This window comes from Apium graveolens, unplaced genomic scaffold (assembly GCF_009905375.1).
Source record: "Apium graveolens cultivar Ventura unplaced genomic scaffold, ASM990537v1 ctg153, whole genome shotgun sequence".
Taxonomy (NCBI): domain Eukaryota; kingdom Viridiplantae; phylum Streptophyta; class Magnoliopsida; order Apiales; family Apiaceae; genus Apium; species Apium graveolens.
This window is the reverse complement of record NW_027417286.1, coordinates 59,639-131,727: the sequence shown is the minus strand read 5'-3', so window position 1 is coordinate 131,727 and position 72,089 is coordinate 59,639. Positions and strand designations below refer to the sequence as shown.

At 34.0% G+C, this 72,089-nt stretch overlaps 3 protein-coding genes across 3 annotated transcripts; all 3 read right to left on the bottom strand.

Annotated features, from left to right (window-relative positions):
* Positions 1-34,632: 34,632 nt before the first annotated feature.
* Positions 34,633-35,214, bottom strand: LOC141699947 (uncharacterized). The gene has a single exon (XM_074503741.1). The coding sequence runs from the start codon at positions 35,212-35,214 to the stop codon at positions 34,633-34,635; it is 582 nt and encodes a 193-aa protein (XP_074359842.1).
* Positions 35,215-51,553: 16,339 nt separating this feature from the next.
* Positions 51,554-52,807, bottom strand: LOC141699946 (putative F-box protein At3g10430). The gene has a single exon (XM_074503740.1). It carries the CDS (start codon positions 52,805-52,807, stop codon positions 51,554-51,556), a length of 1,254 nt encoding a protein of 417 aa, XP_074359841.1.
* A 9,570-nt stretch (positions 52,808-62,377) lies between these two features.
* Positions 62,378-63,607, bottom strand: LOC141699945 (F-box protein At5g49610-like). The gene has a single exon (XM_074503739.1). The coding sequence runs from the start codon at positions 63,605-63,607 to the stop codon at positions 62,378-62,380; it is 1,230 nt and encodes a 409-aa protein (XP_074359840.1).
* Positions 63,608-72,089: the final 8,482 nt, after the last annotated feature.

Genomic DNA, 72,089 nt, shown 5'->3' with positions numbered 1-72,089 from the left:
GGTTCCACCGCATACCACTTGCATAAACACTCTCATCTTTATCGCCCAAGCTGTATAATTGCTCCGTGCCAGCATTGGGTAGTTTAGACCAACTCCTCCCTCTTTGATTTTGTTCATCTCCATCTTTGTTTCTCTGGGCATATACTTGGGCATCCGCTGTAGACTTCAGGCTCTGATACCAGAATATAGAACACCACCAGCAAGATCTTAATATATATAAGTATGTGTATAAATGTAGATGATAACTTTTAAACGGAGTAAAAATAAACAAGTGAAGTTGATAGTTTATTATCTGCGAGAGAAATCAAATAAATACAAGAATGAAAGACCTACAAACTAGGAACCAGTAACAGATGTTTCCTACACTATCTCCACTACCCAGACTTATTCAACTATGCCTAAAAACTCTCCTGAATGTTGCAGACCAAGTCTCTGAGGTCTCCATGTACTAAAACAATTTAAACAAAGAATAAGTTTAGATTAAAACCAACAAGCACCCCATTAATCTAAATGTCTTTATTCAGATTCTTAACTCCCAACAATTGATGCATCTTCTCGAACTTGACTATTGGTAACGCTTTTGTGAGGACATCAGCATGCTGTTCATCTGAACGAATATGCTTAATAATAACTTCACCAGGTTCAACACATTCTCTGATAAAGTGATAACGTATATCAATATGTTTTGATCTACCATGAAAAACTGGGTTCTTGGCCAAATCTATGGCAGATTTGTTGTCAATGTATAACACTACAGGCCCAACACAACCATCTGTAACTTCTCCCAGTAGCTTTCGCAGCCATATTCCCTGACACGCCGCTCCGATAGCTGCCATAAATTCAGCTTCGCAAGACGACAAGGCAACACACTTTTGTTTCTGAGAAACCCAGGTTGTCACACTCTCATTCAGGTAGAAGACCATGCCTTCGGTACTCTTTTTGTTGTCAATATGGCCAGCCAAATCACTGTCTGAGAACCCTGTCCACACATTATTCCCGCTGTCCTTAGAGTAGATTAAACCATAATTCATCGTTCCTTTAACATAACGAAGAATTTGCTTTGCCGCATTGAGGTCCATAACAGTTGGTCTTTCTATAAATCGACTGATTATCCCTACGGAATATGCAATGTCTGGTTGGGTATGAACAAGATATCGAAGACCACCCACTATGCTTTTGAACTCCTTTGAATCAATTGTTGCTCCTCCTTCATCCTTTGTGATCAAAAGTTTTGGCTCCATTGGATACTTTTTTGGGTTACAATCTCCCATGCCCGCTTGCTCTAAAACATCCTTCACATAGTTATTAGCTGCGAGAGAAATCAAATAAATACAAGAATGAAAGACCTACAAATTAGGAACCAGTAACAGATGTTTCCTACACTATCTCCACTACCCAGACTTATTCAACTATGCATAAAAACTCTCCTGAACGTTGCAGACCAAGTCTCCGAGGTCTCCATGTACTAAAACAATTAAAATAAAGAATAAGTTTAGATTAAAACCAACAGATTTTAGACATACCTTAACAGAAAGTATTTTGAAATTTTCAGACAAGATTCCTTCAGGGAAGTCGTAGGATGGCATCTTCCCCCGTTGATGCACAAATAATGACCTCTGCATCTTCATAAAAAATTGAAGAACTCTACCAAATACCTATTGCGGTAACAAGGCTCCCAACTTACTAATATTTTATTTAATTATATTAAACAATATTAAACCAAAGTCTCCACAAAAAGCGTGATGATAGGAGGTGGTTTGGAGCCCTCCTCGTAATTTGAATATGGAGTCGAACGATCACATGAATCAATGAAATCATATAATCTTGATTCAAGATTATATGAATCAAACTGTTTGGTTTTTCTAATATGGGAACCATTATTCCCTGTGCCCAAGGCATCAACCCAAAAGTTTTCATATAGACTAGCACTCATCTTTTTCTCCCAACCAAACTCCATAGATAAATGGTGGAATAGTATTCAGGTTTTCAATATAACAACGAAGACACACAAATCAGACCAGTCGATAATTCATACATGCATAATTATTGAAGTCAAGTGAATATAGTGTAAAGTATTTTGGACATTGTTTATCATATTAGCAAACATAGCAGTCTTTGAGAGATATCACCATACTTAACACGAAGTCTTTTGAAGATAATACAGATACTTGAAAATTTAATCAACTAACTATGCTAAAATGCGTCAATTGGATTATCGAGTAATAATAATATATATTTTTAATGATAATGTACTCATAATGAACTTATGTATTTCATTATTTAGTTTAATTTGACTGAAACTCCTGAAAAATATATCCCGTACCCGATCGAATCCCCATCTTTTTCGATTTTCCGAATCCCATATCCCCGTATCACGCACCCCCGCACCTGCACTCGCACTCATGCTTCCTAGCTCCCAACCAAACTTCATAGGTAAATGGCGGAATAGTATTCAGGTTTTTAATATAACACCGAAGACACACAAACCAGACCACTCGATAATTTATACATGCATGATTATTGAAGTCAAGTGAATATAGTGTACAGTCCTCTTGACATTGTTTATCATCAAAACATACAACTAATAAATGGGTACCATATTAGCAAACATAGCAGTTTTTGAGAGATATTACCATGATTTTAGACATACTCAACACAAAGTCTTTTGAAGATGGCATCTTGTTCTGCTTCAACAGTCTCATCTTCAGACACTCAATCAGAAGACCTGAAGGAAGCTGCTGCAATTAGGGTTTAATTTTTTCTATTTCTGAGTTTCCCTTTGGAGTCATAAAATTGGAGTTTTTTTTAGTGTTAGAGTTATATTGTTCTAAAGCATCATAAATGTATTTTTTTTTGTAACTATTGTAACTTTCAAATGACATATTTTCCTTGAAATTCGTGATTTTTTTATGAAAGAAATTCGAATCCACAATTCAATAAAGTTTTAGTATTTATTATAGCTATTAAATCAGTTTCAAATTATGACTCATCTAAGATTCATTTACGAAAGGATATTATATAAAAGTTTTGAATTTTCGCATGTGAGAAGTAGTTAAGAAATAATATTAATAGTGGCTTCTAAGTTATATAAAAAATTATTTATTTCATATAAATTTATTTTTAGATGATAGGAGAAACGTATAAAAAATGGTTAAACTATTAACCAACAATATTCACAAACTCCAAAAAAAAGGCCTTCGGTCTATTGTAAAATAAGAGAAGATAAAAATAAGAATTTTATTTTAAATGATTTATCTTTTGTAATTGGAGAGAGAGAGTTATAATCAATCATCTTTGCTAATTCATTTCAATTGAAGTTTTCCCACTAAAAAAAACTTCATTAACCACCATGAGTGTATGGGCAGCAGAACTATTTCTTTCTATATCCATTTAACTTTGGCAATGATATAAGGTTTAGCAATAAGACCTGTAATCTGATACATAGCAGCTGAAAAATCACCGTTAAGGGAAGATAACAAACAACAGGTAAGATTCCCCATTTGGGATGCCTTATAAGTTAAAAAATTTATATGTATTTTTTAACTTTTAAGTAACTTATAAGAGATGATAAACCTGGCTAAATCAGGGCTAAATCAAAATTGCTTTTAGAATTGCCTGATTTTGCATCAAGAATATCAATGAAAGCGAAAATACAATAACAAATGCTAGCTACCCTATTAAAAGGGCATGAGAATTTTTGGGTAGGTTCAACAGGAAATTTAAGTAGGAAATTGAAGTAGGAAATTTAAGTCTGTCATTGTCCTTGCAATTCCTTTCCACTTGTCATTGACGGCTAAAAAAAACTTACAAACATATAACTGGAAAAATTACGACATACAAAACATATAACTGGAAAGATACTTATAGTCGGAACCATCAGGAGGACATCTAAACTGTATAGTTTCAAACTAGATACTTGCCTAATGCATTGTAGTTGACAAGGACCTGAACATTTAATAGCAGCTACTTAGGAGCTTAATAAAATAGAAATGTATTATTTGCACATCAGGTTAGAAGATTATTATGTTCTGTAATTGTTAAAATGCAGTAAGACCAATGTGAACATGATCCAAATACTCCACAAACCATACCATTTTGGTTCACAAGTATATTTCTCAGTAACAAAAACCTAACATCCTCCATATAGAAAATATAAACACATACATGCATGACTATATTACTTCCATGTGAAAAAAAAAAGATAAAATAAACAAATGAAAAAACAATACATATTATCAGACGATATTGTGCAAACAACTTTGTCCCAATTGTCAATAGCGGCAAAACAACATAATCTTAGAAAATTTAGCAAAAAAGAAAAAAAAATCTTAGAAACATAACACACTATAAAGCAAAATCAAGAAAACTCTCAACGCACAATCATAGACTTGATGAACCAAAATCAGAATCCGTCAAATCCAAAGAATTGTTTGCTTGAAATCTTCCCCTGTTCATAATCTACTTTTGAAGCACATATCAAATGGAGAGCTAGCTGAAGAACTCTACCAAGTTCTCATTGCAATTACAAGGCTTCCAAAACATTTTGTTCAATTATGTCGATCAATATCAAGCAAACGCAGAGTCTCCACAAAAGGACTGATGAAAAAGAATGGTGTATCCTCATCATAGGAATGTAGAATATAGACAAGAACAATACTGTTAAACAGAAATGAAAGCAACTATATTGATAACTGATGAGTTTTACAATCTGAGAGAGTTAACTAAAACAAATGCAACTGAAGCAAATTTATCCAAAACTACTGAGCCTGAACTGATAGATACAAACCAGGGCTAAACACCTTAGTTTTCTCCAAGACTTATTCTCCTGACTACACATCCTAACAACTTTGGAGTCCTACTCTTACTGCAATACTAATACTAGTGACCAGCTGATTTATTTAATTAATAAAATAAATAAAACGTTTAGATTAATTCCAACATACACCCCCTTAATCTAATCTGACTTGAGCTGCTTAACACCCAACAGGTTCCTCATTTTTTTAAACTTTGCTACAGACAGTGCTTTAGTGAGAATGTCTACACGCTGCTCATTTGTGCTGACATATTTAATTTTGATCAGACCTTGTTCCACGCATTGTCCTATAAAATGATAGCGAATGTCTATGTGCTTGCTCCTACCATGGAAGACCGGATTCTTGGCGAGATCAACAGCAGAACGATTATCAATATATAACATAACAGGCCCGGGCTCAACATCTGAAATGTAACTAAGAACTCGTTGCAGCCATATCCCTTGACATGCAGCTGTTGTGGCTGCCATAAATTGTGCTTCACACAACGATAATGCAACACATCTTTGTTTCTGAGAAATCCAAGTTATAAGACTGTCATCCAAGTAAAACGCCACTCCACCAGTGCTCTTACGATCGTCCACACATCTTGCCAAGTCGTTATTTCAATAACCTGCCAGCAAATAGTTACCTTTTCCAGCCATATACAGTAATCCAAAATCCAAGGTTCCTCGTACATAACGCAATATTCTCTTAGCTGCAGAGACATGTACAATAGTTGGGCGTTCCATGAACCGACTGACCACTCCTACTGTATAGGCGATATCAGGCCTGGTGTGCACTAGGTAGCGTAAACCTCCAATTATGGATTTAAATTCTATCGGGTTCATAGGTTCACCATTTTCATCTTTGTGCAGCAGCAGTTTTGGTTCCATAGGATATCTAACGGGATTACAGTCACTCATACCCGCCTTCTCCAAAATTTTCTTAGCGTAAGCCGTTTGTTTTAGTTCAATAAACCCCTGGCCTTGCTCGACTTCCAGACCAAGATAATAAGTGAGCCGTCCCAAATGAGACATCTCAAATTCCCTGTCGATTTGCTCCTTGAAGTTGATTATGTGTGAAGTACTGGTGCCGGTGATCAAAAGATCATCAACGTAGACACCAATGACCAGTGACTCGGTGCCGTCTCTCCCGGTGTAAACAGCGTGCTCAAACGGACATTTAACAAACCCCAACTTGTGAAGACATTTATTGAGCTGAGCATACCAGGCCCTCGGTGCCTGATGTAAACCATAAAAGGCCTTTAACAACCTGTACACCTTTGACTCCTGTCCTCTTTTAACATACCCTTTAGGTTGTGCGACATACACCTCTTCCTGCAATTCTCCGTTGAGGAAAGCTGATTTTACATCAAGATGGTGTACTTCCCAAGAATTCTTTACTGCAAGAGCTAGTAAAAGTCTTACTGTTTCAAGCCGTGTAACCGGGGCGAAAACCTCCTCATAATCTATCCCATGTTTCTGAACATAACCCTTTGCCACTAACCAAGCTTTGTGTTTGACAACCTCGCCATTAGTGTCCTTCTTAGCCTTGAAACCCTACTTTAAATCGATGGCTTTATGCCCCTTAGGCAGGTCTGTAAGAACCCAGGTCTGGTTTTTCTCGATAGCATCAAGTTCAGCTTTCATTGCGTCCTTCCAGATTCGACTCTTAGCAGCCTGCTCATATAACACAGGTTCATCGATGCTCAACAAGAGCAATTCCTCTGTTAACTCTAAGTCTTCATCTGGAGCATAAATATCATTCAGATTTCTGAACCTCAGAGGTTCACTGCTTTCGCTCGAGGTAGCTGAGATACTTCCTTCGTTTGTTTCAGATTTAGATTTAGTACTCTGAGCGATAGACGCCTGAGTTTGAGGAGTTGCAGTCTGACTTTGACTCGAGGTACGGCTGCTTGATTGCGGTGTGGTCACAATGGTGTCGTCATTGTCTGCGGTTTCAACCTCAGGTTCAATATCTTCTATTCTCACCACTATGAACTTTCCTACTTCGGCACTTGTCGATTCACTATGATTCCAGGACCAGCTTTTCTCTTCTTCAAAATAGACATCTCGACTGAGATGTATAACTCCTGTGGTTGGGTCATACAGCTGATGGGCCTTTGTGCCCGGTTCTCTACCGAAGTACACAACTCGTTTGCTTCTGTCGTCCAACTTTTTAACATAGACATTTGGAATTTTCATGTAAGCTACGCACCCAAACACACGAAGTTGATCAAAATGAGGTTTTTCACCATACCAGGCCTCGTGAGGCATGATTTCTGAGAGGGCTCGAGTGGGCAATTTTTTGAGTACATAAACTGCGTGTCTAATTGCTTCTCCCCACATTTCAGATGGAACATTCCACTCTTTTAGCATACTCCTGCCCATAGCTACCACTGTTCTATTACGCCTTTCGACCACCCCGTTCTGTTGCAGAGAATATGGTGCTGTGTGCTGTCTCAAATGCCCATCTCTTCACAAAATTTATTGAACTCTATTGAGCACAACTCTCCTCCGTTGTCAGTCTGTAATACTCGGATTCCTAATGTAACACCATTCTCAACTAGAGCTTTAAAACCCTTGAAAGCTGTCAGTGCTTCAAATTTTGCTTTAAGCATGTAAACCCACATCATTCTAGTAAAATCATCAACTAGCAACATAAAATATTTATTCCCCGCTGGTGTTATGGGAGTGATAGGGCCACATAAATCTCCATGTATTAATTCTAAAACACGCTTCATAGAAAAAACAGAGTGAGAAGGGAATGGCTTACGTGATTGTTTCGATATGAGACAGCCACTACATGCTCCTGCTGGTTGCATCACCTTGGGTAGGCCACAAACCATTTGTTTCCGGGACATAAGTTGCATCGCTGGAAAGTTGACGTGACCAAGGCGTAGATGCCAAATTCGTGTCTCCTCTTCCACCTTTGATAGTAAACAGTCACCTCGAACTCCCTTGACACATAGCTTGTACAATCTGTTCGTACCTCTTTCTACCTTGATTAAGAGTTTCCCATCTGCGGTGTATACCCACAACATGTTTCCATCAAGAACAACTTGATTACCTTTCTCGGATAACTGACCCAGGCTAATTATGTTATTTCTGAGGGTTGGTATATAGTATACATCTTTCAGTTCACGTTCTTCACCATTTTTATACACAAGCTTCAAAGTTCCTCTGCCTTTTATGTGTATCATAGACCCGTCACCGAACTTCACTTTACCCATAACAGTTTCGTCTAAATCTTTGAACTTTCCACGATGACCAGTCATGTGACTGCTGACACCATTGTCTAGATTCCATGTGTTGTCCTCCTCCGTATTAAGTTTAGTGCCTCTGCTATTGTCGATCTTGTCGAATTCAGCCACAAGCAATGCGGGCTCATCTTCAGTGATTTGAGTCAGATTTGGCTCAGCTCGTTGTTCTCTGTCTCTCCTTGGCTTACGGTATTCCGAAGCGAAATGTCTGTGATTATGGCAGTTAAAACATTTGACTTTGCTCCTATCACGAAACATTCGACCGTCCTTACGGTAATCTCTATTGCCCCCATTTCCTCCTTTGTTAGCTCGCTTCAACCATTCGTCCCGTGTAAACAACAGTTTGGTCTCAGTGCCTTCACGTCATGACCACTCTTCTTCCATAAGCATGAGCTGTCCGTTATTCACTTCATTCTGTCCGCGTATTCTCTCCTCGTGTGCCTTGAGGGATCCCACAATTTCTTCTACGGACATTTTCTCCAAATCTCCAAATTGCTCAATCGCTGATGCAATTTGAAGAAACTTCACAGGTATTGCTCTCAAAAGCTTTTTGACGACATACGTCTCCTCAACCTTCTCTCCTAACATTCGGATGTTGGTCACCAGGCTATACATTTTCATGCAGAAATCATCTAGTTGTTCTGTATCTTTCATGACAAGAGACTCAAATGCAGCCTTAAGAGTTTGAGCTTTCGCCTTTTTAACTTTGTCTGCTCCAAGGTGAACCATTTTTATTGCCACCCAAGCTGTCTTTGAGGTCATTTTGTCAGCTATTGACATTAACAGATCTTCACCTATCCCCTGATATATAATAGCCAAAGCTCGCTTATCCATCTTGTCTTCAATTGCAGCATTTGCATCTTTGGGTTCAACCGCATCCCATACACCATGGGCCTGTATGAACACATGCATTTTGATAGCCCATGCTGTGTAGTTTGTCTTAGTTAGAATTGGGTAGCTTAAACCAAAAGAACTTTTTTTCCCTTGTTGGTCTCCATTTGCTTGAAGTGTGGCTTGCGATCGAGTGAAGCTCTGATACCAGGTGTAGAATATAGACAAGAACAATACTGTTAAATAGAAATGAAAGCAGCTATATTGATAACTGATGAGTTTTACAATCTGAGAGAGTTAACTAAAACAAATGCAACTGAAGCAAATTTATCTAAAACTACTGAGCCTAAACTGATAGATACAAACCAGGGCTAAACACCTTAGTTTTCTCCACGACTTATTCTCCTGACTAAACATCCTAACAACTCTGAAGTCCTACTCTTACTGCAATACTAATACTAGTGACCAGCTGATTAATTTAAACAATAAAACAAATAAAACATTTAGATTAATTCAACCAAGGAATAGGGAGTCAAACGATCAATAAAATCATTTGGTTCATGGGTGTAAAGATTATATGCAATCAAACTGTTTGATTTTCCTAGTATTGGATCACCGTTGTTCCTTACACCCAAGACTTGAGCCGAAACATCTTCACTTATACTCACACTCATCTTTTTCTCCCAAGAAAACTCATCTATCATATCATCTTTCAATACACTAATATCCAGATGAGGAGATTTATAATCCTCATCATCCTCTTCTGCATCGAAATCCTCAACCTCAACAAAGTAAGCAATCGATTGACCAAATGGAAGAATAAGAGGATTACAAAGCTGACGTTCGTGAAGTGCAATCCAGTTAGGCACCTTGATTTTTCCCAGTATATTTGTTTTGGTATCAAAGTACATGACTAATTGATATGAAACGTCGGTGTTAAACCCTACCCAAAATGTAGTTCCATTAATAAATACAGATCTATTAGTACTCATAAAATCAATAAAAACTTTATCTTGGCATATTTTCTTCCAAGAATTAGAGTTAAGACTATAAACCCCAATCTCTACTGTGTGCAGGGCCTGTTCGTAAGAGTCATCAGGTGAGTACGGATCAAAGTAAGGTGCAGCAGTCGATTTAGGTTTGACAATATGTACCACAACATAATCGTTAACTTCCGGTAAAAACCCAAAAGCTAAAGCCTTCCACTCAGTCTCGAGAAATGTAAATATCGAAAGGGGCGAGTGAGGGAGCATCTTAAATTTATGAGCTAGAGGATTCAAGAGAGCAATGTTGGGATTATAATGATGTGCCGAATCAAATATTAAAGACAGACAAATTAAACCATTGATTGTGCATACAAATTAACCTAAAAGCTAAAGCCTTTTACTAGCTGATCCTAAGTCAAATGCATGATTGCAATATTCTTCACATTGTGGATCATCGAAATGTAGTGTTAATTCATGGGTATCAAAATTATGGAAAAGTAGATATTTAGGGTTTATATGGGATGTGAGTTTTTGATAATTAGAGTGGAGAGAGATAAACATAGGAGTTCTTACAAGAGAATACCATGATTTTTGGACACCTCCACAACGTAAAACATCCTTAACCGGAAGTCTTTTGAGTATCTCCGACATAAGGTGTTCGGGAAAGTACTTGTGTTTTGACAAGCTCATTTCTACTCAATTTGACATTAAGAAGCCTAATAATAGGATTTAGGGGTGTTGGTTTTCAGATTATAACTATTCAGGTAACGGGTCGTGCTTGATAAATTTATTAATTTTGTTATGCTGTTTTTTGTCTATGTAATTTTGTTGAACCTAAAATTTTATTTTATGATACTAGTTTAAATCCAGGATTTCGTTAATATTTTTTTTAATTCAGTCATATTATAATTTTAAAATATTTATATAAATATATAATAATTATAAAGTTATAATTAAAATTATTGTATAAACATGGAGTCGTAGTTTAGTAGGATAAATAGATTATGTCTAGTAGTTTAATAATTTAGTATTTTAGTAGATATATAACACTATTTATAATTTTTAATAAACAAAATGAGGGAATAACTTTTGAACCAAATTATACGTCATTCCAGTTATTATAGTAGACTAGATTAAATCCCGTGCAATGCACATGTTCTGTTAATATTTAAATAAATTCTAAATTTTATTTATCCAATCATATATTAATTTTAATATATTTATATAAATATATATTAATTATAGATTTATAATAAAAATAATAAAAGAATTAGGAAGGAGCTGTGATCGTAGTTTTGTAGGGTAAGTTTTGGTTGTAGTTTAGCGGGATAAGGAGACTATATCTAATAACTTAGCAATTTAGTAGTTTAGCATGTGTAGAACACTATTTATTTTTATTTTTAATAACCAAAATAAGGGGATAACTGTTGAACTAAAATATACCCCATTTCGGTTATTATATTCTATATACTAGCTTAAATCCCATGCAATGAACGGTTCCCGTTATTATTTAAATTTTTTATTTATCCCTTCATATTATAATTATAAAATATTTTTATAATTATATAATATATTTAAATTAATAATAAAAATTATAGGATAACATGTGATCGTAGTTTAGTAGGATAAGTAGATTATGTCAAGTAGTTTAAGAATTTAGTAGTTTAGCGGATATATACCACTATTTATTTATTTTATAATAATAGGATAATTTGTGATCGTAGTTTAGTAGTATAAGTAGTCTAAGTCTAGTATTTTAACAATTTAGTAGTTTAGCGGATATATAACACTATTTTTTACTTTTTTAATAACTAAAATTAGGGAATAACCGTTGAACCAAATGATACCTCATTCCGGTTATTATTGTATAGTATAGAGAATATAGATTTTTAATTTTGATTTGGTACGAGAGTACTTAAAACCATTTTCTAATTTATATATTTTTTGTTTTTTGTATAGAAAGCACTAAATTTGAGTTTATTAAAATTATGGAAATGATACAAATATTCGAAATTATTTTATATTTTCGGTGTAAGAACATCAAATGAAGGAATATGAACATACTCGATGTCATATGACGTATATATTTGGGTTAGTATACGTTCAAACATAGAGTTATACGATATCAATATATTATATATGATACAATTAATTATTATTTTTTATAAAAAATTATATATATATATATATTTTAGAATCTTGTGATCCAATACAATCCAATATATATACAAACTATACGATGACCTATTACTAATTGATATGTGTATAATTAGTAATTATATAATAATCCACTTATATATTTTTGACTGTGGCACTACTCATTTATTGATCAGTATTATGTAATTTAGTGATATCCACTAAATTATTAACATATTATATACTGTTATATTTAGTGATTTTGAGTATGTAAATTAGTGATTTATAGAGTTTTTCAATGTATATTTTAATTTAGTTTGTATTGAAGGAGGACTATATATATATTTAGATATATTTGTTGATATTTTATCTTGGTTCACATATATTTTGTGTATTTTTGTGTATACAAACATTTCCTATACTTTCATGGCAGTTTCATTTTCTTTTCGTGTTATATATAATATTTGGATTTCAGGAATCAATATTGAGTATAAATTCACTACTAGAAATATGGCATCAGACATCGGTTCAGAACCGATGTTAAAATAAATCTGAACCAATGTCTTCGCGTGTGATGTTAAATGTCATCAGCCTTTGACATTGGTTAACATCGGATGTCTATTACACTACTATACATCAGTTTTAAGATTAAATGTGATGTCTTTGCAACAAATTCCAGCTTATATTACATTATTTTTAGGTGAATATGAGTATATTATGAGGTATTTATCCATTAAAACATGAAACCTACAAGCTCTAAAAGCCATTTATTAAAATTCGTTCGAACAAACCAATGTGAATGCTAGATCAGACATTGGTTAGTTTAAATAACTGATGTGAAATGTGGGATCAGACATCGATTAGTTTAAACAACCGATATGAAATGTTGGATCAGACATCAATTATTTTAACACACCGATGTGAAATGCTGGATAAGACATGGGTTTACTTTTCAAAAATGATGTCAAATCTTGTTGTTTAACATCAGCCTGTTTCTCTAACCGATGTTTACTCTTTAATATTGTAAAATTTAAGTCATCCGCTTTTGAAAAATTCAATGTTATTTGGCTTAAAATACATTGAGTTTATTTTCAAAACCGATGTCTAATGACTATTTCACATTGGTTTTTGTAGTTCTTTTTCGTTTAATATTATTTTACCTAATGTCTTTTGTTTATTTTTTACATCGATTTACATTTATCATTGTGATGTTAATGTACTGTAAATTGCATACCATCCTGGTACTATTTATAGCCCAGGGAACCAATTGCATTTACAACCAGAAAAATACCAAACAATTCAACATCCCAACAAAAAACTTCCAACAGAAACATAAAGCTACATTGATACCAACTTTCTTAACATTCAATTCAACAAGCTCAATTCGGACATACACTCCAAGTCTAAAATAAACATCCTAACCAAAAATAATAAAACCCAAATTCGCTAGTTATTACATCCAACATTCTAAATATATTTGACTAGTTAATATTTACCAATATTGTCAAATTTTGACAATTCCAAACATAAATCAGAATGATGGATGTAATTTTCACCAAACCTCCGATAACCACCAACCACCAGCAAAACACAACATCAAGATCACTTAGTTAATAGGAAAGCTATATATAGAGATACTTAGCAATTTAAAACCCTTAATCAGACAGCAGTTTTACATCTTATCTTGGATAAATTCAAGCACCTCCAACCGCACCTCATCCAGCTCCTGCCTTGTGTAGGACTTTCGAGTTTTGGCTGCCCACTAAATAACACAAGTAAAAATTAGCATTACTGACATAAGCTTTATATTCAAAGTTTGCTCGCTCTCAATAGGTATGCATTTCTCATTTGCTCTAAAATGGTTTGATGCATTTATTTTAGTCCATGCTAACTATTTATAAATCATAATGATAACAAACAGAATATTATTAACCAGAATTACCATATGTATAGTTAAATATAAACAGAACCAATATATAACGTATATAGCTTATCCAGAATCTTAAATTATGTATAAATATAACTGAATACTGACAACATATAAGAACATGACCTTTACTATATTTAACAGTAATTTTCTTCGTCAATCCAAAACCGTACCCTCAGTTTTCAAGGTTTCATACATAGGAATTTAGGATAAGTCCCATCCATACTGTCATCCAGCCATACCTCCATCATCTAATAGTTATCTATCACTACTATAATAATAAAAACAAGACCCATATGGAAATCACAACCACTAACGCCATCCATGCAATATATTTTAAATTATATAAAATATCTACAGAAATAACACTCATATTTCATCTGTTTCAAAAAACTGCACAAAAAATTTCTACATGCCATATATCATAAATGATTTGCATATATACCTTGGTAGTAAAAGATAGTTCCTTATCAGCAATGATATATTTCTATGTATCGCATTATAACATAACCACATTCATCCCCTTCTGGTTATTTTGGGAGATCCCTGTTACAATATAAATATAAGTTAACTCTAGAAATTACTTAAAATTACAAACTGATAAAAAAATTTAAAATACAAAAAAACTTACAAGAAGATTCTTTATCTGAAGAGCTCTATTTCCCCTTCCAGTTTGAGAATTTTAGGATTTCATCGCTCTACATTACAGAACAACAATAATATAAATGATTATTTTTCGAAAGGGGGAATATTTACTATATATATATAGTAAATAGAAATATATTACTCTGTTAATGATTTTCCAACTCGTCAAAATGTGTTGGATGTGGCAGAGGGTTCATAATATAAATATCGCCATCCCAAACTACAACCAAAATTCAGTGACAACCATGTTTATAAAAAAGAAAAAAGAAAAATACAAGTCAGAAATTTTGAAAAGAACTACCTAAATATATTAATTTGTAAAACCATGTCTAAATTAAAAATACTTACTTATGATTATGTGGCATGAAGTACATGCGATAGGGACTACTCTCTTTCAACCGATTAACAAAATAAGAACGAAAAGAATTATTCAACGTAAATGTAGCTCCTGGATCGAAAAATCCATATAAGACCACATCCTCATTCTTCCTCTCAATCTTAATCAGTCTTTGCAAGAGCCTACCAGGGAGTGAATTACATTACTTATAAAATCCGTATAAAATATGAATATTGTATATATAACGATAAAAAAAGTAACTTACGCCATATAAGATGATATTGCAGCTTGGCCAATTATATCGAACTCCAACAATGCTTTCACATTTTCATGAAAGATAAAAATTGTTTTCTCAGTTCCAAACACGTCAGAATCATACGAAATCGGTATTGACTCCCCAATGGCTTTTACGAAGACTGCAACATGTTTGTATAACACCTTGTACTGCTTTGACATCTGTTAAAAAAAAGAAAAATGTTTGAACTCCCTTAAAACATAGAATTGCAAAGCCACATAGATATAGGTTCTTACTTCTTCTTCTCGCAAACCAATATACCCCTTCCTTGACAAATGGTGATGATTTTTCCGTTTACCCACTCTATTGCTCTGTAACTTACGTTGTTCCTGCACCAAAACAAATTTTAAAATTAATAAATATTATTTAACCAAAATTTATTTAATCATTTAGCAAGTAAAATGGCAATCCTGTATATTATATTAGTAGAATATTTTCATACCAGCCATTTGGGGCTCGTCCTCTCTGCAATAAATTTTTTCCAAGGTTCTTTACCAACAAAGGCATAATTCTTCGGAGGCTTCATCAATTTCTTCTTTTTTCCAATAAATGGCATCACATATTTTGCAGTTAAATGAGCTTTAAACTGCCTTCATTTTTCACCTGCCGACTGTAGCACAAACTTCTCACTTTCTGAGGCAAGTTTGAATGTGTCCTAAAGAGCAGCGTATTAAATCACACAATATAAATAAGCCACATAATTTACAGTCATAATTTAAATAAAATGAAGAAGTCAACAAGGGATATAATTTACCTGCACATCATCCCGTAATTTTGCTTTTAAATCACAATCCACGTTTGGCCAGTTTTCAGTGTCGATTGAAATCATTGTCCTTGCGAGCATTCCTATGTAAGACTGTAAAGTAGGCCTGGTATTTCTGATGGGAACTCCAAATTCATTGTATCTAACTTTAAATTTGTTTCCCCGAGCTTTCTTCACCACTACTTTGTGAAGAGCTGAAATACCACGCGCACCTCCTAGCCTCTTTTTTGTAGATTCAGATGTGGTCATTGTTTCTTCACCACTACTTTGAGTTTGATATTGTGGAGGGACTTGAACCAACTTATCATTACAAGTCTATGTAGTTTTGACATCAGGAACCATCTCATCCTCAACCTTTTCAGAGTTATTCTTCCCGTCACTTTCTTCGAAAATTACTTTCTTGGCTTTTTGCTTATTTACCATTTTGCTCCCATAGTCTGAATAAAATTGAACATAAAGCCATCAATACAAGCATAATTACAATTAAAAAAAAAAAATTATGCCATCAGTCATTACAATTAAAGAAAATAATTATAATAAAATTGAACATAAGTTTTGCTCCATTTCTATTTACTGAATGAAGCATTTTATACAAGTACAATTAAACAATGCAAAACAATTAAAGAAAAAACAATGCCATCAATCAATAATTATGGAAGAATTATTTATATGATTATAACACTGCAAAACAAAAGAAAAAAAGAACAATTAAATAATGTATTTTACACATTATAACACAATTAAAGGCAAATATATATGGTTCATTCAGTCATCGAAATTGCATATAAGATATATATTTTACACACAATAATAAAATTATTTGACCAATAATAAAAGACTACATAATACATAAAGCTACATCATCCGTCAGTAACGACATTAGATGTAGGGGTTTTAGTAGCAGGATTTTCAATCCAAATTCCCTCAACATTAGGTCTAGCAGTATGAGCGACATCATCAGTAGTGACATCAGTTGCGGGGATTTCAGTGCAGAATGGGGATGTTCCATGGTCGTGTCTCCTAAGTCATCTTCATTATACAATTCATGGTAGTCTCGAGTTGTGGAGGACAGTATAACAAACCAGGTAGCATCAACAGGATCTTCAAGGTAAAACACTTGCTTGACTCGGTCAACAAAAATATATTTATCTTTTTTTGCGACTTTGTTGACTAAAATCCACAAGTGTGAACCCAAGATCATCAACCCTTATTCCTTATCATTACTTGCCCATTTACACATGAACAAGGGAGCCTTGAATGTATGATAATCTAATTCCCATATCTCTAGTATGATACCGTAAAATGTCAAATTACTTTCTACAGGGTTCAAGTCCTTGGCACTAGACACCTGGACCGTTTTAGCAATGACAGACACCCCGCTGTTTGAACAATGCGTATGTCATCTTGTTCCTTTGTAAAATATCGCACTCCGTTCACTAGAAAAACTTGATAAGTTAGTACTGAAAATGATGTCTTGGCAGAGAGCCATCTTTTCATTTCTGAAACACCTTTGTTGTTCTCCCTTAGTTCATCATTCACCTACAAATATGATAAGAAATCTTAAATCCTAAATAGCTAATAGTCGTCATTACACTACAGATCAAAAAACCTAATATAACACTGACTTTGTTTTTATACCAATCAGCAAAAAGCCGATTGTGCTCTCTCATGAGCCAATGTAAGCTTTTCCTTTTCGCTCAGTGAATTTCTTCAAGATATTCCTTATGCATTCTGAAAAATGCATATGGAATGATATATTAAAAACACATTAGAAGACTAACTACTGGATAATGAGGAATTGAAAACAACAAAGTGAATAAACTCACATAATGTATGGAAACACTTCAACGTTGTTCAGAAGGACATGTAGATGTGCTTTATCTCGCTCCTTCTCTTCTACTGATTTTATTATCACAACGGATAATGGACCAGATATCTTATTATCTTGGTCCTTTGGAAGACCGACAGTGGAGTAATTATGACTAAGAAACTCGGTGCAAAATTATACGGACTCTTCTCAAAGGTAACTCTCTGCCATACAACCTTCGGGATAATAAAGGTTTCGAACATAACCCTTTAGTACTTTATTAAACCGTTCAAAGGCATACATCTACCTATTAAATACTGGTCAGCATAAGCGTAGTTCCTGAACCAAGTGGAATACTATATGTACCATTACATCTAAAAATGACACAAGGAAAATCTTTTCTAGATCGCACAAGGTCAGTATGACATCTGACTGCAGCTTATCCAGTTTTAACACGTCTACTACTTTGTTGCATAAAGCATTAAAGAAGAAACACAATCTAATAATTTTGACCCTAACATGCTTCGGGAGAACGGAGTATATTGCAACTGGGAGTAATTGTTGGAGAAGGATGTGAAAATCATGTGACTTCAGCCCGTAAATATTCAAATCAGGCATGTAAACATAATTTTTGATGTTCGATGCATGTCCGTATGGAAGTTTCATCGACATTAATGATAAAAAGAATGTCTTTTTTTCTTCCTTTGACAAAGTAATGAGAGAAGGAGGCAAATGGGTTTTCTTTACTCATACTTGGGGAGCCAAATCAGATCTAACGCCCATTTCCATCATATCACGACGGGCTGCTGCACTATCTTTTGTCTTATGACACATATTTAGTAATGTGCCAATCAGACTATCACATACATTTTTCTCGACATGCATGATATCAATATAATGCCTAACATGGTGAAATTTCCTGTATTCTAACTCGAAAAATACTGACTTTTCTTCCATGGACTTTCAACCTTCTTTGCCTTCTTCATTTTCTTCCCAAATTCAAATTTGATTTGTTCTTGCTCTGCTAACACTTCTTCTTCGGATAGGATTAGACGCGGCTGCCAAACTCTTGGTTTCCATTAAAAGCGGCATTTTGCCTTCTATAAGGATGATGTAGAGGCAAATATTGGCGATGACCTTGGTAGCACAATTTCCTACTATGAGTCAAATATTTAGCTATGGTGTCATCTCCACAAACTGGATAACACTTATAACCCTTATTGACGCAACCGGATGAATTTCCATAAGCAGGGAAGTCATTTATCGTCCACATTAAAACTGCTTTTAAAGTGAAAAATGATTTGTTATACGCCTCATACACATTTGGTTCACCTTCCTCCAAAGCTTTTCAAATCATCAATCATCGGTTGTAAGTAGATGTCGATGTTATTACCAGGCTCATGCGGGCCAGGGACCAATATCGACAACATCATAAATTTCCTTGTCATACATAACCAGGGAGGAAGATTGTAAGTCACCAATATGACTGGCCAGCAACTATATCTGTAAGATAGGCCATTATTGTGCGGGTTTACACGATCCGACAACAAATCGAAGCGAAGGTTTCTCGGTTCACTACCAAAGCAGGGCCACCTATAATCTATATTTTTCCAAGATGGAGAGTCGGCCGAATATCGTATTTTACCATCTTGTGTCCGCTGTTGCGCATGCAAACACATTAATTCAGCGGTGGAAGGAGATTTAAACATACGTTTAAATCTAGGAATTGTTAAAAAATACCACATGACTTTGGCTGGAAGATTAACCCTCTCTTCACCTTTCTTTGTCAACTTCTACCGAGAAAGTCGACACTTAGGACATTTGGTTGCATCAGCATGTACACCCTTGAAAAGTATACAGTCATTCAGACATGAATGGAACTTTATATACTCTAGACCTAAATGAAGAGGGTTTGTTTGCTTCATATGCATTACTAGGTAACACATTATCTTCAGGAAGTAGAGAGCCAACAAAAGAAAGGAGGTCAGTGAGCCAATAAAAAGCATTTTTTTTTGGAAAAAATTGAAACTGAAATAATCTAACAAATAAAAGTTGACTTAAATAGAACGAATCCCATTTCAATTTTTTCCATTTCAGAAATGTACATGGAAATGTGCATAAGTTCAAAGTTAGAGGAGATGTACTTCATCATTTATGTTTTTTTCCTTTCAAGCTCATAATTAACTTAGTTGAATACAAAAAATTTCAAGTCAGTTGAATCAGCTCTGGCATTCATGGTTATGCATGCTTCTTCAAAAAAATGCATTGAATTTTCTTGTATCTTTAACTATCACTAGTTGGGCTATCTTAAAAGCTAGAAATGCTTGTTTATTTGGAGATAGTCACTTAAATACCACCCACAGTTAAAACTTAAATTAAACTTATTCTTGTGAGTTTACATCTCTCTTCAGCCCTTTATATACTAACTTTCCTAAACTTATTATTTACTATCATCAGTGATCTTCCCCACGTGCAAGTCTTGTGAAGCATAATTATGACCGGAGGTATAATCGAAGGTCAAGGTTGCTTGGTTAAAGCTTCTTCTCCTCTGCATGCTGAAATTTTCGTAATTTGGAAGGTTATGGCTAGCCTTGCTTATTAAAAACAACTATATTCGACTTATATCGACTCTGACTCGGTTGTGGCCATTTCTCTTACATCTTTAAACCAGACACCTCCCTGGCATGCTATTGCGTTAACCGAAAATATAAGAATTCTTCCTTCCATGTTAAAATAAAGCTCTACTTTTGTTTCTAAGCTTTGTAATGCTCCAGCACATTGGATTGTTAAAAAAAGCTTTGTATTTAATATTATGTTTAGAATTCCTTAAGTGTGATCTTTCCTCCCTAATGATGTGTGCCATGTTATAATGTTGTTATTTCTCGGGATGGTTTTTCCAACCCTTTACCTGTCAAAAAAGAAAAGAAAAGTATGCCGACAGTCAAGCCATGAACTACTCTGTATATGTTTATAATCGGAGAATTCGAATATTAATAATTTATTTCTGTTTTAAATTCTATATTCATACTCATAATCAAAATTTTAGATTTTTTTAAAATTATAGTAATAATTAACTTATACCTCACCAATTTATAAATATATTTTTTAAAATAACTAAATAACTTATAATAAATATGGGTCACACTCTAGTGAGAACTTCTTAAAAGGAAAACTGTGAGAACGAGTGATTTTGTAGTGAAAAATTGCGATTTTTTGAAATACTGAAATTTTGAATTTTCTAAATTAGTGATTTTGTGCAAACCAAAAAAATTATATTTTATAAAATCATCAATTTTAAATACGAAAATCATCACTTCTCAAATTTGAGCAAAATCCTAATAAATAATTTACATATCTCTTATATGACAATTATAAACTTTAAATTACTTGTTTTAATATACATTAAATAGGCCATACAACTCACGCTTTCCCATTTTTTGTTGATTTATCTAGCATTTTAGATTAAAAATAGTTTATATTGTATCATAAAAACTTGTTTCTATAAAATAATTATAAATTACAATATAACTGATTTTAGTTCTAAATATCCTTATCCCAACTAATTTATAAGAATTAAGGGATTGTTTGGTTTGCATAGTTGTTAGGGGTTGGAATGAGGACTCGCGTTAAGATAGTATAAGATTGAAATATCATTCTTGATATTTGGTTGACTGATGTAATGTATATATTTAATTTAAATATATTTAATTTACTAATTTTTATTAATTTAAAAAATTTAAAAAATTCTATTTTGTTGTTGTTTTAGTTTATTGATTTAATTTTGTGTTAAACATTTAGTGTATAAGAAATGAAAAATATATTTGATTCCTGAAGAATTTTCGAACTCAAGAATTTCTTCCACTGAAACCTAGAAAAATCATGTCGTCCACTATGATCTTCCAAACTTGCTTTTTAACAACTCTTACCTGTATACAAGAATTTAACAAAATCATATGGTTCTTGAGTATCAAGATCATATGCAGTCAAACTGTTTGATTTTTCTACTATTGGATCACCATAGTTCCTTGTACCCAAGACTTGGGCCCAAACATCTTCATCTAGACTAACACTCATTTCCAAAAAAAACTCACCTATCATATCATCCTCACTTCTCATATTATCTTTAAATACCCAAATGTGCAACTTAGGATCCTACTCATCTAAATCGATCTCATAACCCTCTATAAAGCAAGCAATAGATTGACCAATCGTAAGGATGTAGTGATCCTTAATTTGAAGATCGTGAGATATATCAGGCATCCTGATATATTTCACAATACATTTTTCTTGATATCGAAGCGCATAATTAACTGATCTGACAAGTCAAACCCTATCCACTATGCAATACCATTAACACACATTGACTGATGACCAGACATACAATTAATAAGAATGGCATATTTTCCTCCAAGAATTAGTATTTAGACTATAAAGATCAATGGTGTCTGTGTGCAGTTATTGTTCATAGTTAACATGTGAGTTATTATCCATATATTTCAATGATAGAGCTTCATAGGTTGATCTAGGTTTGGCAACACGTACCACAACGTAATCATTCACTTCCGGTAAAAATCCAAAAGCTAAAGCGTAGTCTCCTTAAATGTAAGTGTTGAAAGGGGCAACTCTGGTATAATATTAAATTTTTGAACAAGAAGATTCCAGATATAAATGTCGAGATTTTGGTAAAATTCTTTATCCAACATAGTAGATACCTAAATTAAACCATTTGATTGCACATACCACGAACTAGTGGGCAAGTCAAGTGGATAATCAAATGTGTAATATTCTTGACATTGTGCATTGCCAGAATGTACAGTAAATCTCTTCAAAAGTAAATCTTAAAAGAGGTGAATCTGGAAGAGTTCTGCATTTCTGAACAAGCGGATTCCATGGATACTGATTATCAAAGTCAAGCAAATTAAACCATTGGATAATGCTTACCATTCGTGATTTTTAAAGTCAAGTACCATCAAGTAGAGATATTCAAGTGTACATCATCAGAACTTAGGGTTAAGAAATGGGTATTAGTATTATGGGAAGTAAATATTTAGGACTAATATGGAAAAATCTTTAAGAGATAATACCATGATTTTATAGAACACCACCAGCAAGATCTTAATATATATATAAGTATGTGTATAAATGTAGATTATAACTTTTAAATGGAGTAAAAACAAACAAGTGAAGTTGATAGTTTATTAGCTGCAAGAGAAATCAAATAAATACAAGAATGAAAGACCTACAAACTAGGAACCAGTAACAAATGTTTCCTACACTATCTCCACTACCCAGACTTATTCAACTATGCCTAAAAACTCTCCTGAACGTTGCAGACCAAGTCTCTGAGGTCTCCATGTACTAAAACAATTAAAACAAAGAATAAGTTTAGATTAAAACCAACAAGCACCCCCTTAATCTAAACATCTTTATTCAGATTCTTAACTCCCAGCAATTGATGCATCTTCTCGAACTTGACTATTGGTAACGGTTTTGTGAGGACATCAGCACGCTGTTCATCTGAACGAATATGCTTAATAATAATTTCACCATGTTCAACACATTCTCTGATAAAGTGATAACTTATATCAATATGTTTTGATCTACCATGAAAAACTGGGTTCTTGGCCAAATCTATGGCAGATTTGTTGTCAATGTATAGCACTACAGGCCCAACACAACCATCTGTAACTTCTCCCAGTAGCTTTCACAGCCATATTCCCTGACACGCCGCTCCGGTAGCTGCCATAAATTCAGCTTCGCAAGACGACAAGGCAACACACTTTTGTTTCTGAGAAACCGAGGTTATCACACTCTCATTCAGGTAAAAGACCATGCCTTCGATACTCTTTTTGTCGTCAATATGGCCAGCCAAATCACTGTCTGAGAACCCTGTCAACACATTATTCCCGCTATCCTTAGAGTAGATTAAACCATAATTCATCGTTCCTCTAACATAATGAAGAATTCGCTTAGCCGCATTGAGGTGCATAACAGTTGATCTTTCTATAAATCGACTGATTATCCCTACGGCATATGCAATGTCTGGTCGGGTATGAACAAGATATCAAAGACCACCCACTATGCTTTTGAACTCCTTTGAATCAATTGTTGCTCCTCCTTCATCCTTTGTGATCAAAAGTTTTGTCTCCATTGGATACTTTGTTGGGTTACAATCTCTCATGCCCGCTTGCTCTAAAACTTTCTTGGCATATGCTGCTTGTTTAAGCTCAATGTCCCCATTTTCCTGCTCAACCTCGATTCCCGGGTAGTAAGAGAGAGTACCCAGATCGCTCATATTAAAAGACTCACCTATTTGATCCTTCAACTTTCGTATAACAGCAGCATTAGTCTAGTCACCAGCAAGTCATCAACATAGACTGCTACAATCAACACCACTCCTTCTTCCTTTTTAGTGTAAACAACATGTTTGTAAGGACACCTTTTTAAACCCATGCTCTCCAGGCATTTACTCAGCTTCGAGTACCAGGCTCGAGGAGCTTGACGAAGGCCGTACAAAACCTTGTGTAGCTTGTAAACCATGTGTTCCTGTCCAGGCTTTACAAAACCCTTAGGTTGCGATACATAAACCTCTTCCGTTAACTCCCCATTTAGAAATGCTGATTTCACATCTAGGTGATGTAGTCCCCCCCCCCATTTTTAGCTGATAAAGCAAGAATAAGGCCGTACATTCTCAAGGCGAGTCACAGGTGCAAAAATTTCCTCAAAGTCTACTCCGTATTCTTGCACATACCCCTTTGCCATGATCCTTGCCTTATGTTTCACTATTTCCCCATTTGAATCCTTCTTTAACTTGAAAACCCATTTTAAATCTATGGGTTTCTTACCTGGTGGCAGCGCTGTCAGTGTCCAGGTCTCATTTCTTTCAACTACCTCCAATTCTGATTTCATAGCATTTTTCCATTCCTTCTTCCTTGATGCTTGATCATAGTTTAGTGGTTCATCCATGCCTATAAGCAACAACTCATCATCTAATTCGACTATCTCTGTATTATTGTAAATATCATCAAGACTCCTGAATTTTCGAGGTTCACTACTAACAGCAGAACTTTCACCACCAGAGATGCCAAAAACTTGTGTTGAGACTGACTTAGGTGTTGCTTCCAGTGAAGGGCTTTCTGGTTCTGAGCTCGAGTATACGGAATCATATGGCACAGTGTCTGTTTGTTGTGGAGTGTTGAAATTCTCTCCTTCCTCATTTCTGTTGGTGTCCCCTGACTCAAAACCAAAAATCGTAAAATAATTCTGCTGCGTTTGGTGTCCTTCTTCGAGCTGATCCCAAGACCACATTTTCTTCTCTTCAAAATCCACGTCACGACTAACGTGCACTTGCTTGGACACGGGATCATATAAGTGATAGGCCTTAGTTCCAGCTTCTCTGCCCAAATTTATCACTGCTTTGCTGCGGTCATCCAGTTTCTTCACCTGCCCAATAGGAATTTTCATATGTGTGACACAACCAAAAACTCGAACATGTTCCAGATTCGGTTTAACTCCAGTCCAGGCCTCATATGGGGTTCTTTTTGACAGGGCACGGGTAGGTGGACGGTTTAAAATATATATAGAATGTCGAACTGCTTCCCCCCACAAGAATGATGGAAGTTTCATGGTCTTCAAGAAACTTCTGGTTATGGCAACAACAGTGCGGTTACGTCTTTCAACGACGCCGTTTTGCTGTGGCGTATATGGAGCAGTGTATTGACGACTGATCCCAGCTTCCTCGCAGTATGACTTGAAGTCATTTGAACAGAATTCACCCCCTCTATCTGTGCGAAGACATTTTATCTTCCTTTCTGGGCTATTTTCAACCAGGGCCTTGAATTTCTTGAAAGCATTAAGAGCTTCATCTTTAGTTCTTAGCATGTACACCCACATTGCCCTGCTAAAGTCATCTACTAAGAGGAAAAAAATACCTATTTCCACTTGAAGTTTCCGGTGATATTGGCCCACACAGATCACCATAGACCAGCTCTAAGGCTTGCTGTGCTCTGTAGCCTGACTTTACAGGAAAAGCCTTCCTAGTTTGTTTAGACATGAGACAGCCCGTGTACAGCTCCTTGGGTTGCACAATTGTTGGAAAACCAGTAACAATGTTATTATTGGACATTAGACTCAGAGCATGAAAATTTACGTGGCCAAGGCGTTCATGCCACATCCAAGACAGCTCATCCGTTTTTGATAGAAAACATGTAGGCTCAATACTCTCAATGATAATCTTATACAATCTGTTTCCTGAACGTTTTACTTTTATAAGAAGTTTTTCATTTTCATCATAAACCCACAAAAAAACTCAATTTAATACAACTCGATTTCCATTTTCAGATAACTGACCAAGACTCAAAATGTTATTACATAGGTTTGAAATGTAATATACCTCGTGAAATTGTCGTTCTTCACCATTCTTACATCTGAACACAACTGTTCCTTTTCTCTTGATACTTACGGTTGAACCATCTCCAAAACGAACTTGACCTATTACCTCCTCTTTTAGATTAGTGAACTTCGAACGTTGTCCTGTCATGTGGTTACTCGCCCTATTGCCCAAATACCATACATTCGATTCACTTTGTTTGCTTGCAACGTCTGCAACCAGTTTTGGTGTCACACCTTTCTCACTCAACATCAGTTTGTTCTTCTCGCACTTTAGCATTAACAAAGCTGGTTCTTCATCTTGAGTCCGTGCCATATTTACTTCAGCTCGATGCTCTCTTTGACGCCTGGGTTTTCTGCACTCTGCTGCGTAGTGACCAAATGAGAGACAATTAAAGCACCGTACTTTGCTTCTGTCTCGAGGTCCCCGACTTCCTTCATTCAATTGACTTTCACTTCCAGAATTCTTTCCTCTTACATTAGATCTCTTCTACCATTCTTCCATGGTGAATAGTAGTTGTCCTTCCTCCTTTTCCCTTTTTAACCATTCGTCCTCAGTGAGAAGCAATTGTCCCCCACTGGATTCACTTTGGCATCTTAGCCTTTTCTCGTGAGCCTTCAAAGACCCAATAGCCTCCTCGATTGATATACTCTCCAAGTCACCAAATTGCTCGATTGTGGATGCTATCTGCAGAAACTTTGAAGGTACAGCTCTTAGTAATTTTTTCACCACATAACTTTCTTCAATTACTTCACCCAAAGCTCGAATGTTTGCTACCAAGCCATTTAGCTTCATACAAAAATCGTCAAGGTGTTCTGTTTCCTTCTTTTTTAAGGATTCAAACTCAGATTTTAGAGTTTGGACCTTAGCCTTTTTAACACGATCAGCCCCTAGACACATAGTTTGTCTGGCTGACCATTCGTCCTTGGCCGTAGTTTTCTTGGCGAGGGACAAAAGCATGTCTTCAGGGATCCCCTGATAGATTGCTGCCAGTGCGAGCTTGTCCATCCGTTCCTCCACTTTTCCTTTTGGATCCTTGGGTTCCACCGCATCCCACACCGCGTGAGCTTGCATAAACACTCTCATCTTTATCGCCCAAGCTGTATAATTGCTCCGTGCCAGCATTGGGTAGTTCAGACCAACTCCTCCCTCTTTGATTTTGTTCGTCTCCATCTTTGTTTTTCTGGGCATATACTTGGGCATCCGCTGTAGACTTCAGGCTCTGATACCACAATATAGAACACCACCAACAAGATCTTAATATATATATAAGTATGTGTATAAATGTAGATGATAACTTTTAAATGGAGTAAAAACAAACAAGTGAAGTTGATTGTTTATTAGCTGCGAGAGAAATCAAATAAATACAAGAATGAAAGACCTACAAACTAGGAACCAATAACAGATGTTTCCTACACTATATCCACTACCCAGACTTATTCAACTATGCCTAAAAACTCTCCTGAACATTGCAGACCAAGTCTCTAAGGTCTCCATGTACTAAAATAATTAAAACAAAGAATAAGTTTAGATTAAAACCAACAGATTTTAGACATACCTTAACATAAAGTCTTTTGAAATTTTTAGACAGGATTCCTTCAGGGAAGTCGTAGGATGGCATCTTCCCCCGTTGATGCACAAATAATGACATCCGCATCTTCATAAAAAATTGAAGAACTCTACCAAATACCTATTGCAATAACAAGGCTCCCAACTTACTAACATTTTGTTTAATTATATTAAACAATATTAAACCAAAGTCTCCACAAAAAGCGTGATGATAGGAGGTGGTTTGGAGCCCTCCTCGTAATTTGAATATGGAGTCGAACGATCACATGAATCAATGAAATCATATAATATTGATTCAAGATTATATGAATCAAACTGTTTGGTTTTTCTAATATGGGAACCATTATTCCCTGTGCCCAAGGCATCAACCCAAAAGTTTTCATATAGACTAGCACTCATCTTTTTCTCCCCACCAAACTCCATAGATAAATGGTGGAATAGTATTCAGGTTTTCAATATAACAACGAAGACACACAAATCAGACCACTCCATAATTCATACATGCATGATTATTGAAGTCAAGTGAATATAGTGTAAAGTATATTTGACATTGTTTATCATATTAGCAAACATAGCAGTCTTTGAGAGATATCACCATACTTAACACGAAGTCTTTTGAAGATAATACAGATACTTGAAAATTTAATCAATTAACTATGCTAAAATATGTCAATTGGATTATCGAGTAATAATAATATATATTTTTAATGATAATGTACTCATAATGAACTTATGTAGTTCATTATTTAGTTTAATTTGACTGAAACTCCTGAAAAATATATCCCGTACCCGATCGAATCCCATCTTTTTATATTTTCTGAATTCCCATATCCCCGTATCACGTACCCCCGCACCCGCACTCATGCTTCCTAGCTCCCAACCAAACTCCATAGGTAAATGGCGGAATAGTATTCAGGTTTTCAATATAACATCGAAGACACACAAACCAGACCACTCGATAATTCAGACATGCAATATTATTGAAGTCAAGTGAATATAGTGTACAGTATTCTTGACATTGTTTATCATCAAAATGTACAACTAATAAATGGGTGCCATATTAGCAAACATAGCAGTCTTTGAGAGATATTACCATGATTTTGGACATACTCAACACCAAGTCTTTTGAAGATGGCATCTTGTTCTGCTTCAACAGTCTCATCTTCAGACACTCAATCAGAAGACCTGAAGGAAGCTGGTGCAATTAGGGTTTAATTTTTTCTATTTCTGAGTTTCCCTTTGGAGTCATAAAATTGGAGTTTGTTTAGTGTTAGAGTTATATTGTTCTAAAGCATCATAAATGTATTTTTTTTGTAACTATTGTAACTTTCAAATGACATATTTTCCTTGAAATTCGTGATTTTTTTATGAAAGAAATTAGAATCCACAATTCAATAAAGTTTTAGTATTTATTATAGCTATTAAATCAGTTTCAAATTATGACTCATCTAAGATTCATTTACGAAAGGATATTATATAAAAGTTTTGAATTTTCGCATGTGAGAAGTAGTTAAGAAAAAATATTAATAGTGGCTTCTAAGTTATATAAAAAATTGGTTAAACTATTAACCAACAATATTCACAAACTCCAAAAAAGAAGGCCTTTGGTCTATTGTAAAATAAGAAAAGATAAAAATAAGAATTTTATTTTAAATGATTTATCTTTTGTAATTGGAGAGAGAGAGTTTTAATCAATTATCTTTGCTAATTTATTTAAATTGAAGTTTTCCCATTAAAAAAAAACTTCATTAACCACCATGAGTGTATGGGCAGCAGAACTATCTCTTTCTATATCCATTTAACTTTGGCAATGATATAAGGTTTAGCAATAAGACCTGTAATCTGATACATAGCAGCTGAAAAATCACCGTTAAGGGAAGATAACAAACAACAGGTAAGATTCCCCATTTGGGATTCCTTTTAAGTTAAAAATTTATATGTATTTTTTAACTTTTAAGTAACTTATAAGAGATGATAAACCTGGCTAAATCAGGGCTAGATCAGAATTGCTTTTAGAATTGCCGAATTTTGCATCAAGAATGTCAATGAAAGCGAAAATGCAATAACAAATGCTAGCTACCCTATTAAAAGGGCATGAGAATTTTTGGGTAGGTTCAACAGAAAATTTAAGTCTGTCATTGTCCTTGCAATTCCTTTCCACTTGTCATTGACGGCTAAAAAAAACTTACAAATATGTAAGTGGAAAAATTATGACATACAAGACATATAAAGATGCAAAGATACTTATAGTCGGAACCATCAAGAGGACATCTAAACTGTTTAGTTTCAAACTAGATACTGGCCTAATGCATTACAGTTGACAAGGACCTGAACATTTAATAGCAGCTACTCAGGAGCTTACTAAATGCAAAGATGCAACTCCTATGAGAATTGGACATTCAACACAAAGAATCAGAAAACTAATTAAGTTGAAGGATACAAATTAGAAGGTACAGACAAGGTAGTGGATTGCAAATTGAAACGATCAAGCAAAACAGAAACAAATTATTTGCACATCACTTTGGAAGATTACCATGTTCTCTAATCCAAGTACTCTAAAAACCACACCATTTTGGTTCACATGTATATTTCTCAGTAACATAAACCTAACATCCTGCATATAGACAATATAAACATATACTATATTACTTCCAAGAGAAACAAAAAGATAAAATAAACAAATGAAAAAACAATACATATTTTTCAAGTACAAAAACCTAGATGAATTATCACATAATATTGTGCAAACAACTTTGTCCCAATTGTCAATAGCGGCAAAATCAAGAAAACTCTCAACGTAAAATCATAGACTTGATGAACCAAAATCAGAATCCGTCAAATCCAAAGAATTGTTTGCTTGAAATCTTCCCCTGTTCATAATCTACTTTTGAAGCACATATCAAATGGAGAGCTAGCTGAAGAACTCTACCAAGTTCTCATTGCAATTACAAGGCTTCCAAAACATTTTCTTCAATTATGTCGATCAATATCAAGCAAACGCAGAGTCTCCACAAAAGGACTGATGAAAAAGAATGGTGTATCCTCATCATAGGAATGTAGAATATAGACAAGAACAATACTGTTAAACAGAAATGAAAGAAGCTATATTGATAACTGATGAGTTTTATAATCTGAGAGAGTTAACTAAAACAAATGCCACTGAAGCAAATTTATCTAAAACTACTTAGCCTAAACTTATAGATACAAACCAGGGCTAAACACCTTAGTTTTCTCCACGACTTATTCTCCTGACTACACATCCTAACAACTCTGGAGTCCTACTCTTACTGCAATACTAATACTAGTGACCAGCTGATTTATTTAAACAATAAAATAAATAAAACGTTTAGATTAATTCCAACATACACCCCCTTAATCTAAACTGACTTGAGCTGCTTAACACCCAACAGGTTCCTCATTTTCTCAAACTTTGCTACGGACAGTGCTTTAGTGAGAATGTCTGCACGCTGCTCATTTGTGCTGACATATTTAATTTTGATCAGACCTTGTTCCACGCATTCTCGTATAAAATGATAGTGAATGTCTATGTGCTTGCTCCTACCATGGAAGACCGGATTCTTGGCGAGATCAACAGCAGAACGATTATCAATATATAACATAACAGGCCCGGGCTCAACATCTGAAATGTAACTAAGAACTCGTTGCAGCTATATCCGTTGACAAGCAGCTATTGTGGCTGCTATAAATTCTGCTTCACACAACTATAATGCAACACATCTTTGTTTCTGAGGAATCCAAGTTATAAGACTGTCATCCATGTAAAACGCCACTCCACCACTGCTCTTACGATTGTCCACACATCTTGCCAAGTCACTATCTGAATAACCTGCTAGCAAATAGTTACCTTTTCCAGCCTTGTACAGTATTCCAAAATCCAAGGTTCCTCGTACATAATGCAATATTCTCTTAGCTGCAGAGAGATGTAACATAGTTGGGCATTCCATGAACCGACTGACCACTACTACTGTATAGGCGATATCAGGCCTGGTGTGCACTAGGTAGCGCAAACCTCCAATTATGGATTAAATTCTGTTGGGTTTATAGGTTCACCATTTTCATCTTTGTGCAGTAGCAGTTTTGGTTCCATAGGATATCTGACGGGATTACAGTCACTCATACCCGCCTTCTCCAGAATTTTCTTAGCGTAAGCCGTTTGTTTTAGTTCAATAAACCCCTGGCCTTGCTCGACTTCCAGACCAAGATAATAAGTGAGCCGTCCCAAATCAGACATCTCAAATTCCCTGCCCATTTTCTCCTTGAATTTGATTATGTGTGAAGTACTGGTGCCGGTGATCAAAAGATCATCAACGTAGACACCAATGACTAGTGACTCGGTTCCATCTCTCCCGGTGTAAACAGCGTGCTTAAACGGACATTTAACAAACCCCAACTTGTGAAGACATTTATTGAGCTGAGCGTACCAGGCCCTCGGTGCCTGACGTAAACCATAAAGGGCCTTTAACAACCTGTACACCTTTGACTCTTTTCCTCTTTTAACATACCCTTTAGGCTGTGCGACATACACCTCTTCCTACAATTCTCCGTTGAGGAAAGCTGATTTTACATCAAGATGGTGTACTTCCTAAGAATTCTTTACCGCAAGAGCTAGTAAAAGTCTTACTGTTTCAAGCCGTGTAACCGGGGCGAAAACCTCCTCATAATCTATCCCATGTTTTTGAACATAACCCTTTGCCACTAACCAAGATTTGTGTTTGACAACCTCGCCATTAGTATCCTTCTTAGCCTTGAAAACCCACTTTATCGATGGCTTTATGCCCCTTAGGCAGGTCTGTAAGAACCCAGGTCTGGTTTTTCTCGATAGCATCAAGTTCAGCTTTCATTGCGTCCTTCCAGATTCGACTCTTAGCAGCCTGCTCATATAACATAGGTTCATCGATGTTCAACAAGAGCAATTCCTCTGTTAACTCTAAGTCTACATCTGGAGCATAAATATGATTCAGATTTCTGAACCTCAGAGGTGCACTGCTTTCGCTCGAGGTAGCTGAGATACTTCCTTCATTTGTTTCAGATCTAGATTCAGTACTCTGAGCGACAGACGCCTGAGTTTGAGGAGTTGCAGTCTGACTTTGACTCGAGGTAAGGCTGCTTGATTGCGGTGTGGTCAGAATGGTGTCGTCACTGTCTGTGGTTTCAACCTCAGGTTCAATATCTTTTATTCTCACCACTATGAACTTTCCTTCTTCGGCACTTGTCGATTCACTATGATTCCGGGACCAGCTTTTCTCTTCTTCAAAACAGACATCCCGACTGACATGTATAACTCCTGTGGTTGGGTCATACAGCTGATGGGCCTTTATGTCCGATTCTCTACCGAAGTACACAACTCGTTTGCTTCTGTCGTCCAACTTTTTAACATAGACATTTGGAATTTTCATGTAAGCTACGCACCCAAACACACGAAGTTGATCAACATGAGGTTTTTCACCATACCAGGCCTCGTGAGCCGTGATTTCTGAGAGGGCTCGAGTGGGCAAATTGTTGAGTACATAAACTGCGTGTCTAATTACTTCTCCCCACATTTCAGATGGAACATTCCGCTCTTTTAGCATACTCGTGCCCATAGCTACCACTGTTTTATTACGCCTTTCGACCACCCCATTCTGTTGCGGAGAATATGGTGTTGTGTGCTGTCTCAAAATGCCCATCTCTTCACAAAATTTATTGAACTCTGTTGAGCAGAACTCTCCTCCGTTGTCAGTCCATAATACTTGGATTCCTGATGTAACACCATTATCAACTAGAGCTTTAAAACCCTTAAAAGCTATCAGTGCTTCAGATTTTGCTTTAAGCATGTAAACCCAAATCATTCTAGTAAAATCATCAACTAGCAACATAAAATATTTATTCCCCGCTGGTGTTATGGGAGTGATAGGGCCACATAAATCTCCATGTATTAATTCTAAAACACGCTTCGCAGAAAAAATAGAGTGAGAAGGGAATGGCTTACGTGATTGTTTCGACATGAGGCAACCACTACATGTCCTGCTGGTTGCATCACCTTGGGTATGCCACAAACCATTTGTTTCTGGGACATAAGTTGCATCGCTGGAAAGTTGACGTGACCAAGGCGTAGATGCCAAATTCGTGTCTCCTCTTCCACCTTTTATAGTAAACAGTCACCTCGAACTCCCTTGACACATAGCTTGTACAATCTGTTCGTACCTCTTTGTACCTTGATTAAGAGTTTCCCATCTGCGGTGTATACCCACAACATGTTTCCATCAAGAACAACTCGATTACCTTCCTCAGATAACTGACCCAGGCTAATTATGTTATTTCTGAGGGTTGGTATATAGTATACGTCTTTCAGTTCACGTTCTTCACCATTTTTATACATAAGCTTCAGAGTTCCTCTGCCTTTTATGTGTACCATAGACCCGTCACCGAACTTCACTTGACCCATAACAGTTTCGTCTAAATCTTTGAACTTTCCACGATGCCCAGTCATGTGACTGCTGGCACCATTGTCTAGATACCACATGTTGTCCTCCTCCGTATTAAGTTTAGTGCCTCTGCTGTTGTCGATCTTGTCGAATTCAGCCACAAGCAATGCGGGCTCATCATTAGTGATTTGAGTCAAATTTGGCTCAGCTTGTTGTTCTCTGTCTCTCCTTGGCTTACGGTATTCCGAAGCGAAATGTCCGTGATTATGGCAGTTAAAACATTTGACTTTGCTCCTATCACGAAACATTCGACCATCCTTACGGTAATCTCCATTGCCCCCATTTCCTCCTTTGTTAGCTCGCTTCAACCATTCGTCCTGTGTAAACAACAGTTTGGTCTCAGTGCCTTCACGTCGTGACCACTGCTCTTCAGTAAGCATGAGCTGGCCGTTATTCAATTCATTCTGTCAGCGTATTCTCTCCTCGTGTGCCTTGAGGGATCCCACAACTTTTTCTACGGACATTTTCTCCAAATCTCCAAATTGCTCAATCGCTGATGCAATTTGAAGAAACTTCACAGGTACTGCTCTGAAGAGCTTTTTGATGACATACGTCTCCTCAACCTTCTCTCCTAACGTCCGGATGTTGGTCACCAGGCTATTCATCTTCATGCAGAAATCATCTCGCTGTTCTGTATCTTTCATGACAAGAGACTCAAATTCAGCCTTAAGAGTTTGAGCTTTCGCCTTTTTAACTTTGTCTGCTCCAAGGTGAACCGTTTTTATTGCCTCCCAAGCTGTCTTTGAGGTCATTTTGTCAGCTATTGACATTAACAGATCATCACCTATCCCCTGATATATAATAGCCAAATCTCGCTTATCCATCTTGTCTTCAATTGCAACATTTGCGTCTTTGGGTTCAACCGCATCCCATACACCATGGGCCGGCATGAACACACGCATTTTCATAGCCCATGCTGTGTAATTTGTCTTAGTTAGAATTGGGTAGATTAAATCAAAAGAACTTTCTTTTCCCTTGTTGGTCTCCATTTGCTTGAAGTGTGGCTTGCGATTGAGTGAAGCTCTGATACCATGTGTAGAATATAGACAAGAACAATACTGTTAAAAAGAAATGAAAGCAGCTATATTGATAACTGATGAGTTTTATAATCTGAGAGAGTTAACTAAAACAAATGCAACTGAAGCAAATTTATCTAAAACTACTGAGCCTAAACTGATAGATACAAACCAGGGCTAAACACCTTAGTGTTCTCCACGACTTATTCTCCTCACTACACATCCTAATAACTCTGGAGTCCTACTCAAACTGCATTACTAATACTAGTGACCAGCTGATTAATTTAAACAATAAAACAAATAAAACATTTAGATTAATTCCAACAAGGAATAGGGAGTTAAATGATCATTAAAATCATTTGGTTCATGGGTGTGAAGATTATATGTAATGAAACTGTTTGATTTTCCTAGTATTGGATCACCGTTGTTCCTTACACCCAAGACTTGAGCCGAAACATCTTCACTTATACTCACACTCATCTTTTTCTCCCAAGAAAACTCATCTATCATATCATCTTTCAATACCCAAATATCCAGATGAGGAGATTTATAATCCTCATCATCCTCTTATGCATCGAAATCCTCGACCTCAACAAAGTAAGCAATCGATTGACCAAATGGAAGAATAAGAGGATTACAAAGCTGACGTTCGTGAAGTGCAATCCAGTTAGGCACCTTGATTTTTCCCAGTATGTTTGTTTTGGTATCAAAGTACATAACTAATTGATATGAAACGTCGGTGTTAAACCCTACCCAAAATGCAGTTCCATTAACAAATACAGATCTATTAGTACTCATAAAATCAACAAAAACTTTATCTTGGCATATTTTATTCCAAGAATTAGAGTTAAGACTATAAACCCCAATCTCTACTGTGTGCAGGGCTTGTTCGTAAGAGTCATCAGGTGAGTATGGATCAAAGTAAGGTGCAGCAGTCGATTTAGGTTTGATAATATGTACCACAACATAATTGTTAACTTCCGGTAAAAACCCAAAAGCTAAAGCCTTCCACTCAGTCTCGAGAAATGTAAATATCGAAAGGGGCGATTGAGGGAGCATCGTAAATTTATGAGCTAGAGGATTCAAGAGAGCAATGTTGGGATTATAATGATGTTCTGAATCAAACATTAAAAACAGAAAAATTAAACCATTTGATTGTGCATACCAGGCACTAGCTGATCGTAAGTCAAATGCATGATTGCAATATTCTTCACATTGTGGATCATCGAAATGTAATGTTAATTCATGGGTATCAAAATTATGGAAAAGTAGATATTTAGGGTTTATATGTGATGTTAGTTTTTGATAATTAGAGTGGAGAGAGATAAACATAGGAGTTCTTACAAGAGAATACCATGATTTTTGGACAGCTCCACAACGTAAAAAATCCTTAACCGGAAGTCTTTTGAGTATCTCCGACATAAGCTGTTCGGGAAAGTACTTGTGTTTTGACAAGCTCATTTCTACTCAATTTTACTTTAAGAAGCCTGATAATAGGATTTAGGGGTGTTGGTTTTCAGATTATAACTATTCAGGTAACGGGTCGGGCTTGATAAATTTATTAATTTTGTTATGCTGTTTTTTGTCTATGTAATTTTGTTGAACCTAAAATATTATTTTATGATACTAGTTTAAATCCAGGATTTCGTTAATATTTTTTTTTAATTCAGTTATATTATAATTTTAAAATATTTATATAAATATATAATAATTATAAAGTTATAATTAAAATTATTGTATAAAGTTGGAGTCGTTGTTTAGTAGGATAAATAGATTATGTCTATTAGTTTAATAATTTAGTATTTTAGCACATATATAACACTATTTATAATTTTTAATAAACAAAATGAGGGAATAACTTTTGAACCAAATTATACGTCATTCCAGTTATTATAGTAGACTAGATTAAATCCCGTGCAATGCACATGTTCTGTTAATTTTTAAATAAATTCTAAATTTTATTTATCCAATTATATATTAATTTTAATATATTTATATAAATATATATTAATTATAGATTTAAAATAAAAATAATAAAAGAATTAGGAAGGAGCTGTGATCGTAGTTTTGTAGGATAAGTTTTGGTTGTAGTTTAGCGGTATAAGGAGACTATATGTAATAACTTAGCAATTTAGTAGTTTAGTATGTGTATAACACTATTTATTTTTATTTTTAATAACCAAAATAAGGGGACAACTGTTGAACTAAAATATACCCCATTCCGGTTATTATATTCTATATACTAGCTTAAATCCCATGCAATGCAGGGTTCCCGTTATTATTTAAATTTTTTATTTATCCCTTCATATTATAATTATAAAATATTTTTATAATTATATAATAATTATTAATTAATAATAAAAATTATAGGATAACATGTGATCGTAGTTTAGTAGGATAAGTAGATTTTGTCCAGTAGTTTAAGAATTTAGTAGTTTAGCGGATATATACCACTATTTATTTATTTTTTAATAATAGGATAATTTGTGTTTAGTAGTTTAGCGGATATATAACACTACTTTTTACTTTTTTAATAACTAAAATTAGGGAATAACCGTTGAACCAAATTATATTTCATTCTGGTTATTATAGTATAGTATAGATAGTATAGATTTTTAATTTTGATTTGGTACGACAGTACTTAAAACCATTTTCTAATTTATATATTTTTTGTTTTTTTGTATAGAAAGCACTAAATTTGAGTTTATTAAAATTATGGAAATGATAGAAATATTCGAAATTATTCTATATTTTCGGTGTAAGAACATCAAATGAAGGAATATGAACATACTCGGTGTCATATGAATATATTTGGGTTAGTATACGTTCAAACATAGAGTTATACGATATTAATATATTATATATGATAAAATTAATTATTATTTTTTAAAAAAAATTATATATATATATATTATAGAATCTAGTGATCCAATACAAACCAATATATATACAAACTATACCATGACCTATTACTAATTGATATATGTATAATTAGTAATTATATAATAATCCACTTATATATTTTTGACCGTGGCACCACTCATTTATTGATCAGTATTATGTAATTTAGTGATATCCACTAAATTATAAATATTTTTTAATTTAGTTTGTATTGAAGGAGGACTATATATATATTTAGATATATATGTTGATATTTTATCTTGGTTCACATATATTTTGTGTATTTTTGTGTATACAAACATTTCCTATACTTTCATGGCAGTTTCATTTTCTTTTCGTGTTATATATAATATTTGGATTTCAGGAATCAATATTGAGTATAAATTCACTACTAGAAATATGGCATCAGACATCGGTTCAGAACCGATGTTAAAATAAATCTGAACCAATGTCTTCGCGTGTGATGTTAAATGTCATTAGCCTTTGACATCGGTTAACAGCCGATGTCTATTGCACTGATATACATCAGTTTTAAGATTAAATGTGATGTCTTTGCAACAAATTTCAGCTTATATTATAGTGTTTTTAGGTGAATATGAGTATATTATGAGATATTTATCCATTAAAACATGAAACCTACAAGCTCTAAAAGCCATTTATTAAAATTCTTTCGAACAAACCGATGTGAATGCTAGATCAGACATCAGTTAGTTTAAATGACTGATATGAAATGTGGGATCAGACATCGGTTAGTTTAAACAACCGATGTGAAATGCTGGATCAGACATCGGTTAGTTTAACACACCGATGTGAAATGCTGGATAAGACATGGGTTTACTTTTCGAAAATGATGTTAAATCTTGTTGTTTAACATCACACTGTTTCTCTAACCTATGTTTACTCTTTAATATTGTAAAATTTAAGACATCCGCTTTTAAAAAATTCAATATTATTTGGCTTAAAATACATTGAGTTTATTTTCAGAACCGATGTCTAATGACTATTTCACATTGGTTTTTGTAGTTCTTTTTCATTTCATATTATTTTACCTAATGTCTTTTGTTCATTTTTTACATCGGTTTGCATTTATCATTGTGATGTTAATGTACTGTAAATTGCATACCATCCTGGTACTATTTATAGCCCAGGGAACCAATTGCATTTACAACCAGAAAAATACCAAACAATTCAACATCCCAACAAAAAACTTCCAACAGAAACATAAAGCTACATTGATACCAACTTTCTTAACATTCAATTCAACAAGCTCAATTCGGACATACACTCCAAGTCTAAAATAAACATCCTAACCAAAAATAATAAAACCCAAATTCGCTAGTTATTACATTCAACATTCTAAATATATTTGACTACATAATATGTACCAATATTGTCAAATTTTGACAATTCCAAACATAAATCAGAATGATGGATGTAACTTTCACCAAACCTCCAACCGCACCTCATCCAGCTCATGCCTTGTGTAGGACTTTCGAGTTTTGGCTGCCCACTAAATAACACAAGTAAAAATTAGCATTACTGACATAGGCTTTATATTTAAAGTTTGCTCGCTCTCAACAGGTATGCATTTCTCATTTGCTCTAAAATGGTTTGATATATTTATTTTAGTCCATGCTAACTATTTATAAATCATAATGATAACAACCAGCATATTATTAACCAGAATTACCATATGTATAGTTAAATATAAACAGAACCAATATATAACATATATAGCTTATCCAGAATCTTAAATTATGTATAAATATAACTGAATACTGACAACATATAAGAACATGACCTTTACTATATTTAACAGTAATTTTCTTCGTCAATCCAAAACAGTACCCTCAGTTTTCAAGGTTTCATACATAGGAATTTAGGATAAGTCCCATCCATACTGTCATCCAGCCATACCTCCATCCGCTAATCGTTATCTATCACTACTATAATAATAAAAACAAGATCCATATGGAAATCACAACCACTAACGCCATCCATGCAATATATTTTAAATTGTATGAAATATCTACAGAAACAACACTCATATTTCACCTGTTTCAAAAAACTGCACATAAAATTTCTACATGCCATATATCATAAATGATTTGCATATATACCTTGGTAGTAAAAGATAGTTCCTTATCAGCAATGATATATTTCTATGTATCGCATTATAACATAACCACATTCATCCCCTCCTGGTTGTTTGGGAGATCCCTCTTATAATATAAATATAAGTTAACTCTAGAAATTACTTAAAATTACAAACTGATAAAAAAATTAAAATACAAAAAAACTTACAAGACGATTCTTTATCTGAGGAGCTTTATTTCCCCTTCCAGATTGAGAATTGTAGGATTTCATCGCTCTACATTACAGAACAACAATAATATACATGATTATTTTTCGAAAGGGGGAATATTTACTATATATATAGTAAATAGAAATATATTACTCTGTTAATGATTTTCCAATTCGTCAAAATATGTTGGATGTGGCAGAGGGTTCATAATATAAATGTCGCCATTCCAAACTACAACCAAAATTCAGTGACAACCATGTTTATAAAAAAGAAAAAAGAAAAATACAAGTTAGAAATTTTAAAAAGAACTACCTAAATATATTAATTTGTAAAAGCATGTCTAAATTAAAAATACTTATGATTATGTGGCATGAAGTACATGCGATAGGGACTACTCTCTTTCAACCGATTAACAAAATAAGAACGAAAAGAATTGTTCAACGTAAATGTAGCTCCTAGATCGAAAAATCCATATAAGACCACATCATCATTCTTCCTCTCAATCTTAATTAGTCTTTGCAAGAGCTTATGAGGGAGTGAATTACATTACTTATAAAATCCGTATAAAATATGAATATTGTATATATAACGATAAAAAAGTAACTTACGCCATATAAGATGATATTGCAGCTTGGCCAATCATATCGAACTCCAACAGTGCTTTCACATTTTCATGAAAGATAAAAATTATTTTCTTAGTTCCAAACACGTCAGAATCATACAAAATCGGTATTGACTCCCCAATGGCTTTTACGAAGACTGCAACATATTTGTATAACACCTTGTACTGCTTTGACATCTGTTAAAAAGAGAAAAATGTTCGAACTCCCTTAAAACATAGAATTGCAAAGCCACATAGATATAGGTTCTTACTTCTTCTTCTCGCAAACCAATATACCCCTTCCTTGACAAGCGGTGATGATTTTTCCGTTTACCCACTCTATTGCTCTGTAACTTACGTTGTTCCTGCACCAAAACAAATTTTAAAATTAATAAATATTATTTAACCAAAATTTATTTAATCATTTAGCAAGTAAAATGGCAATCCTGTATATTATATTAGTAGAATATATTCATACCAGCCATTTGGGGCTCGTCCTCTCTGCAACAAATTTCTTCCAAGGTTCTTTACCAACAAAGGCATAATTCTTCGGAGGCTTCATCAATTTCTTCTTTTTTCCAATAAATGGCATCACATATTTTGCAGTTAAATGAGCTTTAAACTGCCTTCATTTTTCACCTGCCGACTGTAGCACAAACTTCTCACTTTCTGAGGCAATTTTGAATGTGTCCTAAAGAGCAGCGTATTAAAGCACACAATATAAATAAGCCACATAATTTACAGTCATAATTTAAATAAAATGAAGAAGTCAACAAGGGATATAATTTACCTGGACATCATCCCGTAATTTTACTTTTAAATCACAATCCACTTTTGGCCAGTTTTCAGTGTCGATTGAAATCATTGTCCTTGCGAGCATTCCTATGTAAGACTGTAAAGTAGGCCTGGTATTTATGATGGGAACTTCAAATTCATTGTATCTAACTTTAAATTTGTTTCCCCGAGCTTTCTTCACCACTACTTTGTGAAGAGCTGAAACACCACGCGCACCTCCTAGCCTTTTTTTTGTAGATTCAGAAGTGGTCATTTCTTCACCACTACTTTGAGTTTGATGTTGTGGAGGGACTTGAACCAACTGATCATTACAAGTCTATGTAGTTTTGACATCAGGAACCATCTTATCCTCAACCTTTTCCGAGTTATTCTTCCCGTCACTTTCTTCGAAAATTACTTTCTTGGCTTTTTACTTATTTACCATTTTGCTCCCATAGTCTGAATAAAATTGAACATAAAGCCATCAATACAAGCATAATTACAATCAAAGAAAAAAATAATGCCATCAGTCATTACAATTAAAGAAAATAATTATAATAAAATTGAACATAAGTTTTGCTCCATTTCTATTTACTGAATGAAGCATTTTATACAAGTACAATTAAACAATGCAAAACAATTAAAGAAAAAACAATGCAATCAATCAGTAATTATGGAATAATTATTTATATGACTATAACACTGCAAAACAAAAGAAAAAAGAACAATTAAATAATGTATTTTACACATTATAACACAATTAAAGGCAAATATATATGGTTCATTCAGTCATCGAAATTCCCAATAAGATATATATTTTACACACAATAATTAAATTATTTGACCAATAATAAAAGACTACATAATACATAAAGCTCCATCATCAGTCAGTAACGACATTAGATGCAGGGGTTTTAGTAGCAGCATTTTTAATCCAAATTCCCTCAATATTAGGTCTAGCAGTATGAGCGACATCATCGGTAGTGACATCAGTTGCGGGGATTTCAGTGCAGAATGGGGATGTTCCATGGTCGTGTCTCCTAAGTCATCTTCATTATACAATTCATGGTAGTCTCGAGTTGTGGAGGACAGTACAACAGACCAGGTAGCATCAACGGGATCTTCAAGGTAAAACACTTGCTTGACTTGGTCAACAAAAATATATTTATCTTTTTTTGTGACTTTGTTGACTAAAATCCACAAGTGTGAACCCAAGATCATCAACCCTTATTCCTTATCATTACTTGCCCATTTACACATGAACAAGGGAGCCTTGAATGTATGATAGTCTAATTCCCATATCTCTAGTATGATACCGTAAAATGTCAAATTAGTTCTACAGGGTTCAAGTCCTTGGCACTAGATACCTCAACCGCTTTAGCAATGACAGACACCCTGCTGTTTGAACAATGCGTATGTCATCTTGTTCCTTTGGAAAATATCGCACTTCATTCAGTAGATAAACTTGATAAGTTAGTACTGAAAATGATGACTTGGCAGAGAGCCATCTTATCGTTTCTGAAACACCTTTATTGTTATCCCTTAGTTCATCATTCACCTACAAATATGATAAGAAATTTTAAATCTTAAATAGCTAATAGTCGTCATTACACTATAGATCAAAGAACCTAATACAACACTGACTTTGTTTTGAAACCAATCAGCAAAGAGCCGATTGTGCTCTCTCATGAGCCAATGTAAGCTTTTCCTTTTCCCTCAGTGAATTTCTTCAAGATATTCCTTATGCATTCTGAAAAATGCATATGGAATGATATATTAAAAACACATTAGAAGACTAACTACTGGATAATAAGGAATTGAAAACAACAAAGTGAATAAACTCACATAATATATGGAAACACTTCAACGTTATTCAGAAGGACATGTAGATGTGCTTTATCTCGCTCCTTCTCTTCTACTGATTTTATTATCACAACGGATAATGGACCAGATATCTTATTATCTTGGTCCTTTGGAAGACCGGTAGTGGAGTAATTATGACTAAGAAACTCGGTGCAAAATTCTACGGACTCTTCTCAAAGGTAACTCTCTGCCATAGAACCTTCGGGATAATAAAGGTTTCGAACATAACCCTTTAGTACTTTATTAAACCGTTCAAAGGCATACATCTACCTATTAAATACTGGTCCGCATAAGCGTAGTTCCTGAACCAAGTGGACTACTATATGTACCATTACATCAAAAAATGACACATGGAAATTCTTTTCTAGATCGCACAAGGTCAGGATGACATCTGACTGGAGCTTATCCAGTTTTAACACGTCTACTACTTTCTTGCATAAAGCATTAAAAAAGAAACACAATCTAATAATTGTGACCCTAACATGCTTCGGAAGAACGGAGTATATTGCAACTGGGAGTAATTGTTGGAGAAGGATGTGGAAATCATGTGACTTCGGCCCGTAAATATTCAAATCAGGCATGTAAACATAATTTTTGATGTTCGATGCATGTCCGTATGGAAGTTTCATCGACATTAATGATGAAAAGAATGTCTTTTTTTTCGGCCTTTGACAAAGTAATGAGAGAAGGAGGCAAATGGGTTTTCTTTACTCCTACTTGGGGAGCCAAATCAGATCTAACGCCCATTTCCATCATATCACGACGGGCTACTGCACTATCTTTTGTCTTATGACACATATTTAGTAATGTGCCAATCAGACTATCACATACATTTTTCTCAACATGCATGATATCAATATAATGCCTAACATGGTGAAATTTCCAGTATTCTAACTCGAAAAATACTGACTTTTCTTCCATGGACTTTCAACCTTCTTTGCCTTTTTCATTTTCTTCCCAAATTCAAATTTCATTTGTTCTTGCTCTGCTAACACTTCTTCTTCGGATAGGATTCGACGTGGCTGCCCAAACTCTTGTTTTCCATTAAAAGCGGCATTTTGCCTTCTATAAGGATGATGTAGAGGCAAATATTGGCGATGACCTTGGTTGCACAATTTCCTACTATGAGTCAAATATTTAGCTACGGTGTCATCTCCATAAATTGGATAACACTTATAACCCTTATTGACGCAACCAGATGAATTTCCATAAGCAGGGAAGTCATTTATCGTCCACATTAAAACTGCTTTTAAAGTGAAAAATGATATGTTATACGCCTCATACACATTTGGTTCACCTTCCTCCAAAGCTTTTCAAATCATCAATCATCGGTTGTAAGTAGATCTCGATGTTATTACCAGGCTCATGCGGGCCAGGGACCAATATCGACAACATTATAAATTTCCTTGTCATACATAACCAGGGAGGAAGATTGTAAGTCACCAATATGACTGGCTAGCAAGTATATATGTTAGATAGGCCATTATTGTGTGGGTATACACCATCCGACAACAAATCGAAGTGAAGGTTTCTCGGTTCACTACCAAAGGAGGGCCACCTATAATCTATATTTTTCCAAGATGGAGAGTCGGCCGAATGTCCCATTTTACCATCTTGTGTCCGCTGTTGCACATGCCAACATATTAATTCATCGGTGGAAGGAGATTTAAACATACGTTTAAATCTAGGAATTGTTAGAAAATACCATATGACTTTGGCTGGAAGATTAACCCTCTCTTCACCTTTCTTTGTCAACTTCTACCGAGAAAGTCGACACTTAGGACACTTGGTTGCATCAGCATGTACACCCTTGAAAAGTATACACTTATTCAGACATGAATGGAAGTTTATATACTCTAGACCTAAATGGAGAGGTTTTTTTTTGCTTCATATGTATTACTAGGTAACACATTATCTTCAGGAAGTAGAGAGCCAACAAAAGAAAGGAGGTCAGTGAAGGCACTATCGGTAATACCAAACCTAGATTTCCAGTTATGCAACTTCAACATCGACTCTAACTTAGTACAGTCACTACCCTCATATAGAGGTTGCTCAGCATTGGCTACGAACCTCCTAAACTGATACGAATCATTATCATATTGACCCGAGTTATATGCCGCTTCACAAACATCAACAGTTTCTGAAGCGGTGATATGCTCCTGATCTTGCTGTGACACTTAATCAGAAGCTTCGTCAGGAGCTGGGTCTGGAGCTTGGTCTTTAGGTGGACAACTAGCACTTGAAGATTTAGGACCCGTAGAAGTAGTTTCCCCGTGCCAGACCCAATGCTTATAACCTAGACAAAAGCTATTGTCCCTGATTGTTTTTACAGAGAATTTTTTAAAATTGGCGCATCATCCACAAAGGCAAGGAATTTTGTTATGATCATCACAATTTTCTTGAGCATATATCAAGAAGTTTTCCACCCCCATTTCAAATGCTAAAGAATCCCTATCTTGTAAAATTCATGTCTTATCAATCAAATTTCCCTACCTGATAACCACTATAAATATTAAATATCTAACAAGTACCTATTTATAATTATTGAATAAAAAGTATATCAAATTTGTGTTGGTTACTGTAGGGATAATTATATACACTTAGAAAGGAGTAAATACCTTGATATCCTAATAATTTATAGTACTAATTCATTACTCTAAAATCCTATGCATATACCCAATTAATTGCAAAACTAGACTAAATTTATAAACTAGACTAAATTAAACCAAGATATTTAAGCCGAGATATCACAAACACAAATAATGTGAGCAGCTATCACCAAACTAACACCAAACAAAGCAAGATATTCATTACTCATCAAACAGTGCTCCGAAACTATCAAAATGATTGACACATTATAGGTCATACAATGATTTGAAAATATCACATAATTAAAAATACATAATTCCAAAATGTGCTCTATAGCTCAAGTACAAATCTACAGTGTGTATCATAGCCAAGTGAGGCAACTATCTGAACTATGATGCACTTACTTTAGGTTCAAATGCACTTACTCCGTTCTAAGTTTTGTCAAGGCAGCAGAAGCAAAAGAAACCCCCAAAACACACTAATATGTATGAACAACCCCCAAAAAATATATACTAAAACCCTCAAAAAACACGTACTTATTGCAAACACATAATTAAAAACACATTATGATAAAACCCCCAATAAGAAACCCCCAAAAAGAAACAAACAAGAACAAAATAAACCCCAAAAAACAAAACATGAAACCCCCAAAAAAACATTTCTTATATACATGCACAAAGAATATAAACAGGATATAAACCGTAAAAAAGAGGGTAAGAAGAATATACTTCCAGATGCTCTTCAATGTTCCAAAACTCGAGATGCTCCAAAACCTCAATGGTTAATTTGCCCCAACCTCCAGATGCTCCAAATCGTCTACCTCTACTTAATTTGAAGCTTAATTTGCTGCAAAGCTTGAATTTGAATTGGGGCTGAAATTAGGGTTTAGGTGAAAAGAGAGAAAGAGACGGTGAGAAGATGAGAGATGAGAGGTGAGAAAACGGTAAGAGAGAAAAAGGGGAGAGATGAGAGAGATATGAGAGGTGAGAGAGATGAGGGTTGCGGGAGAGATATTTTGGAAAAGGTGGGAATAAGGATAAAGTGAATAACTTGGTTAAAATTAAAGGGGGGAGAGTGTACTGAAACCACCAGGGGGGGCGAGACAAGTAAATTTTTATTTTTTTAAAAATGGCCATAGACAACGGTTAAGAAAATCCGGCGATGTCAAAGTTAAAAGCATATATTTGGCCTTTTTAATTTCTAAACATTGGACAACGCCTACTATGTGAAACCGATGTCAGTATTCATATTCAACATCGCTTTTTTCTATACCGATGTCAAACATGACTTTAACATCGGGTGCGGTACATGTCGATGTCTAAGCACCGATGTCGTATCTACTATTTCTAGTAGTGATGCTTAGATTCAATTACACACAATATCCAAAGAACATGACACGAACGAATAAATTCTTTGAAATAACTCATCCATGGATATACAATATAATGTAAATAAAAAGCATTTTTTTGGAAAAAATTGAAACTGAAATAATGTAACAGGATACAAATAAAAGTTGACTTAAATAGAACGAATCCCATTTCTATTTTTTCCATTTCTGAAATGTACATGGAAATGTGCATAAGTTCAAAGTTAGAGGAGATGTACTTCATCATTTATGCTTTTTTCCTTTCAAGCTCATAATTAACTTAGTTCAATACAAAAAAATTCAAGTCAGTTGAATTAGCTCTGGCATTCATGATTATGCATGCTTCTTCAAAAAAATGCATTGAATTTTCTTGTATCTTTAACTATCACTAGTTGGGCTATCTTAAAAGCTAGAAATGCTTGTTTATTTGGAGATAGTCCCTTAAATACCACCCACAGTCAAAACTTAAATTAAACTTATTCTTGTGAATTTGCATCTCTCTTCAGCCCTTCATATACTAACTTTCCTAAACTTATTATTTACTATCATCAGTGATCTTCCCCACTTGCAAGTCTTGTGAAGCATAATTATGACCGGAGGTATAATCGAAGGTCAAGGTTGCTTGGTTAAAGCTTCTTCTCCTCTGTATGCTGAAATTTTGGTAATTTGGAAGGTTATAGCTAGCCTTGCTTATTAAAAACAACTATATTCGACTTATATCGACTCCGACTGGGTTGTGGCCATTTCTCTTACATCTTTAAACCAGACACCTCCCTGGCATGCTATTGCGTTAACCGAAAATATAAGAATTCTTGCTTCCATGTTAAATTAAAGCTCTACTTCTGTTTCTAAGCTTTGTAATGCTCCAACACATTGGATTGTTAAGAAAGCTTTGTATTTAATATTATGTTTACATTTCCCTAAATGTGATCTTTCCTCCCTAATGATGTGTGACATGTTATAATGTTGTTATTTCCGGGATGGTTTTTCCAACCCTTTACCTGTCAAAAAAGAAAAGAAAAGTATGCCGACAGTCAAGCCATGAACTACTCGGTATATGTTTATAATCGGAGAATTCGAATATTAATAATTTATTTCTGTTTTAAATTCTATATTCATACTTATAATCAAAATTTTAGATTTTTTTAAATTCTAAGTAATAATTACCTTATACCTCACCAATTTATAAATATAATTTTTAAAATAACTAAATAACTTATAATAAATAAGGGTTGCACTCTAGTTAGAACTTCTTAAATGGAAAACTGTGAGAATGAGTGCTTTTGTAGTGAAAAATTGCGATTTTTTGAAATACTAAAATTTCGAATTTTCTAAATTAGTGATTTTGTGCAAACCAAAAAAATTATATTTTATAAAATCATCAATTTTAACTACGAAAATCATCACTTCTCAAATTTTAGCAAAATCCTAATAAATAATTTACATATCTCTTATATGACAATTATCAACTTTAAATTACTTGTTTTAATATACATTGAATAGGCCATACAACTCACGCTTTCCCATTTTTTGTTGATTTATCTAGCATTTTATATTAAAAATAGTTTATATTGTATCATAAAAACTTGTGTCTATAAAATAATTATAAATTACAATATAACTGATTTTAGTTCTAAATATTCTTATCCCAACTAATTTATAAGAATTAAGGGATTGTATGGTTTGCAGAGTTGTTAGGGGTTGGAATGAGGACTTGGGTTAAGATAGTATAAGATTGAAATATCATTCTTGATATTTGGTTGACTGATGTAATGGATATATTTAATTTAAATATATTTAATTTACTAATTTTTATTAATTTAAAAAATTTAAAAAATTTTATTTTGTTGTTTTAGTTTATTGATTTAATTTTGTGTTAAACATTTAGTGTATAAGAAATGAAAAATATATTTGATTCCTCAAGAATTTTCGAACTCAAGAATTTCTTCCACTGAAACCTAGAAAAATCATGTCGTCCACTATGATCTTCCAAACTTGCTTTTTAACAACTCTTACCTGTATACAAGAATTCAACAAAATCATATGGTTCTTGAGTATCAAGATCATATGCAGTCAAACTGTTTGATTTTTCTAGTATTAAATCACCATAGTTCCTTGTACCCAAGACTTGGGCCCAAACATCTTCATCTAGACTAACACTCATTTCCAAAAAAAACTCACCTATCATATCATCCTCACCTCTCACATTATCTTTAAATACCCAAATGTGCAACTTAGGATCCTCCTCATCTATATCGATCTCATAACCCTCTAGAAAGCAAGCAATAGATTGACCAATCGGAAGGATGTAGTGATCCGTAATTTGAAGATCGTGAGGTCTATCAGGCATCCTGATATATTTCACAATACATTTGTCTTGATATCGAAGGCCATAATTAACTGATCTGACAAGTCAAACCCTATCCAGTATGCAATACCATTAACAGACATTGACTGATGACCAGACATACAATTAATAAGAATGGCATATTTTCCTCCAAGAATTAGTATTTAGACTATAAAGATCAATGGTGTATGTGTGCAGTTATTGTTCATAGTTAACATGTGAGTTATTATCCATATGTTTCAATGATAGAGCTTCATAGGTTGATCTAGGTTTGGCGACACGTACCACAACATAATCATTCACTTCCGGTAAAAATCCAAATGCTAAAGCGTAGTCTCCTTAAATGTAAGTGTCGAAAGGGGCAACTCTGGTATAATATTAAATTTTTGAACAAGAAGATTCCAGATAAAATGTCGAGATTTTGGTAAAATTCTTTATCCAACATAGTAGATACCTAAATTAAACCATTTGATTGCACATACCACGAACTAGTGGGCAAGTCAAGTGGATAATCAAATGTGTAATATTCTTGACATTGTGCATTGCCAGAATGTACAGTTAATCTCTTCGAAAGTAAACCTTAAAAGAGGTGAATCTGGAAGAGTTCTGCATTTCTGAACAAGCGGATTCCATGGATACTGATTATCAAAGTCAAGCAAATTAAACCATTGGATAATGCATACCATTCGTGATTATTAAAGTCAAGTACCGTAAAGTAGAGATATCAAGTGTACATCATCAGAACTTAGGGTTAAGAAATGGGTATTAGTATTATGGGAAGTAAATATTTAGGACTAATATGGAAAAATCTTAAAGAGATAATACCATGATTTTATAGAACACCACCAACAAGATCTTAATATATATATAAGTATGTGTATAAATGTAGATGATAACTTTTAAACGGAGTAAAAACAAACAAGTGAAGTTGATAGTTTATTAGTTGCGAGAGAAATCAAATAAATACAAGAATGAAAGACCTATAAACTAGGAACCAGTAACAGATGTTTCCTACACTATCTCCACTACCCAGACTTATTTAACTATGCCTAAAAACTCTCCTGAACATTGCAGACCAAGTCTCTGAGGTCTCCATGTACTAAAACAATTAAAACAAAAAATAAGTTTCGATTAAAACCAACAAGCACCCCCTTAATCTAAACATCTTTATTCAGATTCTTAACTACCAGCAATTGATGCATCTTCTCAAACTTGGAAAAAACCAACATAATTTTTCAGTTTAGATTGTGTATAACTTTGTCCCAATTGTCAATATTAGCAAACAAGATAGTCTCACAGCCATAGCACAACTTACAATGATGGAATTTATACAAAAAAACTAGAATCCACTCGATCCAAGATTCGTAAGCTTCATCTCATCCTTTTCAGCATATTCAGTAACAATACCTGATCTCACAAGCAATCAGATGTCGACTTCTTCCCATGTTCATGGTCCACTACCACTTCTGGTGCACAAATAATCACATCCACATCTTCGTAGAAAATGAAGAGTTGAAGAACTCTAGCAAGTTCCTATTGCAGTAACAGGGCTCCAACTTAACATGTTCAATTATTTCTATCAATATCTAGCAAAACTAGAGTTTCCGCAAAGGGACGAATGAAGAAGGGTGATACAGAGTCCTCCTTGTAACAGGAAGGAGTCAAACGATCATATGATTCAACAAAATCATATGGTTCTTGAGTATCAAGATCATATGCAATCAAACTGTTGGATTTTGCTAGTATTGGATCACCATTGTTCCTTGTACCCAAGACTTGGGCCCATACATATTGATCTAGGCTAACTCTCATCTCCCAAAAGAATTCACCTATCTTATTGTCCTCAACTGTTACACTGTCTTTCAGGAGCCAAATGTGCAAATGAGGAGACCAATAGTCCTCCTCATCCTCCTCTGAATTGTTCTCATTACCCTCAATACAGTAAGCAATAGATTCACCAAATGGAATGATAAGATACTCCATAACATCAAGATCGGGAAATAAATTATGCACCCTGATTTTCCGCAATATATTTGTATTGGTATCAAAGCACATAACCGATTGAAATGACGAGTCAATCCCTGCCCAGTATGCAGTACCATTAACAAACACTGATTCACTAGAACAAATAAGATTAACAAAACCTTTATCTTGGCATATTTTCCTCCATGAGTTAGTGTTTAGACTATAAACACCAATGATGACTGAGTGCGGGTAATTTTCACACTTCACAGGTGAGCTAGGATCCGAACTGTTAAACGAGAGAGATTCAGAGGACGAACTAAATTTGATAATATGTACCACGACATAGTCATTAATTTCCGGTAAAAACCCAAAAGCTAAAGCATTCCAGGTAGCCTTCATAAATGTTAATGTATAAAGGGGCGACTCCGGGACAGTCTTAAATTTTTGAACAAGAGGATTCCAGATATAAATGCTGCGATTATAGTCAAATTCCTCATCAAACATAGTAGACACACAAATTAAACCATTTGAGTGTACATACCATGAACTAGCGGGCAAGCCAAGTGGATAACTAAATATGCAATATTCTTGACATTGTTTATTGTCAGAACGTACAGCAAATGAATTGTTATCAAGATTATGAAAAAGTAGATACTTAGGATCAATATGGCCCGTCAGTTTCCGATAATTGCAGTAGTGAGAAATGAACAAAGGAGTTTTTATGAGAGAATACCACGATTTTTGAACAGTTCCGCAACGTAAGACATACTTAACAGGAAGTCTTTTAAATACTTCACACAAGATTTCTTCGGGAAAGTCGTAGGAGGGCACGTTCTTATGTTTTGACAAGCTCATCTTCCGAGACGGTGGATGAGCCAGACAATTTTAATTGTGTCCACTAATCTCTATGTAGCTCCGCCGCTCCCAATAGAAATAGGGTAAATTGATTGTCTAGGAGTGCTACAATAATAATGCCGACCTATAAGTTTAAAATGGGCTTTGTATTTTTTGGCAAAATCTCTTTTGGTCGACCCACTTACAAACTTGTCGGGCCCAACTCATGTGTACAATGCGCCTTGAACTAATTTTTAAAAATTTCTTATTTTAATTCTTATTAAACAAGAACATTATTGGTTAAGGCAACTATCTGTTAAGGAAAAATCTTTATTTTCAAAATAATTTGTTAAATGTGACTTGAAAATATTTTTATAAAATTATCTAATATAAACACAATCTTAGTTACTACAATGTTGAGATAGTTTTATAAATCCAGTAATGAAAATACACAAAAATGCATAATGTTTTTTTCGACAATATATAATGTTAAAAATGAATATTTGTATAAAATGTTAAAAATGAATGCTGAGGGTTTAGGTGCTTGTGCTAGGGCTGTCATTCGAGGGGAAGATGGTAAGATGAGGCTGGAATTCATAGCTATCAATCGATCACATGATCAATGAAATCATATGATTAATGTGTATCAAGATCATATATTATTTATTTTGGCTAATTTTATAATTAGTTCACTATTTTTACTTATGCTCAAGACATCAGCCCAAACATTTTCACATATACTGACACTCATCTTTCTCTCCAAATAAAAATTATAACTAAGATGGCAACACTCATCTTTTTTCAAATGATGAGGGTCATCGTCTTCAACAAAGTATAATCAATGGATTGACCAAACTGACGGATAACAACTGACATTCCCGATTCATAATCAAGATAGGGCGCATTAATTTTTCCAGGTGTATTAGTCCTGTTATTGAAGTACATAACTAATTAATATGACCCCGCAAAATCATAGGCAACCCAAAATGCCGTACCAATAACAAAAACAGACTGATCACTACCGATACAACCAATTATGATACCGAATCCTTCAAAGAATTAAACGATTCATGATTATTAAAGTCAAGTACCGCCAAGGAGAGATATTCAAGTGTACAGTGTTCTTAAAATTGTACATCATCAGAACATACAGTTAATAAATGGGTATTAGTATTATGGAAAAGTAAATATTTAGGATTAATATGGGCTGTCATATTTTGATAATTGGAGTGCAGAATGATAAACATAGGAGTCTTTAAGAGATAATACCATCATTTCTTCAGGCAAGTCTTTTGAGTATTTCTGACCAGATTTCTTCAGGCAAGTGAATGGCATCTTGTTCTCTTTCAACAAGTTTATCTTCAGACACTCGATCAGAAGGCCAGGAGGAGGCTGTTGCATTATATATAACAATGGAGTTTGGAGCATGTGTTAATTTTCTTAGCTCAATTTTGAAATAATAAACAATTCATATATGCGTGGAATGACCCAAGTTTAATACAGTAAATAGAGTGATGATAGCTTGACAATTAAAAGGGAGTACTATATAAGAAAAATTTCTTGCTACACCTACGTAAAAGATATTTGGAGAACAAAATGAACTTTCTGTCACGTTCATCAGGGAATTTCTGTCCGTCTACATTTCTCTTTCTTTGTGATTGTCTTGACAGAATTCGTTCCAGTTGTCACTAACGGCTAAACAGAACCTACAAACATGTCAAAATGATGACATAAAGTGATGAACCTTATTAAGTAGAACCATAAGCAAAACCACAACATGACATTTCTATTAATCAGGACGTCCATGAAGAAGACAGTTAATCAGGGGAATCAGAACCATAAAGAGGTCAATCAAACTGTTTATTGTCAAACTATGTAGACAACTGCATTGTACTTGCCTAATGAATTGCAGTCGACCTGTGAACAACACTGTCATTGTCGCATGACAAGGACCTTAAATTTTTAAAAGCAGCTTCTTCGGAGCTTTGCTAAATGCAAAGATGCAACTCTGATTACAATTGGACATTCAACAGATGAAAACAGAAAACTGATGAAGTTGAGGATACAAAATAGTTCTTATATATGAGGAAGTGGATTGCAAATATAAACCAATTTTTAGAATCCCTAGCTAAAAGCTAATGTTATAGAAGAGAGAATTCCTTTGGATATATAAGCTAAAGTTACCAACAATTTTTGTAACTTGTCAAATCTTTATAGAAGAGAACATTATATCAAATAAAGCTTTCCACTATAAAGCTTCAGAGCACTTGCAATTCCAAAGAACAGAGAGCAAATTGAATTTTTGTGCTAGCTCGACTCAATTTATGGCCAACTACATCTGGCCCAAATAAAGGGGCAGAACCCTTTGTAACAAGTGTGCTTATACTAACGAACTAGCATACCTGGACTTGTCCCAGAAACAAAAAGTTGGGTGATAAAACAAGTAACATTCAGTAAGTAATTGAGTAAGAGTTGAATCCTGCATTGTCAGCATTGCAGTCTCCTTAAACAATATGCTACTAAGGGCTCTGTTACGCGCCATAGGCCTACCTCGACGAGATGCCCAATTGTCAGTAGGAAACCATTATGCACTCTAGCACTTCATTGTAACCAATGCAATAGATTGTTGGTTTAGGAGTAAGCATAGAACCTGTCTTGTAGTTGATAGGCAGCAGTTGAGAATTTAAGTCTGCAGCCATGATCTTCATTCATAACATTACACAGACGACAAGTTGACCAATGTCAATTACCAAACCGAGCAAGTCCATCCGCTGTTAAAAGTCTTCCGTTGATTCAACAATTTAAGTTTCACCAAAGAATAGAGCCTAACTTGATCTTAGTGTAGCTTGAGTTTCTTTGTTCCAATTGTCAATGACCGAATAACAAGAGAACACCAAAAACATATAATTAAGTAAAATAGCGACAGAAAAGATGAAAATTGTTTCGCATAAATCAGAAACACGAAATACATGGATGGAAAATGTAAGTAAAACCATAATCTACAATTGAACAATAATGCATCGATGAATTGCTCCCCTAATCCAAAGAAATTCAAATCCACTAACGAGGCTTCCGGCTTTATACTTTTGTTCAATTATTTCAATCAATGTAAGCAAAACGAGACTCTCCTGAAAAGGACATACACCCAAAGTTGGTACAACCCCATCATAGCCAGCCAAATCACTTACTACATGATTTTTTAGATTATACGAAATCAATTTATTCGCTCCTTCAAGTATCACCTCGCCATTGTTCCTTATACCGGAGACTTCCGCCGTTATTTAAAAGTTTGAGAAATACTCGTCTTTTTCTCCCACAGATACTCATTCATTGGACCGTCTTTCAATACCCACATGTCAAAAGCATATACTATTTGGTCCTTAATAGAGTAAGCAATAGATTGACCATATGGATGAATAATATGTTGAATATCAAGATCATATTTGGTAAGCATATTTCTCACAACATGCCAGTATTGGTATCAAAGCACATGACTATTGTATCCGCATTCGAATTTTCCCGATATTGTATCCAATATGCCCGACCATTAACATAAACAGAGTGATTAGGATCAATTCGGTCAATAGAAACACCATCCTGACTTACTTTTTTCCAAGAATGAGTGTTTAGACTATAAACACAAATTGTGACTGACCTGCTGAAAATACGTTCTGCAGTGTGTAACAATATAATCATTAACTTCCGGTATGAACCCAAAAGCCAAGGCACACCACCCATGTGTTCCATATGGAATAGGTGAAGCTGGAAGAGTTTTATATTTTTGAACAAGAGGATTATACAGATATGTCTCTCGCGGATATTTTCAGGCCCAGTAAGAATCACTTTTTACGATCAACAAGCATATTAGGCCATATGCTTGTGCATGCCAGAAGGGTCTCTTGATCAAAGGAGGAAGATTTCTAAGTGTACAATATTCTCGAAATTGTATATCATCGTAACTTTTGTTAAGTTTTTATTAACACCCGCATTCTCAAAAAATAGGTATCGAGAATGATGATCATGGGTTGTATATCTGATGTGATTCAAGTGAAGGTTAACAAACATTGGAGTTTTTACCAGATAATACCATGATTTTTGGACGGATCTGCAACGCATGGTATATTTGACAGGCAGCCTTAAAAAATATCAGTTAAGAGTTCTTCTGGTAACTCATTAATCTTCTCGCACTCTCTGGCATCGTAGAATCACCGCTGCACTCTGTTATAACAGCACTCAGAGTTTGATTTATATTCTACTGTTATATGTTTTACATTATCGGTTTAATTTGTTATATCTTACTGTAAATCTTATTATGCAATTAATTTAACTCATAAGTAAAAATGTAGTTTAAATAATTTGGTATTATTACCAATTTAACATAAAATATATTTGTAAGATTTCCGGGCAGAGGAAAGAAAGTAATGCAAAGGCAATGCATGACTTGTAGATGCAAAGGAAACTGAAAATAGAATAAAATTAAAATTGAAATAAAATCACGAGGATGAATCTGTCCGAATTGTCACTTACAACAACACAGAACTTCATCATGGGTTGTTATCATGTTGTGATAGTTTGTGTGGAGTGCGATGAAAATAGGAGTTTTTATGAGATCATACCATGATTTTTGGACAGGTCTGCAACGCAAGACATATTTTACAGGGAGTCTTTTGAGAATCTCAGCTGGAATTTGTTCTGGGAAGTTGAAGGAGGGCATGTTCTTATGCTTTGAGCAACTCATCTTTGTGTTCTTTATGTGCTTTGAGGAGCTCATCTCTGAGATCTCTGAGAACCTTATGGTATTAGGTGTGCTTTTCTATTTTATCGGAGTAGGTAAGAAATAAAAATAGTAGCTAAATGTAGTAAATGTCAAATTCATGTTTATGAAGAAATAAGAATAGGAGCTAAATGTAGTAAATATCAAATTCATGTTTATGCCATTCACCTTTTCTTCAATAACCTCTTACGCCCTCATCTTTATGATAATGGAATCACACCCCTATACTTTTGCATTTTGTAACATTGAAACCCTTTTCAGATTAGAAAAAAATAATCAGAATCTCATTTAGGGCTTGATGCTCCTAAGATGCCCTCGGGTAACTATACTAGTTTAAAAGAGTTTCTGGGTCTGTTAAAGGACTTTGTGCTTCTCATACAACTATGCTGATGGAGTTTTCTATTAGTGAATACTGTAGTGAGCAACTGCATTTCTTAAAGAAATTGATGGTGACAACATCACAGCAGAGTGGCTCGCCATGGTGTCAAGCCAAGTACTATGGCCCTATGGGGACAGAATGCGACTAGGAATGTTTTAGTTGTCATGTACACAAGCTGCAGTAATGCCCGGCCTATATAGGTTTAAAATGGGCTTTGTATTTTTTGACAAAATCTCTTCCGCTCGACCCAATAAATAACTTACCGGCCCAACTCATATGTGTAAAATGCGCCTTGAACTAATTTTAATAAACTTCATGTTTTAATTATTATTAAACAATCACATTATTGATTAAGAAAGATACCTATTAAGTATTAAGGAATAATATTAAATATAAAAATGTTAAAATGTGACTTGAAATATTTTTATAAATTTATCTAATTATCTTAAATGTGACGGTGGAATTCGGAGTCAAATGATTACATGATCAGGGAAATCATATGATTCATGTGTATCAAGATCATATGTTGTTTAGTTTGGCTAATATTAGTTCACTATTGTTCCTTATACTCAAGACATCAGCCCAAACATTTTCAAATAAACTAACACTCATCTTTCTCTCCCAATAAAACTCTTCTATCACACCGTCTTTCAATACCCAAATGTCCAAATGGAGAGGGTCATCGTCCTTCACAAAGTAAGCAATAGATTGACCAGATTGACGAAAACAGGATCATCAAACTGACGTTTCTGATCCATCATCAATATATGCACATTAATTTATCCCGATCTATTTGCCCTGCTATTTAAGTACATAACTAATTAATACGACCCCGCAAAATCATAGGCAACTGAAAATGCCATACGACCAACAAAAACAGATTGATCACTATCGATACAACCAAGTATAATACCGTCTAGATGAAAATCCTTCCAAGAATTAATATTTAAACTATAAACAGTAATCATGACCTCCTGGACATGTTCGTAGGGGTCAGGTGGTTCAGGGTCAGAGAGATCGGGTAATTCCGGTCAAAGTCTGACAACATGTATCGCAACATAATCATTAACTTCCAGTAAATACCCAAAAGCTAAAGCCTTCCTCTCAATCTCTTCGAAAGTAAATCTTAAAAGAGGTGAATCTGGAAGAGTTCTGCATTTCTGAACAAGCGGATTCCATAGATACTGATTATCAAAGTCAAGCAAATTAAACCATTGGATAATGCATACCATTCGTGATTATTAAAGTCAAGTACTGTAAGTAGAGATATTCAAGTGTACATCATCAGAATATAGGGTTAATAAATGGGTATTAGTATTATGGGAAGTAAATATTTAGGACTAATATGGAAAAATCTTTAAGAGATAATACCATGATTTTAGACATACCTTAACAGAAAGTCTTTTGAAATTTTCAGACAAGATTCCTTCAGGGAAGTCGTAGGATGGCATCTTCCCCCGTTGATGCACAAATAATGACATCCGCATCTTCATAAAAAATTGAAGAACTCTACCAAATACCTATTGCGATAACAAGGCTCCCAACTTACTAACATTTTGTTTAATTATATTAAACAATATTAAACCAAAGTCTCCACAAAAAGCGTGATGATAGGAGGTGGTTTGGAGCCCTCCTCGTAATTTGAATATGGAGTCAAATGATCACATGAATCAATGAAATCATATAATCTTGATTCAAGATTATATGAATCAAACTGTTTGGTTTTTGTAATATGGGAACCATTATTCCCTGTGCCCAAGGCATCAACCCAAAAATTTTCATATAGACTAGCACTCATCTTTTTCTCCCAACCAAACTCCATAGATAAATGGTGGAATAGTGTTCAGGTTTTCAATATAACAACGAAGACACACAAATCAGACCACTCGATAATTCATACATGCATGATTATTGAAGTCAAGTGAATATAGTGTAAAGTATATTTCACATTGTTTATCATATTACCAAACATAGCAGTCTTTGAGAGATATCACCATACTTAACACAAAGTCTTTTGAAGATAATACAGATACTTGAAAATTTAATCAATTAACTATGCTAAAATGCGTCAATTGGATTATCGAGTAATAATAATATATTTTTTTAATGATAATGTACTCATAATGAACTTATGTAATTCATTATTTAGTTTAATTTGACTGAAACTCCTGAAAAATATATCCCGTACCCGATCAAATCTCCATCTTTTTAGATTTTCCGAATTCCCATATCCCCGTATCACGCACCCCGCACCCGCACTCATGCTTCCTAGCTCCCAACCAAACTCCATAGGTAAATGGCGGAATAGTATTCAGGTTTTCAATATAACACCGAAGACACACAAACCAGACCACTCGAGAATTCATACATGCATGATTATTGAAGTCAAGTGAATATAGTGTACAATATTCTTGACATTGTTTATCATCAAAACATACAACTAATAAATGGGTACCATATTAGCAAACATAGCAGTCTTTGAGAGATATTACCATGATTTTAGACATAATCAACACAAAGTCTTTTGAAGATGGCATCTTGTTCTGCTTCAACAGTCTCATCTTCAGACACTCAATCAGAAGACCTGAAGGAAGCTGCTGCAATTAGGGTTTATTTTTTCCTGAGTTTCCTTTTAGAGTCATAAAATTGCAGTTTTTTTAGTGTTTGAGTTATATTGTCCTAAAGGATGAGAAATGTAATTTTTTTTTATAACTATTGTAACTTTCACATATTTTTCTTGAAATTAGTGATTTTTTATGAAAGAATTTTGAATCCACAATTCAATAAAGTTTTAGTTTTTATTGCAGCTATTAAATCAATTTCAAATTATGGCTCATCTAAGATTCATTTACGAAAGGATATTATGTAAAAGTTTTGAATTTTCGCATCCGAGAAGTATCTGAGAAAGAATATTAATAGTGGCTTCTAAATTATATAAAAAGTTATTTATTTAATATAAATTTAATTTTTATACGACAGGAGAAACATATAAAAATGGTTAGAATATTAACCAACAATATTCACGAACTCCAAAAAAAGGCCTTAGGTCTATTGTAAAATAAGAAAAGATAAAAATAAGAATTTTGTTTTAAATAATTTATCTTTGTAATTGGAGAGAGTTTTAATCAATCATCTTTGCTAATTCATATAAGTTGAAGTTTTCCCACTCAAAAAAACCTCATTAACCATCATGAGTGTATGGGCAGCAGAACTATCTCTTTCTATATCTATTCAACTTTGGCAATGATATAAGCTGTAGCAATAAGACCTTGGAATCACATACACAGCAGCTGAAAAATCACCATTCAGGGAAGTTAGCAAACATCAGGTAAAATTCCCCCTTTGGGATGCCTTATAAGTTAAAAAATTTATATATATTTTTTAACTTTTAAGAAACTTATAAGAGATGATAAACTAGGCTAAATCAGAATTGCTTTTAAAATTTCCCGGTTTTGCACCAAGAATATCAATGAAAGTGAAAATGCAATAACAAATGCTAGCTACCCTGTTCAAAGGGCATGAGAATTTTTGGGCAGGTTCAACAGGAAATTTCAGTATGTCTACTTTAATCTTTCTTTGCCATTGTCCTTGCAGATTCCTTTCCACTTGTCATTGACAGCTAATCTAAAACTTACAAACATATAACTGGCAAAATTACGACATACAACGCACAACGCTGGAACTTATTAAGTAGAACCATGGCATGACGACATTTTTATTACTCATAACCACGAAAAAGACGGTTAATCATGTTCGTCGGAACCATCAAGAGGACATCTAAACTGTATAGTGTCAAACTAGATACTTGCCTAATGCATTGCAGTTGACAAGGACCTGAACATTTAATAGCAGCTACTTAGGAGCTTGCTAAATGCTCAGAAAGAGCAATGTGAACATGATCCAAGTACTCCAATAAACATACCATTTTGCTTCACAAGTATATTTCTCAGTAAACATCCTGCATATAGACAATATAAACACATACATGCATGACTATATTACTTCCAAGCGAAACAAAAAGATAAAATAAACAAATGAAAAAACATTACATATTTTTCAAGTACAAAAATCTAGATGAATTATCAGATAATATTGTGCAAACAACTTTGTCCCAATTGTCAATAGCGGCAAAACAACATAATCTTAGAAAATTTAGCAAAAAAAAAGTCTTAGAAGCATAACACACTATAAAGCAAAATCAAGAAAACTCTCAACGTACAATCATAGACTTGATGAACCACAATCAGAATCTGCAAAATTCAAAGAATTGTTTGCTTGATCTCATTTTTTTCCGGCATATCCACGAAAAGGAATCCCCGATTTCGTCGGTAATTAGATGTTGAAATCTTCCCCTGTTCATAATCTACTTTTGAAGCACATATCAGATAACATCGTCATAAAATGGAGAGCTAAAGAACTCTACCAAGTTCTCATTTGTTCAATTATGTCGATCAATATCAAGCAAACGCAGAGTCTCCACAAAAGGATGGATGAAAAAAAATGGTGTATCCTCGTCATTGGAATAGGGAGTCAAACGATCAACAAAATCATTTGGTTCATGGGTGTCAAGATCATATGTAATCAAACTGTTTGATTTTCCTAGTATTGGATCACCGTTGTTCCTTACACCCAAAACTTGAGCCGAAACATCTTCACTTATACTAACACTCATCTTTTTCTCCCAAGAAAACTCATCTATCATATCGTCTTTCAATACCCAAATATCCAGATGAGGAGATCTATAATCCTCATCATCCTCTTCTGCATCGAAATCCTCGACCTCAACAAAGTAAGCAATCGATTGACCAAATGGAAGAATAAGAGGGTTACAAAGCTGACGTTCGTGAAGTGCAATCCAGTTAGGCACCTTGATTTTTCCCAGTATATTTGTTTTGGTATCAAAGTACATAACTAACTGATATGACAAGTCGGAGTTAAACCCTACCCAAAATGCAGTTCCATTAACAAATACAGATCTATTAGTACTCATAAAATCAACAAAAACTTTATCTTGGCATATTTTCTTCCAAGAATTAGAGTTAAGACTATAAACCCCAATCTCTACTGTGTGCAGGGCCTGTTCGTATGAGTCATCAGGTGAGTATCGAGGAGAGTAAGGTGCAGCAGTCGATTTAGGTTTGACAATATGTACCACAACATAATCATTAACTTCAGGTAAAAACCCAAAAGCTAAAGCCTTCCACTCAGTCTCGAGAAATGTAAATATCGAAAGGGGCGAGTGAGGGAGCATCTTAAATTTATGAGCAAGAGGATTCAAGAGAGCAATGTTGGGATTATAATGATGTTCCGAATCAAACATTAAAGACAGACAAATTAAACCATTTGATTGCGCATACCAAGCACTAGCTGATCCTAAGTCAAATGCATGATTGCAATATTCTTCACATTGTGGATCATCGAAACGTACTGTTAATTCATGGGTATCAAAATTATGGAAAAGTAGATATTTAGGGTTTATATGGGATGTGAGTTTTTGATAATTAGAGTGGAGAGAGATAAACATAGGAGTTCTTATAAGAGAATACCATGATTTTTGGACAGCTCCACAGCATAAGATATCCTTGACGGGAAGTCTTTTGAGTATTTCAGACATAAGCTGTTCGGGAAAGTAGTGGGAGGGAATGTACTTGTGCTTTGACAAACTCATTTCTCCTCAATTTGTCTGTAAGAAGCCTGATACTAGAATTTAGGGGTGTTGGTTTTCAGGTTATTAAGTGGTCGGGTTTCATAAATTTAGTGATTTTGTTATGGTGTTGGTTTTCAGGTTATTAAGTGGTCGGGTTTCATAAATTTATTGATTTTGTTATGGTGTTTTCTGTCAATGCAATTTTCTTGAACCTAAAATATTATTTTCTCATATTATTTATATTTTTAATTTTATTTTGATACGAGAGTACTTAAAATCATTTACTAATGTATATATATATATATTTTGTATAAAAGCACTAAATCTGGGTTTATTAAGTTTATTGAAATGATACAAATATTCAAAATTATTTTTATATTTTCAGTGTAAGAACATCATAATATACAAATATGAAGGTATATGATGACATTTATATTTGGGTTTGTATACATACATAAAGTTATTCGACATTAATATATTATATATAAAATCTTAAATTAATATATTTAAAAAATCATATTATTATTATTATATATATATTATAGAGGCTAGTGACCAAATACAAACCAATATTAAAATATAAATATAAACCAATTTTGAGTATGTAAATATTATTCGACATTAATATATTATATATAAAATATTAAATTAATATATTTAAAAAATCATATTATTATTATTATATATATATATATATATATATATATATTAGAGAGGCTAGTGACCAAATACAAACAAATATTAAAATATAAATATAAACCAATTTTGAGTATGTAAATTAGTAATTTACTGGGAATCGAACTCAAGATATTTTATTCACCTATACAACCTCATACCAGTACACCATATTGTCACATGTAATTTTTATCATACACATAATATGTAAATGTGCTAAATAAATATTTTAATTAATTTTAAAGATAGTTAATTGAATTCCGCAAAAAAAAGATAGTTACTTGAATATTTGTACAGTTAATTTTAAAGATTTGAATTCCAAATATAAAGTTAGGCATAATACATAAATGAATTATTATTTTATTTATTAATCATTTTTTTAATTTGAAAATATATCTCTTATATTTTAACATATTTTTAATATAAAAAGTAATTAAAATGTACATATATAATTTTAAAAAAATATTAAAAATATAATCGCTTATATATAAATAATCTATATTGGTATTACATATTTAGATAAGTTTGAATTATAATGAGTCAATGCATTTTAGTTTATTTCGAATTTGAAATCAGCACTTGGCTCATAGTTCAAAAAATACTCGAAATTTGACTTAATGACCCGGCCGAAAAACATCGTCACATTCTACGTTTAATAAATTTAAATTACAAGATTGGCGAGAATATCTTATTAATAATGTGATTTTTTTAATATTTTATGTTAATAAAATTCAAAATGTTTGAGGTCTTTATAGGATCAAATCAATTGATTTTTGTATTAAAATTACTAACTTCACTGGTAGCGCATTGTTGTTTTTGGGATTTGTCCTGATTTTAACAATATTCAAAATTTTAAATGAGATCTCACGAGACTTGTTAAAACTACGATGATATATTAAATCGATTTATTTTTCATTTTTCACTTTAAAAGAACTAGCTTTTTAAAAGGAATTCTTTTTAGATAAGCCATATTCATTGATCAAGATAATATTGTACAAATATTTTGAATTATTTTAATATTTTGAGTTATTCAAATAAAAGTTATATCTATACAATATTGTAGCATTTGATTCAATATATTTTATATTATTTAAAAAAAAATATATATATTATTCAATAATTTGAAGGAATTAACTAGTTCAACTGAAATTTATAAAACTTTATCGAATTGAAAAATATTTAAATTTAGGAGAGTAGTATACAATGTTATCAAATTATTATATGAAAAAATATTAGAGTCGTAATTAAAGAAACTTAAAAACGGTTTAAATAACGATATAATTACATGTTTTCCTTCGAATTCTTGAAAAAAACATGAGTATCAATAATAAGTCTTTAAAAAAAATATAATTTATTTTTATTTTACAACCATTATTGATACTCGGTTGCGTAAAAAATATATATGGATTGTTTGTCAGTGATAATGTGAATACCATATATAAATTATAGCAATTTATTTATTACATAATTTTAATTTTTGAATAATTATAAATGCATCTTATTTAAGTAATCAATTGTGTCAATAGATGTTAATAATGATTATACATGTACATAAATCAATTATTTAGCATATAAATAATTGAAACTGTCACAATTTAGTAAGAAATATAACATACGATAATTTACATGCTAACACACACATAACTTAATTTTACTTTGTTAACAGTAGAGTAAATAAAAAACTAACATTTTCCCATACATACATACATTGAATTTTAAAAACTAACATTTTTCATTAAAATCAACTTTTATATTAACAGTAATGTAAATTTTACATTATTGTATATTATGATTGCAAGTCATTCTGACTTCAGTTATGTATTTTTTATCTTTTTAAATTGAGTAAGTTAATTGTAAGTCAGTAGTGAAAAATAATATAGACCAATACATACAATTTATTTAAATAAAATTCAAATTTTTTGGTCAACTCTGTATTCAACATATATGTTAATTTTTAGCTTTTTCTTTGTAAACATACTAACAGCATTTTATATTAAGTTTAATCGTTTCATTTTAAACGTACACTGACTACCTGTTTATATTCATTCATTAAATACAAATTATACAACAAAAAAAGAATATATATATATATATTGCTTAATGAGCTATATAAGAAACGTTGTTTAATTTGGTAATGTCTTGTATGAAAATAATGCACATTGATAAAAAATCAATTTGTATTTGATATACTTAGACATTGTACAATATTTACAAATAAGAAAACAACTAAGAACAACTCCAACAACCTCCTTGCATTTTCACTGCAAATAATATAAATAAATGAGCTCCTAATTATTTAGAAACAAAAATCAAACAATTTCTCCAACAATTCTCCTTAAACTCACTCTATATTTATCTTTTTACTTATTAAAGTCATTTATATCATTAATAGACAGGTAAGAAAAATATAATATAATAATAGTTGAGGAGGGGTATTCACTCCTAAAAGTGAGAAAGCGTTCGGAGCTCCTAATATCATACAGAGGGACAAGGAGAGAAATTTTATCTTAATTTCTTTAAAATTTGACTTAAGAGCCTATATAAGGATAATGTTGGAGTTGCTCTAAGAATATTATAATTGAATGATGCATAAAATAATTCTAGAAAATGACCCGTGCCTCGCACGGGTTATTATGCTACTGTAACTATTACAGGTGAACATGGCTTTTCAATCTATTTAGTAAGTTACTAATAGGCTTATTAACCTTTTGGCCTTTAAGTATATGCGTTTGAACCCATAAACCCTAGAACTCTGCGAGCGTTCCCTTTGACCCCCAAGGTATGTATTTTCATACCCTTTAGCTCTTTTTACCGTGATAATAAAAAATTGGAGGGGAAAAAAAGACATTTGGCCTCCGAGTTAAACCGTTATAAGGGTTAAAGTGTACATTTCTCATACCTTGAGGGTGTAAAGGTACACTGTACTACCCAAAAGCTAAAGCATTCCACGTAGCCTTCATAAATGTTAATGTATAAAGGGGCGACTCCGGACAGTCTTAAATTTTTGAACAAGAGGATTCCAGATATAAATGCTGCGATTATAGTCAAATTCCTCATCAAACATAGTAGACACACAAATTAAACCATTTGAGTGTACATACCATGAACTAGCGGGCAAGCCAAGTGGATAACTAAATATGCAATATTCTTGACATTGTTTATTGTCAGAACGTACAGCAAATGAATTGTTATCAAGATTATGAAAAAGTAGATACTTAGGATCAATATGGCCCGTCAGTTTCCGATAATTGCAGTAGTGAGAAATGAACAAAGGAGTTTTTATGAGAGAATACCACGATTTTTGAACAGCTCCGCAACGTAAGACATACTTAACAGGAAGTCTTTTAAATACTTCACACAAGATTTCTTCGGGAAAGTCGTAGGAGGGCACATTCTTATGTTTTGACAAGCTCATCTTCCGAGACGGTGGATGAGCCAGACAATTTTAATTGCGTCCACTAATCTCTAGCTCCGCCGCTCCCAATAGAAATAGGGTAAATTGATTGTCTAGGAGTGCTACAATAATAATGCCGACCTATAAGTTTAAAATGGGCTTTGTATTTTTTGGCAAAATCTCTTTTGGGCGACCCACTTACAAACTTGTCGGGCCCAACTCATGTGTACAATGCGCCTTGAACTAATTTTTAAAAATTTCTTATTTTAATTCTTATTAAACAAGAACATTATTGGTTAAGGCAGCTATCTGTTAAGGAAAAATCTTTATTTTCAAAATAATTTGTTAAATGTGACTTGAAAATATTTTTATAAAATTATCTAATATAAACACAATCTTAGTTACTACGGTGTTGAGATAGTTCTATAAATCCAGTAATGAAAATACACAAAAATGCATAATGTTTTTTTCGACAATATATAATGTTAAAAATGAATATTTGTATAAAATGTTAAAAATGAATGTGGATGGAGGCTGAGGGTTTAGGTGCTTGTGCTAGGCCTGTCATTTGAGGGGAAGATGGTAAGATGAGGCTGGAATTCATAGCTATCAATCGATCACATGATCAATGAAATCATATGATTAATGTGTATCAAGATCATATATTATTTATTTTGGCTAATTTTATAATTAGTTCACTATTTTTACTTATGCTCAAGACATCAGCCCAAACATTTTCACATATACTGACACTCATCTTTCTCTCCAAATAAAAATTATAACTAAGATGGCAACACTCATCTTTTTTCAAATGATGAGGGTCATCGTTTTCAACAAAGTATAATCAATGGATTGACCAAACTGACGGATAACAACTGACATTCCCGATTCATAATCAAGATAGGGCACATTAATTTTTCCAGGTGTATTAGTCCTGTTATTGAAGTACATAACTAATTAATATGACCCCGCAAAATCATAGGTAACCCAAAATGCCGTACCAATAACAAAAATAGACTGATCACTACCAATACAACCAATTATGATACCGAATCCTTCAAAGAATTAAACGATTCATGATTATTAAAGTCAAGTACCGCCAAGGAGAGATATTCAAGTGTACAGTGTTCTTAAAATTGTACATCATCAGAACATACAGTTAATAAATGGGTATTAGTATTATGGAAAAGTAAATATTTAGGATTAATATGGGCTGTCATATTTTGATAATTGGAGTGCAGAATGATAAACATAGGAGTCTTTAAGAGATAATACCATCATTTCTTCAGGCAAGTCTTTTGAGTATTTCTGACCAGATTTCTTCAGGCAAGTGAATGGCATCTTGTTCTCTTTCAACAAGTTTATCTTCAGACACTCGATCAGAAGGCCAGGAGGAGGCTGTTGCATTATATATAACAATGGAGTTTGGAGCATGTGTTAATTTTCTTAGCTCAATTTTGAAATAATAAACAATTCATATATGCGTGGAATGACCCAAGTTTAATACAGTAAATAGAGTGATGATAGCTTGACAATTAAAAGGGAGTACTATATAAGAAAAATTTCTTGCTACACCTACGTAAAAGATATTTGGAGAACAAAATGAACTTTCTGTCAGGTTCATCAGGGAATTTCTGTCCGTCTACATTTCTCTTTCTTTGTGATTGTCTTGACAGAATTCGTTCCAGTTGTCACTAACGGCTAAACAGAACCTACAAACATGTCAAAATGATGACATAAAGTGATGAACCTTATTAAGTAGAACCATAAGCAAAACCACAACATGACATTTCTATTAATCAGGACGTCCATGAAGAAGACAGTTAATCAGGGGAATCAGAACCATATAGAGGTCAATCAAACTGTTTATTGTCAAACTATGTAGACAACTGCATTGTACTTGCCTAATGAATTGCAGTCGACCTGTGAACAACACTGTCATTGTCGCATGACAAGGACCTTAAATTTTTAAAAGCAGCTTCTTCGGAGCTTTGCTAAATGCAAAGATGCAACTCTGATTACAATTGGACATTCAACAGATGAAAACAGAAAACTGATGAAGTTGAGGATACAAAATAGTTCTTATATATGAGGAAGTGGATTGCAAATATAAACCAATTTTTAGAATCCCTAGCTAAAAGCTAATGTTATAGAAGAGAGAATTCCTTTGGATATATAAGCTAAAGTTACCAACAATTTTTGTAACTTGTCAAATCTTTATAGAAGAGAACATTATATCAAATAAAGCTTTCCACTATAAAGCTTCAGAGCACTTGCAATTCCAAAGAACAGAGAGCAAATTGAATTTTTGTGCTAGCTCGACTCAATTTATGGCCAACTACATCTGGCCCAAATAAAGGGGCAGAACCCTTTGTAACAAGTGTGCTTATACTAACGAACTAGCATACCTGGACTTGTCCCAGAAACAAAAAGTTGGGTGATAAAACAAGTAACATTCAGTAAGTAATTGAGTAAGAGTTGAATCCTGCATTGTCAGCATTGCAGTCTCCTTAAACAATATGCTACTAAGGGCTCTGTTACGCGCCATAGGCCTACCTCGACGAGATGCCCAATTGTCAGTAGGAAACCATTATGCACTCTAGCACTTCATTGTAACCAATGCAATAGATTGTTGGTTTAGGAGTAAGCATAGAACCTGTCTTGTAGTTGATAGGCAGCAGTTGAGAATTTAAGTCTGCAGCCATGATCTTCATTCATAACATTACACAGACGACAAGTTGACGAATGTCAATTACCAAACCGAGCAAGTCCATCCGCTGTTAAAAGTCTTCCGTTGATTCAACAATTGAAGTTTCACCAAAGAATAGAGCCTAACTTGATCTTAGTGTAGCTTGAGTTTCTTTGTTCCAATTGTCAATGACCGAATAACAAGAGAACACCACAAACATATAATTAAGTAAAATAGCGACAGAAAAGATGAAAATTGTTTCACATAAATCAGAAACACGAAATACATGTATGGAAAATGTAAGTAAAACCATAATCTACAATTGAACAATAATGCATCGATGAATTGCTCCCCTAATCCAAAGAAATTCAAATCCACTAACGAGGCTTCCGGCTTTATACTTTTGTTCAATTATTTCAATCAATGTAAGCAAAACGAGACTCTCCTGAAAAGGACATACACCCAAAGTTGGTACAACCCCATCATAGCCAGCCAAATCACTTACTACATGATTTTTTAGATTATACGAAATCAATTTATTCGCTCCTTCAAGTATCACCTCGCCATTGTTCCTTATACCGGAGACTTCCGCCGTTATTTAAAAGTTTGAGAAATACTCGTCTTTTTCTCCCACAGATACTCATTCATTGGACCGTCTTTCAATACCCACATGTCAAAAGCATATACTATTTGGTCCTTAATAGAGTAACCAATAGATTGACCATATGGATGAATAATATGTTGAATATCAAGATCATATTTGGTAAGCATATTTCTCACAACATGCCAGTGTTGGTATCAAAGCACATGACTATTGTATCCGCATTCGAATTTTCCCGATATTGTATCCAATATGCACGACCATTAACATAAACAGAGTGATTAGGATCAATTCGGTCAATAGAAACACCATCCTGACTTACTTTTTTCCAAGAATGAGTGTTTAGACTATAAACACAAATTGTGACTGACCTGCTGAAAATACGTTCTGCAGTGTGTAACAATATAATCATTAACTTCCGGTATGAACCCAAAAGCCAAGGCACACCACCCATGTGTTCCATATGGAATAGGTGAAGCTGGAAGAGTTTTATATTTTTGAACAAGAGGATTATACAGATATGTCCCTCGCGGATATTTTCAGGCCCAGTAAGAATCACTTTGTACGATCAACAAGCATATTAGGCCATATGCTTGTGCATGCCAGAAGGGTCTCTTGATCAAAGGAGGAAGATTTCTAAGTGTACAATATTCTAGAAATTGTATATCATCGTAACTTTTGTTAAGTTTTTATTAACACCCGCATTCTCAAAAAATAGGTATCGAGAATGATGATCATGGGTTGTATATCTGATGTGATTCAAGTGAAGGTTAACAAACATTGGAGTTTTTACCAGATAATATATACCATGATTTTTGGACGGATCTGCAACGCATGGTATATTTGACAGGCAGCCTTAAAAAATATCAGTTAAGAGTTCTTCTGGTAACTCATTAATCTTCTCGCACTCTCTGGCATCGTAGAATCACCGCTGCACTCTGTTATAACAGCACTCAGAGTTTGATTTATATTCTACTGTTATATGTTTTACATTATCGGTTTAATTTGTTATATCTTACTGTAAATCTTATTATGCAATTAATTTAACTCATAAGTAAAAATGTAGTTTAAATAATTTGGTATTATTACCAATTTAACATAAAATATATTTGTAAGATTTCCGGGCAGAGGAAAGAAAGTAATG

Coding starts and splice junctions, on each gene's coding strand:
- LOC141699946 (XM_074503740.1), bottom strand. CDS start 52,807: ATGAGCTTGTCAAAACATAAGAACGTGCCCTCCTACGACTTTCCCGAA.
- LOC141699945 (XM_074503739.1), bottom strand. CDS start 63,607: ATGAGTTTGTCAAAGCACAAGTACATTCCCTCCCACTACTTTCCCGAA.
- LOC141699947 (XM_074503741.1), bottom strand. CDS start 35,214: ATGGAGACCAACAAGGGAAAAGAAAGTTCTTTTGATTTAATCTACCCA.